Raw genomic sequence first — 72,089 nt, forward strand, 5'->3', positions numbered from 1 at the left:
TTTGTATAGATGTTTTCCAGTTCATTTGGCTAAATACCGAGGAATATGATTGCTGGATTGTATGGTATGAGTATGTTTAGTTTTGTAAAGTGACTATCCCTCATACTTTTTTAAAAATTATGAAAATTTTCTACATGTTTTTCATCATTGATGAACTCATTTATAAAATAGAAAAATGGTCATTTTTCTCTATAGAAACACAAATGCCCATTACAAAAAGTCAACAATATGAAAAGATAGATTTAAAAATCAGCATTTTTGGAGTTCCCATTCAGCAGGTTAAGGACCCAACTGAACATGTCCCTGAGGATCTGGGTTTGATCCCTGGCCTCAATCAGCGGGTTAAGGATCCAGCATTGCCTCAGGTTGCAGCATAGGTCACAGATGTGGCTTCAATCTGGCCTTGCAGTGGCTGTGGCCTAGGATGGCAGCTAGGCCACAGCCTGATTTGACCCCTGATCTGGAAACTTCCTTATACCACAGGGTGGTGTGTGTGGGGGGGGAACCCAACATATTTCATTCCTCAAAATACTTATAATTGACTGGTGTATTTTTTCTTTCTTCTTTTTTTTTTTCTCTGTACATAGCTTTTTCAGTGTCACATTGTAAACTTGATTTTTCTAGAAATCTCTCCAAAGATGATGTTTTTCTTAGACACAATCCAAATCAAGAATCCTGATTATTGAAATGCTACTTTTAAAAACATAAGACTAACTTTTAAATATTGGCATTTGAGGCACAATATAACAAAGAATATCAACTTGCCAAATTTGTTTTATTTCTCTGAGGTAACTTGTGTATCTGATATTCTCCCAGCCCCTGCTCTTTTCTTTTCTGGGACATGGGACTAAAATCAACATAATTTCATTTCAGTTTCAGTTGGAATCCACTGTAGTTAAATTGTTTTGGTTTGGGTTTGGTTCAAACCAAAAATGCGTTTCAACTATTTGTTTCAAACCAAGCATTTGAATCCTTTTCTTTTTAAGTTTTAATAACTAAAACATCTCAGGCCACTAAATGACAGTCAAATTTGGGTTTTGTTTGCCTCTGAAAAACATTGCTCCTTAAAAATCTATGAATTCTTTTATATCCTGTTACTAGATTGCCACTGGAAAAAGTCCGAGGCCCTGAACTTGGTGAAACTGGTTTTCCAAAAGACAGGAGGGCCCTTTAGACAAACAAGCACTAAAACAATGTTGCTGCCAAAAGTGAGATCAGTGGACAGGGTCTTTGCTAGACTACTATGCTGCCGAGTTACGTGGAAGAAATGTACACTTTTACCATAACTATAGAATGTTAGGATTACACTTCCTAAAGCTACTACTTTAAAATCATCAACCAGATTTGGAGAGACCAACTTTAACTAGGCTCAAGTACAGCATGGCTGATCTTTTATCTACTGATTATACTCAATTAGAGGAGATTTGTTAACTTTTTTTTTTTTTTTTTTTGCTATTTCTTGGGCCACTCCCGCGGCATATGGAGGTTCCCAGGCTAGGGGTCTAATCGGAGCTGTAGCCACCGGCCTACGCCAGAGCCACAGCAACGCAGGATCCGAGCCGCGTCTGCAACCTACACCACAGCTCACGGCAACGCCGGATCGTTAACCCACTGAGCAAGGGCAGGGACCGAACCCGAAACCTCAAGGTTCCTAGTCAGATTTGTTAACCACTGCGCCACGATGGGAACTCCAGATTTGCTAACTTTTAAGAATATCTGCTTCTTTCGCTTTTCTATGGCCTCCTTCATTTTCCATGTCAGTGATCATACTGTATAAAATCCTTTGTTACAGAGTCCAAAAACCATTTTGGAGAAATGCAGAATACAACAAAGTGCTTAAATTGTCTAATTGATGTAGTTTATCAAATCTTAGATGACAGTAATTATAATAAATATAACTAATTTATATTTACTTATTTATTTTTGCTTTGTAGGACCACACCTGCGACATATGGAAATTCCCAGGCTAGAGGTCGAATTGGAACTGCAGATGCCAGCCTACACCACAGCCACAGCAACACCAGATCTTTAACCCAGGGACAGAACCCGCGTCCTCATGGATGCTAGTTGGGCTCGTTACCATTAAGCCACAACAGGAACTTCTTTAACTAATTTATATTAATAAATGCAGTAGTATTTTATATACAATTAAGAAAAAAGCCTATCAATTAGTTGTCAGATGCCATTGACTGCAAGATGCATTTCCATTTCAGAAATGTTAAACTGTGTTTACATGTGCTTTTAAAAATACGTCTTAGAATTGATTGCAACAGTAGCATTTAAAAAATTCCACTTGTTGGGAGTTACTGTCATGGCTCAGGGGAAATGAATCTGTCTAGTACCCATGAAGACACAGGTTTCATCCCTGGCCTTGCTCAGCAGGTTAAGGATCTGTTGTTTCTGTGAGCTGTGCGTAGGTCATAGACTCAGCTTATATCTGACATTGCTGTGGCTGTGGTGTAGGCCAGCAGCTACAGTTCTGATTCAACCCCCAGCCTGGGAACCTCCATACACTGCGGGGGTGCAGCCCTAAAAAGACAAAAAAAAAAAATCCACTTGTAGTGTTATTTCCATGCTGGTGTACTATCCTGCTATAACTTTATCAACCGGTTAACTCTCAACAATGGAAATTTGGTTTCTAAGCGTTCTTCTTTCCTACTGACTTTATCCAGGTAAAACAATGAGTACAGCAAATCCCGGATTGGTTCTCAAGGCAGGCATTCATTTAAACTCCTTTCTGCTTGTAGTTTATCATCTAATTGTAGATTGAGGTAGCTCATTTGATCAACATTAATTCTAATAAATAGCAATAATAAAAATAAACAGCCTCTTTTCAAAACTGAATTCAATTCTGAAATCTCTCAAGGGAAGTCATGGATTATTTAAAAGGAAATCACTTGACATAATAAACATTGTCTAAACATAAAAACAATGGTGAAACTATATAAACTCATCTAGGCTAAAGAAACAAACAGAAGCATTTAGTGGTAGATAAAAACATCTCCCTGGACTGATTTAAAATTAAGATAAACACTAAATTACCTTACTATCCAAAATGCTACATCTTTCCATTTTAGTGCAGTGCTCTCCAACTGTGTAATTTATTAATTTTTTACCTTCACTTTATTTTTATCTGTGTAATTTAAATTTTTCCAGTAGCTAGCTAAATTTAAAAAGTAAAACACTGAAATAATTTGAATACTTTAACTCAATATATCAAAATTATTGTTTCAACATGTAATCAACATAAAATTAATGAGATGTCTTTGATACCGGCATATGATTTACACTCATAATACATTTCAATTCCTACTAACCTCATGTTAAGGCTCAGTAGCCACCTATGGCTATCATATTGGGCAGGAACCTTAAGGAACTTCAATATTAGCTGATTCTTTACATTCTGAGTTTGACAATTTCTTGTATGTTACACGCTGTCTCTAAGGTACTTAGAGATCTGTGAAGTAGGAGATTATTTTCACGGTCCCTTGTGATCCAAGACGCCACAAGCATTAAAAGCAGCGAGGGAGGAATGCAATGGGACACCCCAGCGCCCAGGAACGTGGCTTGGAGGAGGGCCTAAGAGGCTCTGAGCAAGGACCGGGGCAGAGGCTGTGGACACAGCATTGGGGAGTTGGTCTGCGAGACGGCTCGGGGGGCCCCCTGGAATCCCAGGTCTTTTCCTGGGCGCCCTGGAACACCAGAGCCGGACAAAGGGAAAGCAGTCTCTGAGCTGGACACAGGGTACCGCTTCACCGACAGAGGACAGCCCAGAGCCGCAGGGCTGGCCTTCCCGCGCGCCTCCGCCGGACGCAGAGAGGTGGGCGGCGGCCGGAACCCAGAGCTGGGGTAAAGCCCCGCCCGCCTCTGGCGGCAGAAGCCACCCAGGGGCGCGCTCACGACCGTGACGCTACGGGCGCGAGGGCGGCGGGGTGGGCGGAGAGGAGCCGCATGCACCGCCCCTCGGAGGGCCGGGGCGGGGCGGGGTGCACCAGGGAGTCGAGGCGCCACCGCGGGTTTCGATTAGTGCTCGGAGCTGCGGCGGCTGAGCAGGGCTCGGATCTGTGCTGCCAGGAGCTCAGCCACTAGGCTGCGGGAAGGCGGAAGGGGCAGCGGCGGAGGGGGCGTAGGCGCGCAGGGTCCGGCCCGCGGCGCCGAGGCGGGGGAGAGGCGAGCCGGAGCGTGGGGCCACGGCCTCCCTGATCACCGAGCCCGGCCACCGCAGCGCCTGTAGCCGCGAGCGCGCCCAGGCCAGCGCGCGGGCGAGTGCGCGCGGGCGGGGGCGCGCAGGCCCTGCCCGCCCCTTCCGTCCCCACCCCCCTCCTCCCCTTCCTCTCCCCACCTTCCTCTCCCCTTCTGCGCCCCCGCGCCGGGCGCCCACCCTGTCGTCCTCCTACGGGAGCGCTGTCCGCGGCGGCGGCCGGAGCGGGCCGGGCCGGGCCGGGGGATGGCGCTGCTGGACCTGGCCCTGGAGGGAATGGCCGTCTTCGGGTTCGTCCTCTTCTTGGTGCTGTGGCTGATGCATTTCATGGCCATCATCTACACGTGAGTGAGGGCAACCGGAGGAACCCGTAGCGGGGGTCGAGGCCTCGGGGACCGGCGAGAGTAGACAGGATTTCGCTTTGGAAGGAATTGGGCTCGGATAAGGGTGGAGGAAGCTAATTCTCAGACTCTTCCTTCCATTCCCTCTCCCCTTGGACCATCTGGGGCGGCGGGGGCGGGAGGGGGGGTTCCTTGGGAGAGAAAAGTGGCAAGTGAGGGGGTGGTTGGGCTGCAGACGACTGCACAGCCAGGGGAAAGGAGGCTGTGCTCTTTTTACGAGTCGAGCGGAAGGCTGCTTGATTGTGTTGGGGGTTCGTGTGATTTTTCATCTGGGCCAAATGTATGGTGTATTGTTGTTTGGTTGGTTTTTTTCTCTCGACCTGGGCCACATTTCTATTATGGTAATAATCGTTTCCACTCTTCTGGGAGCGGCATTCAGCCACCTGGAAACCTCCCTGTGGATTTTCTTCTTCCTGGAAGAGCTCTATGCCTTTAGACAGGTGTGAAGCACCTGTCCACCTTGGAAAATGTCACCAAGCCTCTGAGCTGGCGTTATAGCCTGGAGTCTTGTCAGCTTGTACATTTCAGTGTGGTTTTCTCCCCCCCCCCCCCCCCAAGTCTTTATTTATTGTCTTGGTTAGATTTGTGTGTCTCCCTCCCCCCCCCAACACCTTTTCATTAGATGCCATTCACTGGGGACACAGTGGCAAGCACGACAGAATTCCTGTCCTCGTGGAGCTTACATGCCAGAAGGGAAAGACATAATAATTGAATAAGGTTATTTCGGATATTCTTAAAGACTGAATAAAATAAAACCGGGTAAAGGAATGAATATGACATAGCGTGTGCAGCTACTTTTGATATTTCAGTTGTTTAAATATCTTTAAAATGAAGAAAGCCTTCGTAAGGAAATGAAAGAATTGGCATAGAGCACATTGCTCTTGGATTCGCCGGATTTTTTAGCCAGAGAAATAGATGATTGTGGATAGTTACCTTACCACCAATTAGAATAGGATATATGTTGGTAGAGGAGAATTCTTTAATCAGTTAATTACTTACAGTTTTTTTTTTCACTTTTTCCTTTTGGAAATGCTGCATTTTACTAGTATAGTGTGGCATTTCCTGGTCCTGGACAAAGATGCTACCATTGTACAAGGCATAGTGATATTTCTTTGAAGATGCAAAAAAATGCTTCTTGGATACAGTTGATCTTAGATTTTGGAGTTTGTAAGCTGTAATCGCTGAACGTTCTGGAGCTGGTTTAAATGTATGAATTCTTTGAAAACAATTTTGTTACTTTTTCCAATCATACAAATAAAACATGCTCACTATATAGGGTCTTTAGACACTACAGAAAGGAATAAAGAAGAAAGTTACACACACCAAAACTCCATTACCTGTCAACCTTTTGTGACTGTCCTCACAGTTACATTGGGGAAGGGGGCAAGGAAAGGAAGGGAAGGAGGGAAGGAGGGAGAGAGAAAGAGAGAAAAAGGGACCGTATTAGGATTACTGTTCTCTAACCAGCTTTAAAATTCATGTATTAAATAAATACTTTCTGAGAAGCTCTTTTGTATGAGGCACTGTTCTAGGTGCTGGAAATGAGATTGAAGAACAAGACATCCCTGGAGCGTCCATGCAAAATGTCATTAGTAATTTTTTCATGTCAATAAATGTATGATCGCTCCATCATTGTTGACAATTTTTTAAAAGTATAGTTGAGTTACAATGTTGTGGCAATTTCTGCTGTACATCAAAGTGACCCAGTCATTCATATATATATATATATATATATATATATATATATATATATACACACACACACACATATATACACACACATATATATACATACATACATATACATATTCTTTTTCTTGTATTATCTTCCATCATGTTCTGTCACAAGTGAATAGGTATAGTTCCCTGTCTCCATCATTTTTAATAGATGCGTGACATTTTCACTTATGTGCTACTGATATACATTGTTACTATTGATGGACATTGAGGTTATTTTCAGTTTGTCAAGATTACAGCCAACACTGTGATGAATTCATACCCTTACATCTTTGAGCAGTGAGCTCCTTAGTTTACATTCTGAAAGAGGAATGATTGGGCCAGAAATGGTACACACTTTAAACTTTGATACATACCGCCCTATGGGAAGGTTGCGTTTAATCGTGGTCCCCTGTAACATTGTATAATGGTCTCCAGTTTTCCCTTTACTAAGTGTCAGGCTTTTTGCTGTTTTGTGTTTATTTTTATTACTTCCATTACTAGTTCCATGGAATGTTGTTCGTATATTTAATGGTAGTTACATTTAGTTGTTAATTACATATTCATAAGCTTTGGCCTGTGCCGCAATCTGTTGCTGTGTTAATCTTTTTAACAGGAAGATTGTCCTTCTGTGATATGTTGCAGGTTTTTTCCTAGCTTGTTTCTTTTGTCTTTCAACTTTGTACATATATTTAACATGGAGAAAACTGTGTTGTACTAGTCAAGTCTTTTTTCCCCTGATTCTATTAACATTTTTGTATCTTTTCCATCCCCCCCCAACTATTATATAGTTAGTATCTGCTTTTCTTTTAGTATTTTGAATATTCTTAGTTTTGTTTTGTTTTGTTTTACACTTCACCCTTGTAAAGAGTACCAGTATCCCCTGTTTTAATGAGTGAAGTACTATTACCTTTATTTCCGTATTACTGCTGAGGCTAGCTCCTCATTATTTTGCAAACTTTTGAGTTTTTATATATTTTTACTTGAAGGCAAACCTTAGAGCCTTTTTTTTGAATCTTGTATTTAAAGTGGAGTTGTGAAATTCACAGCTTGATTTGAAGAAAGTTGATTTCTTTCAAACAGGACCATGGTGTATGCTCCGTCTTATTATGTACACATAATGATGAGGTCACATTTCTTTAATTAACACTAGTGATGTAGCTTAATATTTCAAATAACCATCTGGGAGTGTTTATACTCTTAGACTGTGGAAACTTCAGAATTGCTTTATATTGTGCTTAATAATGAACTGCAGAGTGTTCTCAAAGTACTGTTAATTTTTGAGAAGAGTGCAAAACACTTGGCTTAGTAAAGATACTGTAAAGAGTCTTTGTATTTCTTTTTCAGTGCTCCACAAAGTTACCTTTTTTATTGACAGTAACAGGGTCCAGGAAAGTCATGCGAAAATATAATAAAGAAAATGCAATTAGTTTATATCAGATTAGAATGCCTAGCTAATTACAGGCATCTTGGTGAATATCTTTCTGAAATGAATAACTGAACATAAAAAAATAATTAACAACTTAATTTCTGTATAAAGTCTTACCTTTTGAAAAGTTAAATTCCTTTCATCTTGTGCCACCTTCAAAATTATTTTTGTGTTTAATTTGATTCCTTTCTGTTGAAGTAAAGATATTTCTCAATTTAATTTGAGTTGTTTTCAGGCAGAGCACTAAGGTTTTTTTCCTCTCCACTATATTTAGTAAAATTGCAATTTGATAATCTCAACATTTTGACATGCAGGGTTAAAGAACACTGGCAGTGATGTTTTGGTTAAAATATTGTGCTAAGCATTCTCTGTTTTATTGAAGAATATATTTTCTGAACATGTGTTCTATGTCCTCTCATCCTTTTTGAAGTAAGATAAAGTATGAATAAATTAATTAGATGTTGATACTCTCCTAAAACCTTGTGCTTTGCAACTGGTGGAAATGGAGCCTCTTTTCAGAAACTTACATGGCTCCATATCTGGTTCTCAGATTAAAGAGCATGATCTGTGAGCTCCTAATTTTTAAAAATGTTTAAGTAATATAAGTGTTGCAGTGAAATTGCTTAGAAAAAGCATTGTTTTAAACCAGTTGGTTATTTTTAAAAAATTAAACATGGTGTATATGATACCTAGTTAACTTAGATTCAATGTTCTATTATACTGTATATTCTTACAATGAAATAAAAAGCTAAGTATTGGCCTGTAATTTAAAAATGGAGCTGACAGCGGGTTAATGTAGAGTTGATGTAGTTGCGGGTTCGATCCTTGGCCTCGCTGAATGGGTTAAGGATCAAATGGGTTTCGGCAAACTGATGCTGCTCAGGTCTGGTGTTGCTGTGGCATAGGCCTGCACCTGTTCCCTAGCCTGGGAACTTCCATATGCTGTAGGTGCAGCCGTTAAAAAAAAAAAAAAAAAAAAAAAGGAAAGAAAAAAAAATCAAGTTGAACGTGATTAATATTGTGAACAGTTGTTATTCAGTGAAATTTTGTGTTCTGATTTCACAAATATCTTACAATTCCTGTAAGCCTACAATTTAAAAAATTGAGATGCATTATAAACTAGAGAACTTTATTTTCAGTATTTTGGAACTTTCTCTGCTCACTGGTACCTCTACCTACCACTTTGCCCCTTCCAAGATTTTAGATTGAGGTTTAGTCATTTCAAAACATATTTTAGATGGCAGGTATTTGTGGGATTCTGCCTGTAATGTTAAAGAAAACATTCAGGAGTTCCCGTCGTGGCGCAGTGGTTAACGAATCCGACTAGGAACCATGAGGTTGCGGGTTCGGTCCCTGCCCTTGCTCAGTGGGTTAAGGATCCGGCGTTGCCGTGAGCTGTGGTGTAGGTTGCAGACGCAGCTCGGATCCCGCGTTGCTGTGGCTCTGGTGTAGGACGGCGGCTGCAGCTCCGATTGGACCCCTAGCCTGGGAACCTCCGTGTGCCGCGGGAGCAGCCCAAGAAATGGCAACAACAACAACAACAACAACAAAAGACAAAAAAAAAAGAAAAAAAAGATAACATTCAGAGTAGAGCATTTGAAATTCAAGGCTCTTATTTTGAAGATTTTTTTTCCTTAAAAAAAAAATTCTAATGATTATATCCTCTATAGGCAAAGTTAGTTAAGGGATCTTTACAGGTTTTTTTCCTCCCTTTTTTTTTGACAGCTAGTGTGAGTTAATAGCTTGGAGGGTGAAAAAGTCTAGAGCCAATTTTTTCTTTCCTTGTTAGCCATTAAGCGCCATGCTGCTAGATAAGAGTATCTAAGCAAGACACTTTGCTTTTTTCTACTCTCTCACTCCTCCACTCCCGCTCGCCTTGGATTTATCATCCCCTACCACGTAGTGTCCAAATGTTTAGGTTAGGCTCTTTTTTTTGTCTTTTTAGGGCTGCACCTACGACATGTGGAAGTTCCCAGCCTAGGGATTGAATTGGAGCTGCAGCTCCCGGCCACAGCCACAGTAACTTGGGGTCCAAGCTGTGTCTGTAACCTACACCACACTCACAGCAATGCCAGATCCCCAACCCACTGAGTGAGGCCAGGGATTGAACCTGTGTCCTCATGGGTACAGGTCAGGTTCATTACCTCTGAGCCACGAAGGGAACGCCAGCTCTAGCTTTTCTATTAATTGACCAGAGGTGCCAGGGTGTAGTGGAAATGCTTCTTGTATCCATAAGTTTTAACTACCCTCCAGTCTTAAAGCAGAGGTCCTTTTCCTGACGTTTTCCTCAAGTTAATTCTGCTTTTCCTAATTTTTCTAGCAGAGCATCTTTTATACCAGCCACACGGCTTTTGAATGGAATTTAAATACTCACTGTATCAGGATAACTGATAAATTATCAGAAAGTAATTGTGTTTTTAATATAGATTTTAGCATTTCAAATAATTGTATCATTTTTAGATGATACTTTTTTTTTTTTTGGATTCATTAATACATTAGTGTCCTGAGCCTTAGTAGAATGTAAATTGAGAGCTTTGTTTTCTGGGTTTAGTCCTGTAGATGCACCTGGACTTTGGACAGATGTTGATCAGTCAGGGACAGATGTTGATCAGTCAGGGTCATAGCTGCCAGACCCACTTGCAGGTGTGTGAATGAGGCAGTTGAGCCCCTTTAACCTGAGCCTGGGAAAGCTACAGAGTTGGACTATGTTGTGCTAACTTTAAAAAGGAAAATGGCCATTACCATTCAGTTTTAATACGTAGTGATGGTTCTCTTGATTCATTATTCCTTTTCTGCTATCATTATTTCAGTACACGTTATCTCTACCCTCGACTGTTGAGCTATCTCTACCCTCTGGAATCTGAACCTATAACTTTACTCTTTGTCTGCTTTCATGTTCTTACTTATTAGCCTTATCCTTCTGGAGCAGTAATCTTGGGTCAGGTGCTTAAAATCCTACCGTGGTTCCCCATGACCTGGTTAAAATTCAATGCCTTAACAAGACACGTGCAGTTCTTGAAGAGCTGAGCCATCCTCATGTACCTATTTCTTCAGCAATATTGAATCGCTGACATTCCCCTGAATGTGACATATACTCTCCTTAGAATTCCCGCCCCGCCCCGCCCCCCCGTCCCCTTGTCCTTTAACTGACTCCTAATCCTTCAAGTCCTCTTGACTTTTGTTCACTCCTTTCTGGGTTAGACCTTGCCTTCGTATGTCCTTCCTTGGCATCTTGAATTTACCCATCCAAATTGCAAATGTGTGTTCAGTTGTCTCTTTCCTCACATAGATTATACGCTTTTGAGGGTAGGGAAGGGTCTTGTTTACTATTGTGTCTTCAGTGCAGCTAGGCACTCGGTTATTGCCTGTCGAATAAATGATCTTTGAATTTTTTTCCCAGTAGTAATGGTAGATTTTTGTTTGCCCATTAATTTAGCGTCACTTGGCCATTGTTATTGGAGGCAGAGGGACAGAATTTGGGATGCGTTCAGTGGCCATGATCTTTAATGACATGAATTGGACCACATGGAATTTTTATCTCACTGTTTCTAACGAATTGTGGGTTAAAATAGAAACAGGGCGGCATCAACAACATGTTCACTTACAGATTAAATTGTTGATTCTGAATTCTTCCTCTCCCACCCCAGCCCAAGCCTAAAGGGAATGTCTTTCATGCCATTAATCATCTTTACACTTAGATCTGTCCTCCGGGGAATTCAGAGCTATGACAAAATACCTTGGTCTATTCGTTTCCTATGCACCAGAGCTAACTCTTTTGTCACCAAAAGGTCAGGGAGTTGCAGTTTGGGGAGCAAAATTCATAAAGCTCTCCTCTTTGTTTTCTTCTGGTGGCGGAGTCTTTTTTAGCTAAGTCTGTTGTCCCTTGGAAATAGTTTGTGTTTTCCTGTAAAGGTAACTCCCTTTTGGTCGTTTTGTGTTCTCTGGAGAATCGTGTGTCTACAGAGTTAATGGTACACCAGACGGTGTGCTTCATGTTGCTGATGAAGCCCAGTTTGATGCAGTACCATTTTTTAAAAGCTATGTGCTATTTGAAAGTCACATCCGTCATGAGGCTCTGAGCATAAACACAGTAACAGTCTTCCAGGGCACAATCATAAGTAGCAACAACAGGGCCTGTTACCAAAAGAAATTGCTGGCATGAACTCTATAAAGTAGAGAATCTGCTGATAGGGCTTAATTTTACATGAAATATTAACAAGCCTGATGGCAGGGAGCAGAGGAGAAAATTCCCAGAGTCAGTTAAATTGGTCCAACTGAATTGCACAGCAGAACTATAAAAGCAGCCCAGTCTGGGGCTGTTAAGCAAGGTGAACTTTGTCCTCAAGGAGTCCCTATTCCCCCTTAGAAGCTAAGAGTGAGAGTCTTGTGCCTCCTTTCTGGGAGGGGTAGTGTTGTCTTCCTGTTGCTGCAAGGGAGTTGATGAAGGGGAAGGGCCAGCCCTCTCTCCTAAGAGCTTCCCCCAATTCCAGGCTTCCCTCCTGCTCAAAACTCAATTAGAATACAATACTATAAAATGAGTCATTTTAAAATGGTGCAAACCATTAAATAAGCTGTTGAGTAGGGGAAGCGAGAAGACTGAAAGATGAGACGGCAAAACAATAAGCTCAAATGATGGAAAGGGCAGTAACAATTTTGGAGACTGAGATGTCAGGAGGCGAAAATCACCTTGGAGAAATGAGGCGATCCCATCTGCTCACAAGTCAAAAACTCTTGTGCAGAGAGACACTTAAGAGTCATCAAGCGAAAGCAGCTAGAAAGTCCAGAAGAACCCCTGAATATTTCTTACCATCCCTTGGCGTTCTTTGAAGTGTTCCCTGAATAGATGTCCTTCTAGCTCCTAAGAGAAAGCAGGACCCTGAAGGCCTCTCTCTTACCTGTGATTCATCTCTTGTGACCTTTGAGACTTAAGTTACCCTGAGAAAGTACCCCAGGTGATGCCTGCACTTCTGTTTCCTGTCCTTGCAGTGGCAGGTACAGCCCCACAGCAGCTTGCCAGCAGCTTGCTGTGAGCACCTGCCCCTCCCTGTCCTTGACAGTGACATGCCTTAATTACATGAATTCAAATTTTTTTTTTTTGCCAGTGATTCCAGCTCTTGAGTTAAAATGTAATTTGGAAATAACACCTCAGGAAAATGATACGTATTGAAAATTGACTGTGCTTTCCTGTCTCCCGCAAATTGCTCACTTAGTTTCAGGATCATTTTATTCTTCAAAAATGAAGCAAATCCAGAGTTCCTTGGTGGCCTAGTGGTTAAAGATCTGGTGCTGTCACAGCTGTGATGCATGTTCGATCCTTGGTGCAGGAACTTCTGCATGCCTCTGGTGTGGTGCAAAAAAAAAAGCAAATCAAAACCATTAACTAGTATATAAGGGGTCCATTCCTTTTTTGCCTAATGTGTTCCTGAAAATGTAATAAAAGCAAATTTCTGAAAATCAAATGGACATCCATGTTAGGAGTGGAGTTCTTTCTCAAGAAACCTGAGAATATTATTAAAATCCCAGGTTGTGGTTCTGCTGGTCTTGGGCCCTGGACATGCTGCCACTGACTGAGAGCTTTCCAGGTGTTAGGGGCTGCGGGGACCCAGGCCTGGACCCAGTAGGAAGGCTGCCTTCTCACTGTTGCTCTAGGGACTCTTAGGCGTGGTGAGTCCCTGATCAACAAAACCGAATAGTCTCCTTTGAAATGTTTCTGAATATCTTCATGATAGAAGGTGGGATTGACTGAATTACATAGTAACCAGTAGTTGCTTTGTACACTGTACCTGCTGCATTGAGGAAGTTATCTTGCCTTTGCCTCTCAACTCTGTCGGTGGCAACCTCTCCGTGTAGCAGGGCCGAAGGAAGGGAGATTCTTGTGGCTGTGAGATCCTACACTTTAAGCCAAGGCTCTGAGGATGGAGGAATTACAAGAAGCCAGGACTGTGTAGCACCTCTGTCCAACTGAGAACCCATCCATGGTTTTAAAGGAGAGGTCACCTAAGAGAACAGTAACAGGTCGTTGTCAGGCAATAGTGATTTGTGACATTTAATGTTTCTCATTCTCATACTTGCATTGATTTTACACTTTTGGATGATGCCTATAGAACTTTAAAATTAGTTCCTAAATTGGGGGTGTAATTTTTAACCGTAAATATAATTTTAGCTAAGGAATTCCCATTGTGGCTCATGGGGTTGAGAACCCAATATGGTGTCTGTGAGGATGTGGGTTCGATCCCTGGCTTGGCTCTGTGGGTTAAGGATCTGCCATTGCTGCAAGCTGTAGCCTGGGTCACAGATTTGGCTTGGATCCGGCATTCTGTGGCTGTGGTGTAGGCCTGTAGCTGCAGTTCCCATTCATCCCCTAGCCCTGGCCATTCCATATGCTGCAGGTGTGGCTATCAAAAGAAAAAAAATTAGGAGTTCCCGTCGTGGCGCAGTGGTTAACAAATCTGACTAGGAACCATGAGGTTGCGGGTTCGGTCCCTGCCCTTGCTCAGTGGGTTAACGATCTGGCGTTGCCGTGAGCTGTGGTGTAGGTTGCAGACTCGGCTCAGATCCTGCGTTGCTGTGGCTATGGCTCCGATTAGACCCCTAGCCTGAGAACCTCCATATGCCGTGGGAGCGGCCCAAGAAATAGCAAAAAAAGACGAAATAAATAAATAAATAAATAAATAAATAAATAAATAAATAATAAAAAAATAAAAAGAAAAAATTAATAATCATTTTAGCTTAAATAGTGGCTATGCCTTAACCTTTGGATTAAATGTGTTTTATTCCGTGTTTTGGCTTAACTGTTTTAACCATGATCTGAGACTTTCGATGAGTCCCCTTTTCCCCTTTTACTCTGTTAATACATAAGAGTTGACTTTATGTTTAAAAAGAAAACCAACATAGTGGTCTAAGCGTCATATACATATTTAAGGCAGTATCTTTACATATATGCATTTCCAGTCCTTCCTCTTGGCCATATCTATGTTTGATATCTTTAAATCTCTTTTCAGAACTCTGGTACTTCAGATGAATTACATTTAGTGGCAAATGTCCTTAAAATTAGCAGTTTTTTCAAAAGTTCCCAATAATAGCTGTCAGTGAATGCTGATTTTGTGGTCTAATCTCATCCATTTCTCCCAACTGCTTTATGAGGTTTTCTCACAATTCACTTTATGTGTACTGTTACTCACACTCAAAAAACAAGAACAACAACTTGAGACAAAGCAGTAATCTGCCCAGGGATTCATGGCTAGTCCGCTGTGAAGCTGGTACGGAATCCAGCCCGTCTCCCTCCAGCCTGGGCTCTTAAACCAGTGTGCTATAGGTATTGCCTGTGATAACCTAAAAATAACCCTGGAAGTGGTCCATAGGGATAGGATGTCTGTATGGGAATTTCTCCAGTTGCTATGAATCTTAAGTTCCTGGTAATTGACAACATTTAGGTCACGATGGAGAGAGCCCCTACTTACTACTCTCTTCCACAACCCTTCCCCATGCTCATGCCATTTGCACAGCTCCTTTATAGCTTCTTGTTTTCCAGCCACCCCATAGCTGATCTTTCTGAGGTTCCACCTCAGCCCTCTTCTGTTCTGTCTGTAATAAGCAGTCTTCCGAGGTCCGTGGGTCTCAACTTGGCACCTTGAAGTCATCAGGGGGAGTTTTTAAAAAACACGCTGCCCCCTGGATGTCATTCCAAAAGATGCTGATATATTTAGTCTGGGCGTCAAGAATTTAAAAAAAAAAAAAAGTTGATTTTCATGTACAGTCAAGGCTAAGAACAACTGCCCTAGGCACTTTTATCCACAGGTGTGGCCTCCATCTGCTTCCTCTTGGCTCCATTTAATTCCCCGTTACAATTCATCACTTCATTACCTTGCCCCTTGCCTTCCCTCGCATCAGTCTGCCCTGTTATCCCGACTGCATCTCATAATTTATACCTTCTCAGCTTTCAAAATCCCACGGAGGTCATCACGCAGCCATGTGGATTAGTGCTACTACACATTCATGGTCTCAAATCTCAGCTCAGCCTACTCGGGTATCTGGCAATGCTTTGTGTCCCTTTTTTAGCTCTGACACCCAGGACTGGCAGCACCTCTTCGAAATTTTCATTTTATCCTCATTCTTTTTTTTTTTGTCTTTTTGCCTTTTCTGGGGCTGCTTCCGTGGCATATGGAGGTTCCCAGGCTAGGGGTCCAATCGGAGCTGTTGCTGCCCGCCTACACCAGAGCCATAGCAATACCAGATCCAGGCCGCGTCTGCAACCCACACCACAGCTCACGGCAACGCCGGATTGTCAACCCACTGGGTAAGGCCAGGGATCGAACCCGCCACCTCATGGTTCCTAGTTGGATTCGTTAACCACTGCGCCACGATGGGAACTCCTTTATCCTCATTCTTGTCACATTACCTTAACTCCCGCTTCATACTGTGGACCCTAGCAGGCCATTAATTTACTGTTTATTTTCTTTCTCTTGACCTTTTGACCAGCTCTTTCCCGACCATATATAAACTTAAGAGTTAAAATTGTAAAATAGTTAAAAATGAAACTGAAAACCCCTTTGCTCTCTAGTTACTCTTTGGCCCTTTTGGTCCCTGTCAGATTTTAGGAGACATTAGTGTTAATTCAGTGTTGCCTCGTCTCACTCCCATTCACTTGCTTCTTAACTTTTTATCTGTCTGCCCCTGACCGGAGTGCTCTGAGGTCAGCAGTGTTCACACATTCCAGTGGACATTTCAGTTCTGTGGACATTTCAATCCACTGAGCGTTCCAGTTCTTATCTTGTCCTTTCAACAGTATTCGGTGTTGTCTTTTCTTGAACTCTTTGGAAAACAGCCTCACCAAATAAACCTCTGTGACTTTTTTCCTGACTCTCTTTCTTTCTTTTTTTTTTTTTTTTTCCTGTTACTCACGCTAGTCTCCTTTGTGCATTACCGGTTCTATATTATTGGTTATATTGATTTGTGGTCTCTGCTAATGGCATGCTCCATCTAGGAGAGCTTATGTAGTTACCAAACTGTGGAAGACTCCTTTTTTTTTTTTTTTTTTGTCTTTTGAGGGCCACACCTGAGACATAGGAAAGGTCCCAGGCTAAGTAAGGGTCAAATCAGAGCTATAGCTGCCAGTCTAAACCACAGCCCCAGCAACTTGGGATCCAAGCTGCCTCTGTGACCTACACCACAGCTCACAGCCACGCTGGATCCTCAACCCATGGATCGAGGCCAGGGATCGAACCCCAGTGCTCATGGGTACTTGTCGGGTTTCTTAACTGCTGAGCCAGGACGGGAACTCCTCTCCTATCTTTTTTCAATCTCTAGACTAACCTTACCTTCTGAGCTCTAGTTAGCCAACCGTTTTTCACTCTTCATTTATTCAGTATTTTTTAAATTGAGAATGTACCATGTGTCATTGTTTTGCTGGACCCTGGAGGCTTTACAGTCGACTGTGGTGTGCCTTCAAGTGTGGCGCTCTGCTAACTTGCATGCGGATCATTTGGGATGCTTATAAAAATGTAGGTTCCTAGGCTCTGCCACGGATCCTGTAAGCGGTGATTTCTCCCTATGGCCATTTTGTATACTAAACATTAAAAACAAAAACACGAGTCTCCTGGCTTGGAAATTGTCGCAAAGCAGGAAGCTGAGGCAATTGGAGGACTCCCCTCATGGTTTTTTTGTCTTGTCTCAGGAATCACTTCTTTGCCTGGTATCCAGATCTTACGAAAATCATTTCCTATTTTTTTGTTGGACTTGGAAAAACTGTTTCAGGTACGGAGAGTTAATCTAGTCCCTGTTTCTTCATCTTGTCCAGAAGCGGAAGGTCTGAGGCGTGGCAGAGGGGGGCCAGGAGCCTTTATACTCTCGTAAGCTTAGAGACGAAGTTGCAGACCATTTGTCCTAACCCACAGCTGGAAACCACCCAGAAATCCATCAACAGAAAGTCGGTAGAAAGTGGGGTGTATTCATCCAAGGGACACTGTGCTGTATGCGAATGAATAAACTGTAGCCAATCGTAATAGCAAGGATGACTCTCCAAACACAGTGAAGTAAAAGAAGCCAGACACAAAAGAGTATGACCTAGAGGGTTCCTGGATAAATTCTAAAACCAGCCAAATTTGTCTGTGGTGTTTGAGGTCAGGGCAGTGGTTACCTTAAGGAGTAGATAGCCAGTGGAAGGGCACGGGCTTCTGCAGTTCTGGTCCTACTGTTTCTTGATCTGGGTACAGGTTACATGGATGTTTCACCTTGAGAAAATTCCTTGAACTGAGTATTACATAGGACTTTACGGTATGTATTATGTATTTTAAAAGAGTACTCCCCCGTTCCCCTATAAAAAAAGGTCAAGGCTGCAAGCCAGTTGCATGATAGGAAGGTAGAACTGGATTCTCAGCATAGAAGCTGAAACTGAGAAAGTGCTGTACCCAGGATCCTGGAAGAGAGCAAGTCACCCAATCAGGCCAAGGGTGGAAATGGGCACCCACAAGAAATCCTGTGCAAGATGTGGGTATAGTAATCTCACGTTCATGCTGTCAAGAGACTGCAGAAGCCCTGACCTCAGATACTTAAATAAAAACTGCTTTGAAACCTGTAAACCTTGCAGGATGCTGTGAGAGCCACTCCTGAAACTGGCCCACTTCGGGGGGGCGGGGGTCCCCACCATTCAGGCAACTTTTGCAACTCCAAGCAAATGGGCTGTTGCTCATGTTTTGAAAAATACAGATTGGTTTACAAAACACCAGCCATGGCCAAGGCACCCATCGGCATCCTTTCTCTGTGTGGCAGGAAGAAGCAATACGTTCTTGCTCCAGAGCGTAGCTCTGTTGACATCTGTAAGTTTTAGAAGGAGAAGAGCTTCTGTACATGGGCACGTCCCCTCATTAAACCGCAGCTCTTAACAGTGTGGCATTCACCTGTTCATCACAGTGTCACCAGTGCATAGGACAATGTCTGGTATACATTTGGGCTTGAAATAGATTTGCTGGATAAAGGAATGTGAAGTAGTCATGGTGCACCACTGTGTGCTCTGCAGAGCGCTGTGTGACTGTGTATGTGTGTGTGTGACTTAGTGGATATTCTTTTATTGTTTTGGTAAACATTTCAAGTAATTTGGAACTAGGGGCTGTATCAGTTGTATTGCGTAAATCAAAACAGTATTACTCTCCAAAGTAGGATTCTTATAGCGTAAGGGGCACGCTACAGGATGAGCCTTTGGGTGTGGAGAGAAAAGTGTGTGTGTGTGTGTGTGTGTGTGTGTGTGTTAGAGGGCGGGGGGAATGTGGAGAGAGAGGGATGGATGGATGGATGAATGGATGGATCAGTTAATCAATAGATAGGTGTTGAGGGAGGCACAAATGACAGTTTCTTTGAAGGTCCTGAGAGAGAGTTGAGGAGAAATTTTAGGTTATAGTATTTGTCAGTTTGCTTCACTGTGAACCTGGGGAGGACTTCGCTGTTGTCTGACACGTCATCCTGTCTTTGATAAAATGCTGCATTCTTGATATGAAAGAATAGGAGATGATCTGTGTTAGCTTTTAAAGTAAAATGTCTTATGAAGACAAAGGGAGAGAAGGGGAAAATAGGATCGACACTAGACTCTTTAGCAGTTTATTTTTATTTGTGTGTGTGTGTGTGTGTTTCGATGTAATGTATATTCCATTTCCCCAGGAGAAGTTTAGCAACCTTTCTTTTTTTTTTATTTTATTTATTTTATTTTATTTTCCCACTGTATAGTAAGGGGATCAAGTCATCCTTACATGTATACATTACAATTACATTTTTCCCCTCCCTTTGTTCTGTTGCAACATGAGTATCTAGTCTTTAGCAGTTTAAATTGTTTTCCACTGAAAGCCTCACCAAATGCAGTGTGTTAGTGGGCTAGATTTCTCTGTAATTGGTCGTCACCTCACATCCATGTTTTGTTTCAGTTTAATAGCACTTCCTGATCATACAATAGTTTAAAATTACTGGGATTTGCTGGGATTTTAGACTTCTATTCTTTTTTTTTTTTTCTTTTTAGGACCGCTCCTGTGGTGTATGGAGGTTCCCAGGTTAGGGGTCAAATCAGAGCTACAGCTGCCAGCCTATGCCACAGCAACGCTGGATCCTTAACCCACTGAGCGAGGCCAGGGATTGAACCCACAACTTCATGGTTCCTAGTCAGATTCATTTCCACGCCACAACAGGAACTCCCAGACTTCTTATTCTATCCTCCAGGTCTCAAACTCTTTCATGATTTCAGTGTCTTTGCCTCTCATTCTGTTCCGCGTTCTGGAGAATTTCTTCAAATCCAGATCCCAGTTCTCCAGTTGTCTTTTGAACTGTTTGTATGCCACCTTCTCTCTGCTCTGTCTATTGCGTTTCTGTCCATGACCCCTGTTTTCTTTTCTAGACATTGCGTGGCTCTTTGCATGGATTCATGGTCACATGCGATGGTTTCTCTCATTCCGTCTCCTGGGTTTTGTTCAAGCAACCCCTGTAGTTTGCATTCTGGGTTCGAGACTCACGTGGTTGTTAGGCGGTCTCCATGGAGACCTTTTGTTTTTATTCCATTTCACTTTGGACTGAATCCAAGATAGGCAGCTTCTTCCTCCCTCTGTGGGCTGGGAGTGTTCTACTTTGCCTTTCAGGGATTCCATGTATTTATACGAGGTTCTCAGGACAGATTTTCTCTCTTTCTTGTCCCAGGCTTGTCACTATCTCTAGGTCATTAGGGACCCCTGGGTGGTCCCAGGGCAAGTCTCAGCCAATACTCACTCACTCAGAGGTTTCTCCTCATTTCTGACCTGGGCGCTTTCCTTTATTTTCCCAGCAGTTCAGTCATTTATTTAAAAACATGCTTTTAGTGTTCTTATATTGAAAAGGAAGGGAGAAAATATAAATATTATAGAAGAATTTTATATGTATTGTGTGGGTTTTGGCTTGCAGATGCATTTTTTAAAATCTCTTTCTGGAAAGAGAAGCAGGACGCTGATAATGTTAAGGAGGTGATGACGGGAGCAAGACGGATGGGAGACAGGGGAACAGGAAGGCTTCATATTCATATGCACCTCTTCGCATTTTTAGTGATTTGAACCATCATGTGGGTATATTACCATTTCAGCCAGTTAAATGTCTAATATAAACTTTCCCCCCCTCTTAATCTAGATGTTCTGTTCTGGGTGGGTTTCTCCAGACATCTAGTCTACTATTTCGTTAGAAGTGGAATAGTGATCATATTTGTGGTTATATAAATTTTAGATCATAGTGTTACCTCTTTCCAGCCCTCTAGATGAACCCTGTAGATCAATATTTTCCAAACTCTCTGTGGCAAAGGATCAGTTCTTTAAGAGTTTCCAATCTTTCACAGACTGATACTTTGATCAACGACAATGAAAATAAATTACCAATCCCATGCTTGGATGGCACGGCAATGTCAAACTGCTATAAAAATTCCTAAACACTTTCTCTCCATTTCTTTTCATCCCTGGCCAGAAAAAAAGCAGTTGTGGTTGGCCGCCCCACCAAGCAGTACTGCTCTAGATGGTGCTCATTATTTTCTGGCATTTGGTATTGAGGATCAGAAACTGAAAGCACACTGTTCTTTAAATTTTTTGTTTGGTTTACATTTTTTTTTTTTTCCATTGTAGGTAGTAACCTGCTTTCTTTCAGGAAAGATGTATTATGGCTTCATGTGAGATGTTTTGCTGCAGCACAGCCCTGCCTTAACTAGGGGAGTGAGCCTGTGGCTCACTGCTTTGGCCGATGGTACTGGTGTACTTCCAGACATGCTTCGTAGATGAATAGTGGATCTCATCAAATCTAAGATGCATTGATCCTGGCATTTTCTTGATCTTCTGGAAGGGTTGCTTTTCATGCTGCTAGGTCCGGACTGCCATCTGGCTGCCAGCAATTGTATGATGCCATTGATTTCCGAGATGTTAAAACGTGGAAGAACGTGCATCTTAAAATATCCTGCAGATGGCTCATGTTTGTGCCAGCCTCTGATTACTGTTGAGTGCTTGGAGGCTTGCTTATGAGAAGGGAAGACGCAGTGGGTGACTTCCTCTAGAAACTTGAGCTCGCTGCTGAACAGCATCTCCTGTCTTTGATGTGACCACCAGACACGAACTGGAGCTCAGTCTCTCTTTTGGATGTGGCCTCCCTCACGAAGAGCCCTGTATTGCAGCACCCTTGGGGTGGACCAGCCCTGAGAACCTTGACCAACCTATCCGTGAATTGGTGGCACTGGTCTGCCTTCCAGTGTCCGTAATAGACATTGCCCTCCTCATGGAGATTATTTTTTCTTCCCTTCATCTTCCCTCTATTCCATCCCTGCCATTCTGAGCTTGTAAACATTGGGAGTTCTGCTAGTTATCCCATTTTCCTGCTTGCCTTGCAACCCCTGGCCAGGTGTTGTGTGGATTGTTTATTGTAGAAATTTCTCAGGTTTTTTTTGGGGGGGGGTGGTCCTAACTTTTCATATTATTCTGGAGCGGATAGGGTGGTTTTTTTTTTTTTTCCCTGCTCTTTTCATAGTTCTTTGGCCACTTTGATGGCAGTTTGGGAGGAAGGGCAGTCAGTGTGTGGGCTGACATTCATTTCTTTACCAGGTATTTATCGAATGCTTGGTCCAAGCCTGACGTAGTTCTAGATACTGAGAGGGCAGCAATAAGCAACTGTCTTAAGCTCTAGCCGTCATTGGCACATTCCTTCTGCTTAGTTCTGGTTTTCTTCAGCTGGAAGCTTACCTGGTTCTACTGTCCTTCATTTGCAGCTATCCCTTTAGAAAGATGTCAGTTTAAAAAAAATTTTAATTTAGAATTTAGTAATCTATTGGTAACTGGATACAAACTTCATGTAAATTCTGACTCTAATGTATTCTCCAGAAATGTCTGTTAATATATATATCATTTGCTTTTTAGCCGATTACACCTCAACAAGAAGGCAACGGACAAACAGCCATATAGCAAGCTCCCAGGGGTGTCTCTTCTGAAACCACTGAAAGGAGTCGATCCTAACCTGATCAACAACTTGGAAACGTTCTTTGAATTGGATTATCCCAAAGTAAGTGCAGTTTTGTACCCATAGGAATGGGCTAGATCATGCCTTTTCTTTCTTTTTTTTTTCTTCCCCATAGTAAACACAGAGGAATTATGATAATATCAGTGAAGGTATTAAAAATTTATAATGGTTTTGGCCTCATAAAATTTACACTTTAGTAGAAGAAGTAGCAGCAGCAGTAATAATAATAGTAGTAGCAGCAGTCCTTGTAGTAGTGGTAGTTTCAATAATAGTAATAGTAGTAGTAAGAGCAGTAGTAGGAGCAGTACTGGTTCGTCACAGGACAGAACGGAAGTTGATGAAAGGTTATAGATTCCTTTCCCAACTGCCCCGTGTGTCGGTCCGAGTTAGAGATCCCTGAGCAAAGCTCCTGGAACTCAGACATTGTTAAATGCCTGGTAATCTGAGCATCAGAATCTTATTCCACGAAAGTCATGGTGAGAGTGAAAAAGCAGGGTTAAGCGGTCTGAAATGGGATGTAGGAACTGCTCGAACTAATAATAATCAATCCCCATGATAATCTGGCTTTCGAGGTTAGAATTAGTGATAAGGTGGCGCTTCATCAGTACCTTGTTTTTGCATTCCTTTATTTTCCTGGGGTTTAATACCTAATTGTATTGCTTATATCCTTTACCTATAGGATCTATTTAACTATAAACTCATTTGTAGTCCCTTCCTTGGAGCCTTTAGTTTTCTTAGATGGGAGTATTCTTTTTATTTCTTGCCTTTAGCTTCTTAGGAACACGTAATATTCCTTAATTTTTATATTTAGCTTGATGGCAGCTTTTTATTTTATTTTATTTTTATTTTTCTGTCTTTTTGTCTTTTTAGGGCCGCACCCATGTCATATGGAGGTTTCCAGGCTAGGGATGTAATCGGAGCTACAGCTGCCAGCCTACGCCACAGCCACAGCAACACCAGATCCGAGCCGCATCTGCAGCCTACACCACAGCTCACAGCAATGCCATATCTTTAACCCTCTGCGCAAAGCCAGGGATCGAACCCACAACCTCATGGCTCCTAGTCAGATTCGTTTCCACTGCACCATGACGGGAACTCCCAATATGGCAGCTTTTTAAATTGCCGGTTTGAGGCACTGCTTTTGTAAGGGCATTCTGGTGGTGGTAGATTACCTGGGAAACTATGTCTGGAGATTTCTGCCTGCCTGATTTGGAGTCCAGTTGCCCTTTCCCTATGTGGTCTCTGCTCACGTGTCTCAATTTTTATCCCCATTGCTTCAGTTTTTCCATAGTTTTTGGCTGCTTGGAGACACGTCCCCTTCTGTTTCTTTAGTACAATATAGCCACACTTCTCTTGTCGACTGGTTTTCATGCTTTTATTTCTTTTCTTGTAGCCAGTGAAAAGAACAGAGAAGACATAGCCGTGATAGCCTTAAAGCAGCTCTTATTATTAAGTATGTAGACATGAGTATCATTCAGCTATTTTTTAGCGTTGCTATATTTATTATCACTTGTGGAGTTGAGAAATCTAGGCATTTGAAGCTAATTTGAAGCAGAAAATGATATATTTCTTCTAGTTTATGTATATATATTTAGTAGATTCAGAGATTCCAAATCATATGAATGCATTATCTGTTCAGTAAATTTAATATATAATTTTTTTAAAAAATATGATATGCATTTCATTTTTTTTCCAAACTAAATATGCAAAAATGTGTCCTTTGATAACTCAGGAAGAATGAGATAAATCAAATTGTCAAATAAGCTTTGCAGTAAGAAAAATGGAAATTTTTTTTCAAGCCTCACATTATGTAAGTAAATGCAAAGGAGAATTTATTTGTGTTAATGAAAGAATGTTTTCATTGATTATGAATAAATCTCAGAACATAGCGTGGACCCATATGCATTTATCTGTGGGAAACTTAACCTCACATCTCAATTTTTTTAACCATCATCCAACCATTTCCCCTCCCCCATTCAACCACTCTTAAAATTTAGTTATAGAATTTTTATGTTGCAGCTTTTGGAAGATGATAGTCATAGAATTTAAATGGTTTTGGAAGTCAGTGTGGGTTTAAAGAGTTTCTTAAAATAACCCCAGGAACATATGTATCTCTTAATTGTGAACATTTGGGATGCATCAATAATTGATTCCTTCTTTTGAATGAAGTTTTTTTTTAATTATAATTCAGAATTATCTCCAGAGCTCTAGTTTTCACTTTTCACTTATGTCACTAAGTCATTTAAATTGGCTAAAGAGAAAGCTGTTTTGATGAAATGAGTAACATTATATGCAGGAGACTGTTTTTTTCTTTTTTAGTTCACAGTTTTGTTTCCTAATTTTAAAAGAATTGTTAACTGTGTAAATAGAACATTTAGAAAGCAGAGGAAAAGTGCAAAATATCTGCAGTCTAAAGGAAAACATCAGTCTTACAGCATTTTATTTGTTCTTTAAATGACCAAATGCAATGGCAAATGTTCTACAAGAGACTGAAGTTAAACCACTGAAATCACACACATCTGAGAGTGAACACACGAGTTGTTTGTGTCATCAAGTGTGAACACATGAGTTGTTGTGTCATGCAATGAACATTTGTGTGACTGCTAAGCCCAGAACACTTTAATATTCTCTTTTTGTCAGACGTGAACATTGTTTTGTAAAATTATGGAAATGTTTTTATTCTGGATATAACCCTTTCTTGTTATTTGATTTGGAACATTATAGGCCATTTGGAAATAGACATATGTATATATAAAATGTTAAAATTCTAAAGTTTTAAATTTTATACATGTGAAAGAAGCCTCACTACTGGCACTTGTCTGAATTTCTAGGTTTAAATTTTGATGAGATGATTATTATACTAAGTGCCCTGAAAGGTATCTATACTTTGAATATCTAATAAATCCACTTTATATTCATACTTATTCCTTGGAAAAAATATTTCTTGGAAAAAAATATAAGAATGAAAAAGTGATACAGTTTATTTTTCACCAAATCAAGTACTCATTTGGCATCAGCACAGAAGACATCGTGGGAGAAATTCAGCTGTAGGAGGAAGATGAAATAATCTGTGTCCGAAGTGGCTTGATGGTGTTACTTTAGTAAATTCTGGCCGTGTGAAGAATTTTGAAATTAACAATTAGAGTTAGTAATCAAGTGAGGCTATAGTAATTGCGATTTTCTTTTCTTTTTTGCAAACATAAAATGGGTTTAAGATGTTACAAGTCCAGTGTCATACTTGGATTCTTTATTGTCCATGGTGGCAATAAAGATTGAAAATAGGGTCAGTTATCAAAAGAGCAGCACATTACATGTGGCAAGTCTGAAAGATTGGGGATTTATCAAATAAATTTGAAAAACTATATAAACTACCTAGTTCTTGAAAGCAGGTAAATTTTTAATACAGCTTGTCAAGGCGTTGAATGCAGAGCAGTTTTCCTATAAAACATCTTTCGGGCATCTGTCTTTCACTCAGAAGTCACCCTCGGACAAATGAATTAACCTAACAAATATATTCATCACCTACTCTGTGCCAGAGAATGATCTAGGCATTTGGGGTATAAGTCTGTTCTATTATAGAACTTGCATTCTGATATCATCATAAATTTTTTGTTTAAACATGTGTGGTTATTTATAGATTAAGATATTCCTACTTGATAGGCAATGTAATTGGTTAACATGTTGAAATGTTTTTCCATTTTAGGAGGATTTTTTTTTTAATGTACTTTTTATTTTTTTTATTTTTATTTTCTTTTTGTCTTTTTGCCATTTCTTGGGCCACTCCCACAGCATATGGAGGTTCCCAGGCTAGGGGTCCAATCGGAGCTGTAGCTGCCTGCCTACGCCAGAGCCACAGCAACACAGGATCCAAGCGGTGTCTGCAACCTACACCATAGCTCACGGCAACGCTGCATTGTTAACCCACTGAGCAAGGCAGGGATCGAACCCACAACCTCATGGTTCCTAGTCGGATTCGTTAACCACTGAGCCACAACGGGAACTCCAGGATATTTTATATTTATTAATGCAGTAAGTTTACCTTTCTCATGTCCACATGGCTGAATCGATGAGTTTTTTTCTAATATTATTATATCTAAATTTAATATTTTATACATCTAAACTTATTCATAAAAGAAAAAAGTAGCATTTATGATTATTGCCGTTTCAGATGTTTAGTTCTTAAATATCAAAGGACCAAATCCCAGTTTGTGGATTGTCTGTACCTTTTTTGTACCTAGCCTTCTAGTCATTAACTGAAAAGAAAATGGGAAAATTAGTCAGTTTAGCTATTCATACATACCTACTCAAACTTACTAAAGAGTTGAAGCTAACCTCATCTAAATTACTCTGGGAGTTATTTCTAGATTTAATGTATTCATTATTGTATATTTAGAGTGGAATTTACTGTAATTTATATCCCTTTCAGATTTATAAACATTTTCTTGAAATATTTTTAAAGTATAATAGTTTTAATTAACACTGTATTTTTGAACATGTATTTATATCTGAGCCTTTTGATAGCATAAAATATCTGAATAATTTTTTTGTTGTTAATTAAGAAAGGCTTTGACCAATTTAGTATCTTGTGTTTTACCACTTGCATTGTAGTTGGGGTGATTTAACTATTCAAATATAGAGATTCCTAGCAAATAAAATGTTTGATCAGACTGTAAAGACACAGAGGTGATTATTCTAGCTGAAAACTGAAGATTCCTTGTTAAAATCTAACACTTTAAAAAACATTTGGGGAGTTCCTGTCGTGGCGCAGCAGAAACGAATCTGACTAGGAACCATGAGGTTTCAGGTTCCATCCCTGACCTCGCTCACTGAATTGAGGATCTGGTGTTGCCATGAGCTGTGGTGTAGGTCTCAGATGCAGCTCAGATCAGCATTGCTGTGACTGTGGCGAAGGCCAGGAGATATAGTTTCAATTAGACCTCTAGCCTGGGAACCTCAATATGCCACAAGTGCAGCCCTAAAAAGCAAAACAAACAAACAAACACTTGGAATTCTACCTCCAAATTAGTGTAATTTTCAATATCAGAAACAACTGAGCAAAAGTTATGTGTTTAATAGGAGTTTGGCCATTTCTTACATAAAGTGGATTCAGTTTCATTTGCGCTCTGACTAATCAGGAAGTATTTGTTTTTTATTTGAAATTAAGTTCAAGAGGTATAATCAATAAAAACAAAAACTTTAAATCTTGCATTTGAATAAAGATAAACTCTACCTCCCTTCCTTATACTAACACCATATGCTTCTCAAAATTTTTTTGCTGCAACATAGTATAGCTTTTTTCCTCCCATCGAATAGATTTCTAGTACTACATACTACATGTTCTCTTGCTGGGGAAAAAGCAAAGAGTAGCTTTTTAATAATATCTTATGGAATTGTATTCCTTACAAGCATTTTCTTTCACTATAATCACCTATAGCTGTAAAACAGCATAAATTATAAAATCATGTTTAAAAAATCTATGCTATGTTTGGAAAACAAGGAAGTTTTTCAAGCAAGCCTGGCTGAGCAGCTTACTCTAGTAGGAACGCTAATTGTTCCTTCCACCCTTTGCAAAGTCACTTAACCTTTCTAATCTGCATTGTTAAAGTCACTGCCTTTTGGTGGCTCAACCAGATGTTTTGGTCGGGAGATTGGCTGATGGTTTATAGGACTCAGGGTCAACCCTTGCAGAAATCTTCAGGTGTGGCAAGAATGGTGTCCATCCTGTTCTCAGATTTTCATCTGGTCTCTGGAGACCCGTGGCCAGAAAGTTGCTTAATTACTTCAGTACCTCTGAGGTGGCAGTTTTGGTCAGTCTCCTTGAAAAGTAGATATTGGATAGAATGTATATAATAACAGTAAATAGAAAGCATGTGGAAAGTGTGCATTGTTTGACCGTCTACTTTATTGAGAAAACTTTTTTTTTCCACTTGAAAAAAATCTTACCTTGTCAGCCGCACTATCTTCATTGGCCTTAATCCTTATATGCTCAACCACTAAATTCTATTTTGCCACTTGCTGCTGGGATAGTAGATATTAAGTCAACCAGTAACTAGTTATTGTGCTCAAGGATGCCGTACACATTTTAGTTCCACTTTTTACTTGTGTGCACTTATCAGTGGAAGTAAGTAAAACAGTCCTGCTCATTCCCTGAATTAGTCCTTGTATGTTAGACACCTCAAAAATTGTGTGCTTAGCCCTTTGTATTTTTTAGAGCACGTAGATTTGTTATTTGTTTGTGGACATGATTAACCTCCCTCCTTGGCTTAAACATGTTCAGTCTGTTTTAGAAAGAGTTCGGTAGGAAATTTGCTGTTGAGTCAGTATGAATTTATCATGACTTTTGAAAAAAAAATTACTGCTTATAATACATTTCCCACAAGATGATAGAGTAGCATCTTTATATGGAAGACAAACACTTTTTACAAATTTGGTAGTTTACTAAATGCTAAATTAGGTGTTGAGCTCAAAATGTTATAAATAAACCTGAATCAAAGGTTAAGAATGATTCAAAAGTTTAAGAATGGGGCCCAGGATTCTCTTTAAACTGTCCCAGGGTGATTTTGACACAGCCAGTCAAGCGCTAAGAAATGACTTCCGTAATTTACTATCAAAGAGTAAACATAGCTCTGGGAAAAATAAAATCCTGGGTGTTTTCATAGTTAAAAGGCTAGGTGTGCTTTTCAGGATGATACATTTTTAATGAACATAATTTTACTTACCACAGCAAAAAAACCGAACCCTGCTTTGTCCTTTTCTTGGGAAGCATTTGGGGAAGCCCTTTACATTTCTCATGGTGGTATTTGATCTGTAATTTTTAGCACCTTGATGAAATTATGAAGTTCAGAGGCCAAGCGTCTACAGAGAACAGAAAGTGTGTTCATTTCATTTGCTTTCTGTGTTGCTGATACACTGCCAGGCACCTCGTGAGCATTTTATTTAGTAATTCTTCAGAGATGAAGGCTGTGGTGAAGCTGGGCATCCGGTATATGAGGCCAGGCCTGTCCAGGAATGGCAGGACTTCAGCTGTGCATCCCACCAATGTCTTCATTCTTCCGTGGCTGGCAGAGGGGTCCCTTCTGGAAAAGCTGCTCCCCGTTAAAGCAGCACTTGATCATCACTTAAGTGTTTGTATCCATTATGAATACGCTCTGAACTTTTAAAACCTGGTTTGTACAATTGCGTGTTTTTCCGAATGCTTTTTAATCTATCAGTAAATGCTAATAATAAATGCTTAGCATTTTAGCAATGCTTCATAAAAAAAAAAAGGTTAATTTACATGAAATCTGTTCTTTGGCTAGTATGAAGTGCTCCTCTGTGTCCAAGACCATGATGATCCAGCCATTGATGTATGTAAGAAGCTTCTTGGAAAATATCCAAATGTCGATGCTAGATTGTTCATAGGTAAGTAACAAGTTTTCCAGTACCTTTTTTGCCTGAACATATTAAGAATCAGTCATCGTCTTTCCATTAAACTACAGATTGGGGTGTCAGGCACCCATCGACGTACCTAGCGTGTTTGCTTTATACATGTTTGTTAGATGTAGTGTAACATGTAGTGTTGGATGTAGATTTTGTCCTTTGAAGAAAACTTAAGTTATAAAAACGAAGTGTGTTTTTTTTTCACATCTGGGATTAACAAAATTACCCTAAATTATCTTTTTATCATCAACCAGACATGAACATCTATTATTTTTATTTTTTAATAATTTTAATCTGTGGCCTTTTCCGTGTCTTGTTATAGACTATAATTGGGAATGAGTGATAGAATTCATTTTTGTAACATGGCAAAAAGAACGTTTTTCCAAAAGCCCATGGGCTTATTCTAAAGACTTGTTGGGAGTTCCCGTCATGGCTCAGTGGTTAACGAATCTGACTAGGAACCGTGAGGTTGCGGGTTCGATCCCTGCCCTTGCTCAGTGGGTTAAGAATCCGGCATTGCCGTGAGCTGTGGAGTTGGTTGCAGATGCGGCTCGGATCCCGCGTTGCTGTGGCTGTGGTGTAGGCCGGTGGCTACAGCTCTGATTAGACCCCTAGCCTGGGAACCTCCATGTGCCACAGGAGCATTCCCAGAAAAGGCAAAAAGACAAAAAATAAATAAATAAATAAAGACTTGTTGGAGGTGTGTTTGCTATTAAATATTCATTTATATTTACTACTAATGCAAGCACTTAGGAATTAGAAAGCTGAAACTAATACATTTTCAAAGAAAAATGATGTAATTTTCTTTTTGAGAATGAACAGTTTTTCCTAAATATATTATTATGCATAATAAGAAACATGAAACATAATGTTAAAGTATGTTTATTTAAATTATTAAATACCCAGGTATTTTTCACTTCTGTCTACTATGTATAATAGAAAATATTTTCAATGTTGCACAAATCTTTGACTGCTGTATTTTTAAATTTTTAGGTGGCAAAAAGGTTGGCATTAATCCTAAAATTAATAATTTAATGCCAGGATATGAAGTTGCAAAGTATGATCTTATATGGATTTGTGATAGTGGAATAAGAGGTGAGGCTTTTCTTATTTATTTTATAAAACTATTCATTTAATGATAAAATGCCCAAAGCAGTCTGAAAATAAATTTAATCAACTCTATTTGTTTGCCTCATAAAGTAATTCATTTTACTGTTATTTCATGGTAATATAGCAAGTTATACTTACTAAGATTTTAAGTTTTTTATGCCAACCTAGAATGTTACATGTATGAAAATGTATTCATTTTGAAGAGAAAATTCCAACTCTTACAAAGAAATTTGTCATGGTCTGTTACACAGCCTGTGAGCTTTCTCGTAGTTGTAAATTTTTCCTTATCCATGTGACATTTAACTTTTATTTTAATCTCTTTGTGACATGCACAATATACTGTCTCATGCAAAAGGACAGAAGTTAATAGGTGCCTCTTTGGAGTTCCCTGGTGGCTCAGTGGGTTAAAGACTCAGCATTGTCATTGCAGTGGCTCAGGTCGCCGTTGGGGCTCGGGTTCCATCCCTGGCACCAAAATTTCCATATGCCGCAGGCGCAGCCAAGGGGAAAAAAAAGTGTAAATTTTACTACAATTATATGCATTTATTAGAATATATTTATATCTTTTTACTTAGGCTGATTGTAGCAGGAGGCCTTATGTATAGAAAATATCATTTGTATTTTTGCATTTTTAAGCATGTACACTTGTAATAATTTCAGTGTTCTGTAACATTTTTTATATTCTAATTGCCTCACATTTCTCAGCCTCAACACTTTTGGGCTGGGTTATTCTTTATTGTTGGGCCATCCCATGGGATGCTTAGCAGCATCCCTGGCCTCTACCCACTAGATGTAGTAGTGCCCTTCCCCTAGTTGTGACAATCACAGCTGTCTCTAGATGTTGCCAAATGTCCCCTGCAGGGTAGCAGTTGAGAGCCACTACCCAGACTATGTATGTGTGTTTAAGGTCCAAATACACTTTTTTTGTTTTTTTGTTTTTTTGTTTTCTGGCCTTTTTAGGGCCGCACCTGTGGCATATAGAGGTTCCCAGGCCAGGGGTCCAATCGGAGCTGTAGCTGCCAGCCTACACCAAAGCCACAGCAACGCAGGATCCGAGCGGTGTCTGCAACCTACCCCACAGCTCACGGCAATGCCGGATCCTTAACCTACTAAGCAAGGCCAGGGATCAAACCTGCAACCTCATGGTTCCCAGATTCGTTGACCACTGAGCCACGACTGGAACTCCTCCAAGTACACTTCTGTACAATAGATTTAGTCCTTAAATACTTGAAGGAAATAAAAATGAAGTCCGGTAAAAGGATATGAGGTTTTGGCTGTATGAAAAGGGGACAGTGATTTAAATTTTGCCCGCCTAAAATGTGCACAGCTGAAAATTGATGGTAAGCATGACACACCTGATTTTTAGATCATTGCAGATCTATCAATTCACAGCCAGAGACTATGTTCCTTTTTCATGGGTCCCATCTTAAATTTCTTACTGTCGTCCATTTGCTGTGTTTTCAGTGTACAGACCTCTGTCAGGTGTAATTCTTAATTCAGTTCACGTTGACAGTTGTAAGAGACAGAATGTCTCATCTCCTCTAAGAAAGAGGAGGCTCATTTCCTCCAGTTGGAAGGGAGGAGCCAGGATGACCACTGAGGTCCTTTGGCCTCTGCTCCTGTACCTTTTCCACTAGAACACGTTGTCCGTAATTCCAGTTTGGAGGTTCTGCAACAGGGCCTGTTGACGTTTTCAAGGTAGACCCTGCCTCTGGTACCTCTCAGGTCTATACCAGCAAATGTTGAGAATAAATCCTCGATCATAAATTAGCCTTTTTTGAAATTTTGTATCCTACACAGAAAGGTGATTGAGATTCATTTTATTAGATCCAAATATAGAGAATGAATTGATTACGAATTTAAGAATTCATGGGAGTTCCCATCATGGCTCCGTGGTTAACAAACCCAACTAGTATCCATGAGGACGCAGGTTCGATCCCTGACCAGTGGGTTAAAGATCTGGCATTGCCGTGAGCTGTGGTTTAGGTCTCAGATGTGGCTCAGATCCCAGTTGGTGTGGCTGTGGTGTAGGCCAGCAGCTATAGCTCCGATTCAACCCCTAGCCTGGGAACCTCCATATACTGTGAGTGCAGCCCTTAAAAGACAAGAGACAAAAAAAGATAATAATGTAAGCATTCACAATGTGTATTTTACATTAGTGGACATTTTACTAAAAGGGTATTTTTCCCTTTCTCCCTCTGTACTTTTTTTTTTTTTTCCTTTCATATCATAGTGATTCCAGACACACTCACAGACATGGTTAACCAGATGACAGAGAAAGTGGGCCTGGTCCACGGGCTGCCGTATGTAGCAGACAGACAGGGCTTTGCCGCCACATTAGAACAGGTAAGTGCAATGGTCATAAATAATACTCTCAGTATTCTTGGTGTCAGATCCCTCGTCTCCCAGATGCTCAAGACGGTGCTAAGCGTTGGGATCAGCCACCTGAAGTTAACTGTATTAAGTCCACGGTAACTGCTGCATTCCGGCAGTTGAGAGTAGCTGTTTTCATTGGTGGAGAAATGCCTGGGCCCCTGGAATCATTCACAGGTCAACTTGCTGTGCTCTGGCAGTGAACACGTGTGCCCTGAAACATCTCATGGTTTTATTACCAGCTGAGCACAGAGTATTCTTTTTCCTTAGAGTCTTTGCTTTCAGTTCTAGAGTTCAGTTCCAGACTATTACATAAAACTGCATGTTACATAGTTCTTTCAAAGATCTAGTCTGAGGAGTTCCCGTCGTGGCACAGCGGAAACGAATCTGACTAGGATTCACGGGGGTGCAGGTTCGATCCCTGGCCTCGCTCAGTGCGTTAGGGATCTGGCGTTGCCATGAGCTGCGGTTTAGGTTGCAGACGCAGCTTGGATCTGATGTGGCTGTGTCTGTGGTGTAGGCCGGCAGGTACAGCCCCGATTCCACTCTGAACCTGGGAACCTCCATATGCTGAGGGTGAGGCCCTAAAACGCAAATAAATAAATAAAAAACCACTCCCAGAACCCTATCAATTTGAGCAAGTTTCTGTTTTTAAAAACTAAGATTGTTTGTTTTTGTTTTAGCGTTTTAGCACTAGGATTTTTTTTTCTTCTATGTAACTTCTGAAAAACCAAGTTGAGAGAGTACTCAAAATAATTTGTCTTATTTTTGTCACTTCATAAATGTATCCCCATATTATTCATAATTTTTCAATAAAAGCAATTTGTATGGTTCTATCGTAGTCTATCATATGTATATCCTATACTTAACCATTCCTATATGGTTAAACATTTAGGAGGAACCACTTGTCTTTATGTTACAAGGGAGGAATATACCGTTTCTGTCGCCAAGTGTACCAACTTGCGTTTGAGCATACTGCATTTGTATTTTTTTGACTTGCACTCATCTGAGGGGGTGAAGGTACACCGCAGAAACTTCTTTTTAACCTTTGGCAATTTGAATCATGAGGTCTTTCTTAATATTGCCTATGAGTATATTTGCCTGCTGCAAGCAGTCATTAGTCTTAAATACCAAAGTTTTTATTTAGTAAATAAACTGTGGGTTTACTTTAAAATAAGTAACTTTTATTCTTATGTGCCACATTGTGGTTTTGTTTTGGAAATATACAACTTGATTTCTGTATCCAACTGTGATTTGTATGATTTATTGATGGGCACTCTGCCATACGTAGAATGCATGAAGTTAGGCCGGAGGAATCATTCCACGCTGTAAAGAAATCCTGGGAGCCTCAACACAGTAACCTGGTCTTACCTCATTCTTAAAACCTCACCTAATAACTGCTTAAGGTTTTAACATGGGTGCCTCTGGTTTTACAAATTTGGTTTAATTTAATCCCACAGACACTGGGGCTTCATTCCAGTCTGGACTTAATGCAAGTTAGGTAGCAGGAGTCACATTCTTAATCACCTCTGCTAATTATCGTTTTCAACACTGTGTGTGTGACTTCTGCCATTAAGAAAGATCACTGCTTTCTATTTCAAGCCGCTGTCACTCTCCATATCTGTGTGTGCCTCCAGTGGACCTTCAGCCAACCGTGAATCAAAAATATTTGGGAAATGCCAGAAAGTTACAAAAAGCAAAATGTGCATTTGCTATCAGTCAGCCACTGTTTACCTTATCATTTGCATTAAATTTACAATTCTTTACATTGCATTTACCTTGTATTTTTACATAGCCTTTACATTGTATTTACAGCTCTTTACATAGAATTTGCAGAGACGACTTAAAGTATACTGGAGGGTGTGTGTAGATTATATGCAAATACCGCGCCTTTACACATAAAGGACTTGAGCATCTACACAGGTTTTGGTGTGGGGCTCCTGGATCCAGTCCCCCTCAGATAACAGAGATAACTAATTAGAAAAGGCAGCATATCTAAGATAGAAATAATAAATAGGGGTTTTGTGTAATAAGTTGGGTGATGACCGTTTTATTCTACCATTAGTTTAGCGGCTTGCATGTTTTCTGACTTCAAAGCACATCTAAGGAAAGGGCAGTAAAAAGGAGCACAGAATTTTAATATCCATGCTGTTGATGAAAAATACATTAAAAATAGTGAAATTGGTAAGGAACTCAGTGACTCAAGGACAAGAAGCATAGCATCTAGCTGTAAAAGGACACTAGAAAAGGAATTCAGAAATAGGATTGTTCCATAGGTTGCTAGACCTGTAACTGTTGTGTATGTATGTGTGCACATGTGTGTGGACATAAGCACGCACACACACGTATGTACATACGTATGTACACCTGTATAAGGAGATATGTGTGTGTGTTTACATGAACATTCTGAAAGCCGGACACATTAAATATTCATATTTTATATGTCAATGTTTTTTTCCCTGTCTTGTTTTAGTCGAAATTAAGTTTTACTTTGATAAATCATGAAATCTAGGAGTTTTAAAGAAGACTATTTGAAACTAAAATATGTTTTTCCCTCCTAGAAGTAAATACTTTGTAGCAATGATAGCAACAGTAGTGGGTGGTCAGATAAGAAAATTCTACTTGAGAATTTTCTACTTTAAAATAAACATTATTTTAAATTACTTTTGATTCAGGTAGTTTACGCAACAGTAATAGAATATTCACCCAGTCATACTGAAATTCATTAGGAAAAAGAATTTATGCTTATAAATTATACTTTTAACTTAAAATTCTATTCTAATTGTATACATTTGTTTTGTTTTGGCAGGTGTATTTTGGAACCTCTCATCCAAGGTCCTATATCTCTGCCAATGTAACTGGTTTCAAATGTGTGACGGGAATGTCTTGTTTAATGAGAAAGGATGTGTTAGATCAAGCAGGAGGGCTTATAGCTTTTGCTCAGTACATTGCTGAAGATTACTTTATGGCTAAAGCAATAGCTGACCGGTAAGAAAATTAGGCTGTAGTATTTTTGGTTCCTTATTCCTGCTGGTTTATTCTATTTGTTAAACCATGGATTAAGAGCTATTTTAGTTTTTGCTAGTGAGTCTAGCATAATTTAATAGTTTTAGAAAGTAATTCTTCTTACTCGGATATGTACTAATGAAACAAATAAATATTTTAATTTCTCTATATTTTTCAGATTAATGGGGTTTGAAGTGATTAAAATTCAAATTGTTGAATTTTAATTATTATGGATATACATTTTTACATGTTTTAGGAAAATTAAAAATCAGTGCAGTCATAAGCCAGTGGTTGAAAACTTAAGAGTATGATATCAGATTTTTTAATTTCTCAGTAGATTATTTGATACTTTGCTCAGAAGCCACCCAGTGATTCAGCTGACTGACTTAATAACATCTCTCTATCACAAAATGATGCTCATTTGCTTTTTTAAAGGAGGTCATTTCCTTGTGTGATAATTTGCTGAAAAGATGCAGTCTTAAAAATTGAAATGTTTTTAAATTTTTCTCCTGATGGTGTTCATGGGGGCCATGATTTCATAGTGTTTCCCATGAGATACAGAATATAACTTTTTGTTTACATATCTTCTTGAATATCCACCCACACATGCCCCTCTCCCCGCCTTTTTTTGGTTAATTGTTCAGAGACTAAACAGTTAAATGCAGAACCCACTCCATTTAATACTTGCAAAAAGTCTGTATTTTAAGTTTATTAAACTGTGAACTGAGGAGCTGTAGTCCCTTCCAGTTCAAGTGATTCTGTCATGGGCCTCGGAAATGGCTAAAACCTATAAGTATAATACATCCTACGAAGGGTGCTATTCTGGGACAAGCTTACCCTGAACACTGGCAGTTGTTCACTTTTTTAATATTTTTAAAATTAAAGAACAGTTGATTTACAGTATTAGTTTTAGGTGTACAACATAGTGATTCACTATTTTTATAGATTAAACACCATTTAAAGTTAAAACAAAATAATGACTGTATTTCCCTGCGCTGTATCCTTGTTGCTTATTTATTTTATCCATAGTAGTTTGTATCTTTTCATCACTATCCCTATTTTGCCTCTCCCTCTCCTCACTGGTAACCGCCAGTTCTCTAAATCTGTGAGTCAGTTTCTTTTTTGTTTAGTCATTCATTTGTTTTATTTTTCAGAGTCCACCTCTGAATATTGGTGGAAGTAATAATGGAATATTTGTCTTTGTCTCACTTATTCCACTAAACATAATATCCTCTGGATCCAGCCACATTGTTTCAAATGGCAGGATTTCATTCTTTTTTTATGGCTGAGTAATATTCCATTCAGTATATATACCACATCTTCTTTATTCATTATTCTGTTGATAGAGGTTGCTTCTATATCTTGGCTCTTGTAAATAGTGCTGCTTACACTTCATGTGATGAATAACTACAAAATCAGTCATGCTTGCATGTGTTCATCATCATAGCTCATTTAATGATTGTTTTAATTTTCAGAGGCTGGAGGTTTGCCATGTCCACTCAAGTTGCAATGCAAAACTCTGGTTCATACTCAATTTCTCAATTTCAATCCAGAATGATCAGGTAAATCAACTGGTTTCCTCTTTTTTTTTTTTTTAATATACTTTATTGAAAGAAAAGGAGGGGGGAGTAATTTTTACATGGTCTTAACTTGTTTAAAAAAAAAAAAAACCTAAAAATCTGATTTTGTTAATTTCAGAAAAGAGGGGTTAACTTCTTTATTAAAATAAATTTAATGTTTGAATATATTTCCTTTTCTATATAACACTGAAAGCGTTCAAAAAAGAGATGTTGAGACTGAATTTTTTTATATGCTTTTCTCATTTTCTACCCTTTGAATTTTATGATCTTTATTCGTCAGAGTGTAGACCATACAATTTTTTTTTTTTTTTAACTTTTTTAGGGCCATACCTGAGGCATGTGGAAGTTCCCAGGCTAGTGATTAAATTGGAGCTACAGCTGCTGGCCTACACCACAGCCACAGCAACTGGGGATCCGAGCTGCATCTGTGACCTACACCACAGCTCTCTGCAATCCCAGATCCTTAATCCACTGAGCGGGGCCAGGGATCAAACCTGCATCCTCGTGGATACTAGTCAGATTCGTTTCCCATTAGCCATGGCAGGAACTCGATATACAAATGTATTGATAGACTTTTGAGTTACTAACTAAAAATAGAAAAGATATTCACTAAATACTCTCTAAAGGTTATATAAAAGACCTTTATATAACAGGTGAAATTCTGATCATTGTGAGAAAAAAATTGATAGTTTTTTACCTAGGCTGTTACTTAAGAGAAAATCCTTTTTTTTTTCTTTTTTTTTTTAAGGTGGACCAAATTGAGAATTAACATGCTTCCTGCTACAATAATTTGTGAGCCAATTTCAGAATGCTTCGTTGCCAGTTTAATTATTGGATGGGCAGCCCACCATGTATTTAGATGGGATATTATGGTATTTTTCATGTGTCATTGCCTGGCGTGGTTTATATTTGACTACATTCAACTCAGGGGTGTCCAGGTATGTGGACAGACACAAAAAGGCTGGCAGTCGTCGGAACTAAAACGCTTTTGATTTAGAAAACGTTGAAAAAAATCCATCCGAACCATTCTTTAGCTTCCCAGTGAAGGTTAAAATCAGGTTTAAGCATTACTTTCCTTAGTGGAATGTGGACACAAAAACGGAACTTGATTTTCAACTTTCAGTTGGTTATACAATCATTTTTTATTAAGGAGCCAGAAAAATGGTATTGAGCAAATCAATAAGTCTTGCAACTAAGCATATGTTAGGATAGCCATTATTTTAATGCTGCTTCTACTCCTAATTAATATTTTCTTAATCATTAGCGCATGATGGTTAAGTCATCTAAAGAAGGAGATTTTCAAAAGCACACATTCTGACATCAGGCAGCCTCAGTTTTACAAAGGACCAGTGGTTACGTTCTGGAAGGAATTATGCTTCTTCTATTACAGTTTTCTCATCTGTAAAATGTGCATGATTATAATTCCTACCCATGCAGTTGTTAAGATGATCCAAAGGACAAATCCATTAGTTAGCATGGTCCGAGTCAAACAAATTGATGCAGTATAATTAATATTATATTTGCCAGGATTAAGCTTTCTAAACACTAAAAAAAACCAAATATTTTATTCTATTTTCAACTTTCCATCTGTGTAAATATAATTGGGAGATCTAATACATATGTTACATATGTTATTATTTTTTTTAAGCATATACAAATGTTCTGTGGCTTCATGGTGTGCTAGAATGAAATGTAAAGATGATTCAAATTATACTGCCGGTTTTCTTAATTTACATTGGTGTGTTAAAAAAAAAAAAGGAGACTCGATTTTATATAGGGTATAAAAGTGAAACACAGAGTTCTCTTGTAGCAGAGCAGGTTAAGGATCTAGCATTGTCAGTGCAGCGGCTCTGGTCACTCCTGTGGCAAGGGGTCCATCCCTGACCCAGAAACTTCCCCCTGAAATAAATAAATAAAATTAAATTAATAAATAAAAATCAAGATGAAACTGAAGAATTTCATTTTGTTTTAACTGTGCCTTTGGTCTGGCAGTAAAATAATTTTTCGTTTTTTAAAAAATTCCTAGGGCGGCGCACTGTGTTTTTCAAAACTTGATTACGCGGTCGCTTGGTTCATCCGTGAATCCATGACAATATACATTTTTTTGTCGGCATTATGGGACCCTACGATAAGCTGGAGAACTGGCCGCTACAGACTGCGCTGTGGAGGCACCGCCGAGGAGATCCTGGATGTATAACTGCAACTCTGTGACTGTACATAAAGGAAAAAAGAGAAGTATTATAAATTATGTTTATATAAATGCTTTTAAAAAATCTACCTTCAGTAGTTTTATCACATGTATGTTTTGGTATCTGTTCTTTAATTTATTTTGCATGGCACTTGCATCCGTGAAAAGGAGGAAAAAAAAAAAAAACACATCCGTAGTCTTGGCCAAATGGTTATAGTTTATTTTGTGGAAGTAGAGAATCAAGAGAATTGGTTCTAGGAACCTGGGTTCAGTTTTTGTTGTTGTTTGTTTGTTTTTTTTAAAAAATACATACATACATAAATATATATGTATATGAGTGTTCTGCAACAAACTCTATGACAGTATCCTTCAGTAGAGAAAGTTTCTTCTTGGTGAGTACACTCTTTTGGATCATGTGTGGGGTGGCCGCAGCTTTGCGTAGGGGGTTAGAAAAGACTAGAAGGTAATCCCTTTGCATGTCTAAAGTAAGAGGTTATTATGCAGTGAACAGCCCGAGGGATGTACCAACTGAGAAACTTTTTCATGCTTTATGCCTACCTCTTGTAGTCGTTGCAGAGCAAATATAAATTGTAATATGGTAGCTAGCTAGGCCTTGCAAAAACAAATGGAAAAACTTTACAGAGAATAATAATAACAAGAGAGCTGGAGTCTAGTATTTATATGAATCTGTGAGAAATATTTTTTTGGTCTCACTGCAATGAACCAAAAGTGATTGAGTTTGGTTTTTAATGGTAGCCATGTCTTAAAGGCATCTTTTTGACCAACTCTTGTTGGTTCTGTCTTGAACCATTGTTAATCACTGTGCTGGTAAATCTTTCCTTCCCTGCTTTTCACCTGACCCACCCCTGTCTTTCCTTAATGTTCTTGGGGCGGGGGGGTTATTTTAGAGTGAGTGGATGTTTTGATAGTTGTGAGGAAAATTGCATTTCAGACACATTTCACACATGAGCTATTTTCTTACACAGTATGTCTTATTGTTAAAAAAAAAAGAATGTAATTTCATGATACAGGTATTTAATATCTTTTTTAAGTAAATAAATATTCTAGCCATCAATAAATAAATTGCAGTAGAGTATTAGGAGGGGACAGGCTGAGTTTTACTCTTCAGATTAATCAGTATCAAACTAAGTCTACTGTGTGTGTTTTTTTTTTTTTTTTTTAAATTTACGGTTAGTCTAGTCTTATTTAAACTGGACTTTTGTTTCCAGTTTGTATGACAAAATAGACTAGATCAGTGCTGGTTGTACATGCATGCTGTGTTTCTCTTCTCTTCCATCATGCCGCTAAACTTGCTTGTCAGGTTGTGCTTATCTTGTGGTGAACTGGACTTGTTTTTGTTTAAAAAAAAAAAAACAGGCAAACATGTAAAGGACAGTGCATAAGCCTTTCTTTCTTTCTTTCTTTTTTTTTATTTTTGCCTTTTTTTCGGTAGCAGACTTTTTGCTTTTTCTTCAGGATTGGATGGCATGTTGTCCATATGAACGCCTCCCACAGGGCTGACACTGGCCATATGGCAGCTTTAGACTCTTTAAGTTCCTCCAGTTTCCATGTCCAAGCCTGATGTGTCACATATTAGCCATAACTACGTTTTTTTTTTTTTTTTTGATGAACACTCTTTCACCTCACTGAGCCAATTTCATTTAATTGTCCAGTAAGTATCTGCATGGTTGAAATCATGGTGTATCTGTGAATGTGTATATGCAGCCTATACACACAATATACAAGCTTTCTCTGGGCCAAACTGCTTCATTCACTTTTTTTTTCTTTTTTTTTTTTTTGTTCCTTTCTCTTCTTTGCCTTATGATGAATTTGTTTGAAGGGCATTTTCTTCAGAACAAAGGCTTTGATGCATATTCCTTTCTGCGTGAAACGGGGGTAGTATTGTTCCCTGAGGAAAATTGCACAGTGAAAACCAGTCTAGTTGTGACCCACTCTGTGTTTAAGTTTGTTTTTTTTTTTAAGTCACTATCACACAAACTGAATTTTGCTGACCATGTTTGTAATTTGTTGGTTTGTCTTAACGAAGTTTGGTTGATGCCATCCTTTGCACTGCTGAAGTGAAATCTTGCTTATTAATTCCTTAGCTATTTGCCGATCCCGGTATGGGCAGTGTAGCCACAAAACCAAAATGGCTGGACAGACTTCTTGTGTTTGTAAATATAAAAAAATGACTGTTCTGTATATGTGTTTTTTATGTGATAGTGGAGTATTTCCTTCAAGTGAAGCTTCACTGGAGACAGTGATGTTTTTTGTTTAGCAAGTTTAGAGTGATGATACAACTGTAAGAAATAATATAAATGTTGAAGAAAGCATCACAACAGAACTGTAGGAGTCCCAATTTAATAAACCATCCAAAAAAAAAAGAAAAAACCAAGTGTCTAGAATATACCATGTTTATTATTTAAAATCATTGTCTTAAGTTTTTTGTTCAAAAAATAAAAATTTGAATACAATCAAAACATTAGCAGTACTGTGTTTTTGTCTCCTGTCTTTCCTTTCATTTTATATTTTTATAAGTAATCTAACATGTTCCACCATTCACATCAGAATTATCTGAAGGAATTCCCATTGCGACTCAACAGAAACGAATCTGACTAACATCCATGAGGACGCAGGTTGGATCCCAGGCCTCGCTCAGCAGGTTAAGGATCCAGCATTGCCATGAGCTGTGGTGCAGGTCACAGATGTGGCTCAGATCTGCTAGTGCTGTGGTTGTGGCATAGGCCAGTGACTATAGCTCCAATTCAACCCCTAGCCTGGGAATCTCCATGTGCTTTGGGTGTGGCCCTAAAAAGACCAAAAAAAAAAAAAAATTATCTGAAGACATCTGTAGTGTTAATTTTGAAATCTTCCCTTTACCTGTGCTACGTAAGGTGAGACTTATGCCTTAAAGCCAGGTTTTTTTTATGTTGGTTGCCTGGTAGACTTCACCTGAAGAACTTCTTTAAAAATGCAGATGCCTGGGCCCTGTCCACAGAGAGTATGGTTTAATTTTTCTGGATGGGGGCCTGAGCACTGCTCTTTGTCCTCTGCAGGCAGACTTGAGAAGCACTGGCCCATCAAAACATTTAGAAAAGACTCCGTGGTCCTTTAGTCCCTTTCCTCCTGTGCTTCCAACCTAAACACAACCTTTGTGATCCTAGCAGTCCAACAACCAGGAAAGGCAGACCCAAGGAAAAGTGTGGAATGGGAGTTCCCGTCGTGGTACAGCGGAAATGAATCCAACTAGGAAACATGAGGTTGCGGGTTTGATCCCTGGCCTCGCTCAGTGGGTTAAGGATTCGGCATTGCCATGAGTTGTGGTGTAGGTTGCAGATGCAGCTTGGATCTGGCGTTGCTGTGGCTGTGGTGTAGGCCAGCAGCTGCAGCTCCAATAGCTAGCCTGGGAACCTCCATATGCCATGGGCACGGGCCTAGAAAAGACCAAAAAAAAAAAAAAAAAAGATATATTTCAACTCTTAAAAATTGTTCTAGAGAACCAGATTCAAACCTGCCAAACAAGAAATGTAATTCATTATAAACTGGTTTAAGGTAAATGCCTTACATATTTATTTGATAGATAAGATTAGAACATAACCACAAGATTATGATCAGTTGGAAGAAAATAGTTCAGACATTTCCTTCTGAAGTTTAGTAGGATATACTGTTTGGATTATTTATTCATTTCAAGTTATACTTAATGATTACATCAACTTTTGCTGGAAAGAAAAACATTGTAGAAGAGTAGTTATTTCTGCAAAGCTGCAAAGAATGTGTTTAGTTGAGTAATTTGCCTTAAATATACTAATTTCTCCAAGATAGCTTAGAATTACTATCTCCACATTTTCTAAAAACAAATTTTGTGAATACATAATACTAACAGTTTCCTAAGCAGCTAGTTGCCTAAGAACCAAAAGGTGCTACCTGGGCATGTATCCAGAGAACACTCTTACTTGAAAAGATCCATACACCCCAGTGTTCATAGCAGCACTATTCACAGTAGCCAAGACGTGGAAGCAACTTAAATGTCCATCAACAGATGAATAACTTAACACATGGTTCATGTTTACTGTGGAATATTACTTGGCCATAAAAAAGAATGAAATAAGGCCATTTGTAGCAACATGGATGGACCTAAATATCATACTAAGTGAAGTAAGACAGAGAAAGGATGAATATCATAGATATATATCACTTACACTTAAAAACAAATCCAGACATGGAAAACAAACATGGTTATCAAAGGGGGAGGGGACAAAATAGGAGTTTGGGATTAGCAGATACAAACTACTACACAGAATAGACAACAAGGTCCTACTACACAGCACAGGGAACTATATTCAGTATCTTGTAATAACCTACAGTGGAATAGAATCTTAGAATATATGTACGTATGTCACTGAACCACTTTGCTGTCCACGTAAAACTAACACATTGTGGAGTTCCCGTCGTGGCGCAGTGGTTAACGAATCCGACTAGGAACCATGAGGTTGCGGGTTCGGTCCCTGCCCTTGCTCAGTGGGTTAACGATCCGGCGTTGCCGTGAGCTGTGGTGTAGGTTGCAGACGCGGCTCGGATCCCGAGTTGCTGTGGCTCTGGTGTAGGCCAGTGGCTGCAGCTCCGATTCAACCCCTAGCCTGGGAACCTCCATATGCCGCGGGAGCGGCCCAAAGAAATAGCAAAAAAAAAGACAAAAAAAAAACTAACACATTGTAAATTAACTATAACTCCAATTTTAAAAACAGTGAATTTTTAAAAATAATACATTTTTTAAAAATGTACTAAACACTTGACATGACCCCTCTCCTATCCTGGGAGAGATTTGCAGAGACTCAGATTAGTTTCATATGCTTTGCTGTTTAATCTCTTAGTCATTAAGACATCTGTGCTAATAGCATGGCCTTGTAATTAAACAGTTGAAGGTTATCATTCCTTTCTACCAGGACTGGAAATGTCTTTTGTTCCCTGTGGCCTCCAAAGCTCCCATTGTCACCTTGTTTTTACTTTGTTTCCCTTCCCTTGGCATCAGCCTGAAACTTGTGTCACCTTCCCCACATCAGGCCAGTGGAAGGAACATAAGATGTTAGACCATTGACAGGTGGCCCTGGAGCACCAAGGGAGTAAATTTAGAAGTGGAGACTTGATGGAGCTCCCACTGTGGCCCAGCAGGTTAAGAACCCAACATTGTGTCTGTGAGGATGTGGATTCAATCCCTGGCGTCCCTCAGTGGACTGGGGATCCGGCCTTGCCGTGAGCTGTGGTGTAGGTCGTGGACACAGCTTGGATCCCGTGTTGCTGTGGCTGTGGCGTAAGCTGGCAGCTGCAGTTCTGATTAAACGCCTTATCTGGGAACTTCCATATGCCCACTGGTTTGGTCCTTAAAAAAAGAGGGTGGGGGAGACTTGGGGGTCACATCCATAAATGTGCCAGTTGAAGTCAGTGAATGTGATGACCAAGGACAGAACATCAATGGATGAGAGCTCAGGGCAGAATCTTGGGAGCCTGTTTAGACACTCAATGGGAGAAAAACACCCAGGAAAAGAGACTACTGATATTGAGTCAAGCCTTTTGGTAGCTATGGGATTTGAGGCAGTTTCCTTCATTTTTCACACTTGTTGACCATGTGGAAATGGGGGGGTGGGCGGTAATGTATATAAAGTGATGGGTAGTTCCTGTCCCCTTTCAAAGAAGAAAGAAGTAAAACGAACGCCACGAGTGTCTTAGAAACATTTCAAAAAGGCAGTGCTCCATGGGGTCCTGAACAGAAAAAGAAAGAACAGACATTCCTCCTGCAGTGTCAGCAGACTTGGCTCGCAGGCCATTGCGAATTGGCTCATAATGACAGGTGAAGCGTCAGCGCGTGAGAACACGGCTTCTTTATGGATGGTTTCTCTTGTTTATATTTTCTTCAGGGAAAGAGAAAAGGGTGGGATGTTCAGCCAGAGCCAGAAATCTCTCCCAACCCTGAGAATAACCATCTGACTCATGTGCCCAAAAAAAAAAAAAAAAACAAAAAAAAACGGTTTAAGTCCACCCCTAGGAAGCCTGTTCAGTAGAGTGGAAAGTACAAACCTCAGATGATGGGGGCTTAAGAAGCATGTGAGGAAGAAAGGATAGCTATGAAAACAGATATTTGGAAATTGCAACAGTGATGCATTTTCCACCCAAGGTCTCAGTGATCCTAGGCTAAAAGAATTTCTTAAGAATTCAAGTGAGGGAGTTCACTGGTGGCCTAGTGTAAGGATCTGGCCTTCTCACTGCTGTGGCTCATGTCACAGCTGTGGTATGGGATTTGATCACTGGCTCAGGAAGTTCCGCCGGCCACAAGGGTGGCAAAGAATAGATAAATAAAATAATTCAAGTCAGAAAAAGACAATGAAGTTTTATCATCCCTCCCAATCTTCCAGTCCTGTGACTATTTAAGACCCATCTGTCTACACCATGATCAGCATCCAATAAAGTTTTTAACTCCTCAGCCCTGTCCATTTATTTGCCCATAGTCTGCACCTTTATATTCTGATCTCTTTCTTCTTCCTTTACTCCCTACTCTGTTTCTATCATGTCCTAGAGCTTAACCTCTGAACTTGGCTCCTCCTTCTTTTCTTTTCTTTTCTTTTTTTTTTTGTCTTTTTGCCATTTCTTGGGCCGCTCCCACGCCATATGGAGGTTCCCAGGCTAGGGGTCCAATCGGAGCTGTAGCTGCCGGCCTACACCACAGCCACCACAATGCCAGATCCAAGCCGCGTCTGAAACCTACACCATAGCTCACGGCAATGCTGGATCCTTAACCCATTGAGCGAGGCCAGGGATCGAACCCACAATCTCGTGGTTCCTAGTCGGATTCGTTAACCACTGAGCTACCACGGGAACTCCATTGGCTTCTCCTTCTTGACCCCATGCACCTCAGCATCACTCAAAGTCCTTCCTTTTCTCACTTCATTCCACCTTCTCTCCCATGCCACCCCCAGCCTCTGTTCTCCAAATTGAACCGGTGCTTCCTTGCTCTCATGCTCTTTCCGTAGCCTGAAGTTTCCTCTCCCTCCCTCCTTCCACCTTCATTTGCTCTGCCGCTTGGGATCCTCTGCCCTTTAACCCTCCACTCACATTCATTCCAGGATCTCTCCAGGGTGCTGTGTACTTAGGTGACCGTCTGTTTCTTTTTAGCAGGCATTTTGCTTTTACTTTGTGCCTTCAAGTTATTTCCAGCTTTTTAAGGGTCTGAACTTGGCGTGTCTTAGTAGCTATTTTTTTAGCCACGCCCACCAGGGCATCAGAGATTCTTGGGCCAAGGATAGAACAGGAACCACGGCAGCGACCCAAACCACAGCAATGGCAATGCTGAGTCCTTAACAGCTAGGCCACCAGGGAACTCTCAGTCGTCATTTTTGATGACTAATTAGCCCGTTTCTCTTTGCACCCTTCCCTGCCTCCCAATACTTTCACATAATAGTTATTCAGTAATGTTTTGTTAGTGTTAAGTGAGAAGAAACTAACTGACTTTCGTTCATATATTAACATCTTCTCACCTGCTCATTGTGTGAGCAGTGCATTTGCTATTTCATTTCCACCCCCTGCTTGACGAAAAGATTTCTCTTCATGTGAGAAAAATACTACATTCCTCTTTCACTCTACTGGAATCTTCTAGTTCTGTTTTTTGTTTGTGTGTTTTGTTTTTAACTTTGAGAAGCCAGGCATCAGAAGTGACCATGGCAAGTCCTGTCCCTGACACCCTGTAAATCTATTGGTTCTTGTTTGTTTTTTTAAGGTAACGCATTGCTTTTTGAATCATAAAAATAGCACACATTTCCTATAGAAGCACTGGAATGTACGCAAGTAAAAGCACTCCTAGGTATACACCCAAGAGAACTGGAAACAAGGAATCTATAACCGCACAAAAACTGGAGCATAAGTGTTCACAGCAGCATTAACCATAATGGCCAAAGGTGGGAACAACTCAGCGTCCATCACCTGATAAATGGATAAACACGGTGTGGTATACCCATACAATGAATAGCATTCCACCCAAAAAAGAATGAAGCATTGATACATGGCACTACACAACCTTGGAAAAAAATTATGCTAAGTAGGAGTCCCCGTTGTGGTGCAGTGGAAACAAATCTGACTGTAACCATGAGGTTGCAGGTTCGATCCCTGGCCTCGCTCAGTGGGTTAAGGATCCGGCGTTGCTGTGAGCTGTGGCTGTGCTGTAGGCTGGCAGCTGTAGCTCCAATTCGCCCCATAGCCTGGGAACTTCCATATGCAGCGGATACGGCCCTAAAAATATAAATAAATAAATTAAAATATGCTAAGAAGCCAGATACAAAAGGCTGCATAGTAATGATTCCATTTCTCCAGAATAAGCAAATCTATGGTGACAGGAAGTAGATTAGTGGCTGCCAGGGGCTGGAGGATGGATGGGACTGAGCCGATCAGACACAGGGTTTCTTTTTGGCGTGATGAAATGTTTTGCAATTAGATAGTGGTGATGGTTGCACATTGTGAATATACAAAAAAACAATGGCAACCTGAATTGTGCGCTTTAAAAGGCAAATGTTATGGCATGTGAATTACAACTTAATTTTTTAAATAAAGAAAAAAATGAAAAACACTATTAATCTCTCCTTCTGGTGTTCTGACACATATTGCTGAACTGTTTGATGAGAGGGTGTGTGTAACTTGTTCACTTGGCATCCTCGTGAGTGCTCAGAATTGCCGTTTTCTTTCTTCCCCCTTTATTTTATTTTTTGATTAGAGTGTAATTGATTTACAGTGTTGCGTCAATTTCTGCTGTAGAGCATAGGGACCCAGCCATACATTCTTTTCCTGACATTATCTTCCATCATGTTCTATCCTAAGCAAGTGGAGAATTGCCACTTTCTAAATCTTTTTAAGTTTGACAGATGAAAATATTGTATCTCCCTGTTTACATCACAGATTTTTTTAATGACTGGTAAGAATGCGTATTTTTGTCTTTACGATTTTTAGCCGTTGGAATTTTCCATTTCTTAATCTTATTGATATGAGAGTCTTTAGGCTTTCTTATTGCTTTTTACACTTTTCTTTTTCACCATATAAAACAATTTATATTGCCAACCAAAACATTGCTAAAATCTTTGCATTTAGGATAATAATTCTTCAAGATAAAATGGGATAGGCATGGAAATAATTGATCAGCATTTGTGCAACCAAACCACCCACACAAGTGTCCAGATCCAAGGTCAGCGTTCCCAAACGTTATTTCTCTCCCTTTTTAACACAGAACCATTTTCAGCTCTGAAGAAACATTATTTTCAGAGTCTACATATATTTATTTTTCTGAAATAAAGCTTACTTAAAGCTTTGGGGTACTGTTTGGGGTTTTTTTTAATAATTTCTGAACTTTTTTTTTTTTTTTTAATTTTTGTCTTTTTAGGGCCTAACCTGTGTCATGTAGAGGTTCCCAGGCTAGGGGTCATAGCGGAGCTGGAGCTGCTGGCCTACACCACAGCCACAGCAACACAGAATTCGAGCTGTGTCTGTGACCTATACCACAGCTCATGGAAATGCCTGATCCTTAACCCAATGAGCAAGGCAGGGATCAAACCTTCGTCCTCATGGATACTAGGCAGATTTGTTTCCACTGAGCCATGATGGGAACTCCGATTTCTGAACTTTATTTGATCATATTTTATGAAATATTTTCTAACCTGTAGAGTGAGTTTATGTTAACTGCAAAATCAGTTGGGTGTTTTTGTTTTTGTTTTTTTAATTTATGCTCTAGGAAAAAAATTATTTAGCCAGGAGTTTATGATCCTTGAAAGTTTGAAAGAATTTATCTATAAAACTTCCGGAGTTCCCGTTGTGGCGCAGTGGTTAACGAATCTGACTAGGAACCATGAGGTTGTGGGTTCGATCCCTGGCCTTGCTCAGTGGGTTAAGGATCCGGTGTTGCCGTGAGCTGTGGTGGAGGTCACAGACGCGGCTCGGATCCTGCGTTGCTGTGGCTGTGGTGTAGGCTGGCAGCTACAGCTCCGATTCGACCCCTAGCCTGGGAACCTCCATATACCGAGGGAGTGGCCCAAAGAAATGGCAAAAAGATAAAAAAAAAACAAAAAACAAAACTTCCAGGATAGAGTTCCCTGGTGGCTCAGTGGGTTATGGACCCAGCATTGTCTCTGCTGTGAATCTGATTACTTCTGTGGCTCAGGTTCAGTCACTGGCCTAGGAACTTCTTCATGTTGCAGATGCAGCCAAAAATATAAAACCCCAAAAACTTCAGGGGCCTGGAACTTCTAGAACATTTTCAGTTTGTTTCATTGATAATAATCTGTTCATATTTTCTACAAAATATTGTAGATTATTTTTTCTTTTTCTTTTTTTTGGGGGGGGGGCATATGGAGTTTCTGGGCCAGGGATCAGATCTGAGCCACAGTTGTGAACTACACTGCAGCTGTGGCAATGGCAGATCCTTTAACCCACTGTGCTGAGCCGGGGATCAAACCTGCATCCCAGCACTGCAGAGCCACCGCCTACCCCATTGCTCCACAGAGAGAACTCCATATTTTCTACACTTTTTAAAAGTCAGTTTTAGTTATTTACACCATAGAGATGCACATAACAGTTTCATAATTCTTTACAAACTTTCCAACCACATACGCTGTTGTTCAGGATGTTTGCAGCACCTGTGCCAATTGAACTTGGGCCTTTGTGATCAAAGAGCTGAGTGGCAGGGAAGGCCACCCTTCTTATGGCACCAGTGTCCTCTTAATATAAAGAGAAGCTGGAGTCCCCTTCATGGTTCAGCAGTTAATGAACCTGACTGGTATCCACCAGGATGCAGGTTTGATCCCTGGCCTCGCTCAGTGGGTTAAGGATCCAGCGTTGCTGTGAGCTGTGGTGTAGGTCATAGACTCAGCTCTGATCCTGCATTGCTATGACTGTGGTGTAGGCCGCCAGCTGTAGCTCCGATTTGACCCCGAGCCTGGGAACTTCCATATGTCAAGGATTTGGCCTTAAATAGCCAAAAAAAAAAAGCTGGCTCTGTCACTCTTCCTCTTAAAATACTTGAAAGGCTTGACAGGATAAAGCCCAAGCTTTTCCCTTGCAGAGGCTCTTTTTTTTTTTTTTTTTTTTAAAGGGCGGCACATGGAAGTTCCCAGGCTAGGGGTCAAACTGGAGCTGCACCTGCTGTCCTATGCCACAGCCACAGCAACACCAGATCCAAGCCTCATCTGCCAACTACACCGGCGCTTGTGTCAATGCCAGATCTTTAACCCACTGAGCGAGGGCGAGGATCGAACCCACATCCTCACAGACACTATGTCGAGTTCTTAACCCACTAAGCCACAACAAGAACTCCTGGAGAGGCCATTTAAGAAAGATCCCTTCCCTGTCAACCCCTCCAGCCCTTGCCACTGGCCCTAACCTTCTCAGATACACTCTCTTTGTAGAAAACTTCCTGCCCTTTCCTGCTCTGGGCCTCCGTGCTGCTCTGCTTCCTCAACTGGCTTCCCCAGTTCGTCTCACTGGCCCCCTACCCTGACCTGGGAACTCTACTCAGAGGCCACCTTCTCTGTGACTTCTCTAACCGTGGGTTCTGTACCCCTCCTCCCCCGTGTCTGTGCCTCCACAGCCTTTCCTCTCACTTACATCCAAGCATGTAATGCTCATTGTTTTAATTGGCCTCTTAGTTGTGTTCATCATTAGACTGGGAGACGTCAAGGGCAGGGAGTGTGCCAAGCACCTAGCTTAGCACCTGACACAAAGTCCTTTATATTGAAGGAATTAATGAACAAATAAAGATAAGTATGCCTTTATCATGAATCTTATGCTTATAGCTAATCACGTAAGAGTTAGGAATGCGAACTGTGGAGCCAGGCGGCTTGGGTGCACCTGCCAGCAAGCATCACCACTTGCTCTCTCTACCTCACTGTGCCTCAGTGGACACCAGTGGTACCTCTTTCTTGGGTCAACCTGAAAATGAAAGGAAATAATGCATAGGCAAAGCCACATTCTCAATAAAAGCGGAGTGTTACTATGATAAGGATCTCCAGCGCTAGGCTGTGGTCGCCAAGTGAAAATGAAAGCTTCTGGAGTTCCCGTCATGGCTCAGTGGTTAACGAATCCGACTGGGAACCATGAGGTGGCGGGTACGATCCCTGACCTTGCTCAGTGGGCGAAGGATCCAGCATTGCTGTGAGCTGTGGTGTAGGCCGGCGGCTACAGCTCGTATTTGACCCCTAGCCTGGGAACTTCCATATGCTGCGGGTGCGGCCCTAGAAAAGGCAAAAAGACAAAAAAGAAAAAAGAAAAAAGAAAAAGAAAGCTTCCTTACCCAGTTGACAAAGGAGCTCTTCTTTCCTTCCAGGCTTGAGGAAAGAATGGTTCACAAGCTGGTGCAGATGGTCACACGATCTTCCCTAGGGCAACTGCCCCTCCGCCCTTGGTGGTTCAGAGTAAACTTTCTAGCTTTCAAGGAGGAAATCAACCTGATTCATTTGAACGATTAGAAATTGTGCTATTGTAGCCCATGTAATACTGTCCAGAACGCTAGCACACCACACATGGACTGAGCTGCAAGGTATGGCAGACGGTTATAAGGCTTCAGGTCACGGGCCCGCCTTCCTGCAAGAAGAGTGCCCAAAATCCAAAGGCTGTGAGAAGCGAGAATTTATAGCAGGGAAACAGCATTTGTTCCATGTTCTGTGGAATGAGATGCACTCATGACGTGGGCAACACTCAAGGAGTTTTCCCCAGACTGGCATGTTCCCAGCTTTCTTTTTTTTTTTTTTCCTTTTTTAGGGATGCATAAAGTCCACAGCATATAGAAGTCCCCAGGCTAGGGGTCAAATCAAAGCTACAGGTGCTGGCCTACCCTACACCACAGCTCATGGCAACGCCAGATCCTTAACCCACTGAGTGGGGTCAGAGATTGAGCCTGAGTCCTTGTGGATGCTAGTCAGGTTCATTACTGCTGAGCCGCAATGGGAACTCCATCCACTTTCATTCTTTTAATGGACAACTGGTTCTGTGTAATCCCAAGGCAGTTTCCCAGGTCTGACTCTGGACAGTGATTGAGGGGGGCTGAGGTCTTTCTCAAACTGGGTGGCTGAAAAGGCTTTAGAGCTTGCATGGATCCCAAAACATAGCATGAATGCAAATTATTTAAAAAGCTGACTGCTGTGCCCCCCTCCCCTGAGATGAGGCTGAGGACTCTCAGCCTGTACAGTCTCTCCTGAGATTCTTTTTTTTTTTTTTTCTGTCTTTGTTTTGTCTTTTTAGGGCCACATCCTCGGCATATAGAGGTTCCCAGGCTAGGGGTCCACTGGGAGCTGAAGCCGCCGGCCTACACCACAGCCACAGCAAGACCAGAGCTGAGCCGCATCTGCAACCTACACCACAGCTCACGGCAATACCGGATCCTTAACCCACTGAGCAAGACCAGGGATCGAACCCGTGTCCTCGTGGATGCTAGTTGGGTTCACTAATTGCTAAGCCATGATGGAAACTCCATCTCCAGAGATTCTGAAGCAGGCAACTTCCAGCCCCCTTTGAGGAACATTTCAGGGGAAGTCTATCCCCAGGGGATGCAATTTACACAAAGTCAGGGACAGTGGAGCAGGGGTGGTGGCCTCTGGCGCAGGAGGGCTGAGACTTAGCTCTTAGGACGTTATCTTGTTGTGCTCCTGGTGAAGTGATTGTAAAGGTTGTGATTTATGATAAGAAACATATTTTGGGAGTTCCCGTCGTGGTGCAGTGGTTAACGAATCCGACTAGGAAACATGAGGTTGCGGGTTCCATCCCTGGCCTTGCTCAGTGGGTTAAGGATCCGGGGTTGCCGTGAGCTGTGGTGTAGGTTGCAGACGCGGCTCAGATCCCGTGTTGCTGTGGCTCTGGCGTAGGCTGGCAGCTACAGCTCCGATTGGACCCCTAGCCTGGAAACCTCCATATGCCAAGGGAGCGGCCCAAGAAATGGCCAAAAAGACAAAAAAAAAGAAAAGAAAAGAAAAGAAACATATTTTGTCTTCATCCCTATTCCTGGCACACAGGCTCTAAACCCCTCAGCATTCCCTAAGCGTGAGGGCACTGAAGCCGTCTTTCATTAGGTGAATGGGGTGACTCTTGGATCACGTCTAAGACAGGGGTTGGTTGCCAGGAGAGCCAACCAGGTGATTAGAGAGAGTTGAAACTTTCAGTCCCACCTCCCTGACCTCTGGGGATGGGAGAGGAGCTGGAGGTTGAAAGAGTTTGGAAGATCCCCTGTGGCGCAATGGGTTAAGGATCTAGCATTGCCACTGCTGTGGCACAGGTTCGATTCCTGGCCTAGTAACTTCCACATGCTGTGGGTATGTCCCCCCACCCCGAAAAAAAAGAAAAGAAAAGAAGTTGAATCAGTGACCAATAGACAATGATGTCATCAGCTGTGTCTGTGTTGAAGCCTCTATAAAAACCCAAAAGGACAGAGTTCAAAGACCTTCCAGATTGATGAACCTGGGGAGAGTGCTGTGCTTGGAAGCCTCAAACCCTTTCCTCATCCCCTGCCCTGTGCATGTGTCTTCTATCTGCCTGTTCCTGAGTTCTATCCTTTTCTAATAAGATGGTTATCTAGTAAGTAAAATGTTTCTCTGAGTTCTACGAGATGCTCCAGCAAAAACTGAAGCCAAGGAGGGGGTCACGGGATTCTCCCATTTATGGCCAGTAGGTCAAACACAGGTGACAACCTGGACTTGAAATCGGTGTCTAAGGCGGGGGTGGGGGTGGGGGGTCGGCAGTCTTGCAGGACTGACCCCTTAACGTGCGGAATCTGATACTGTCTCCAGTATCAGAATTAAGTTGAATTCTTGGACCCTGCCTGGTGTCCCCGAGCGTGGCTAGGCAGTGTGGAGGAAACTCCTCCTCCACACGTTGCAATTGTGATCAGGAACCAAATGGTAGCCCTGTAGACGTGTATGCCCCAGAGGTTGCCACCACCGCCAGGAGCCTGCAACTCAGGCTCCACCAAACAGCAGATGTTGAGCGGCAAACAAGAGGTCTGGTAACAAAAGAAATAGAAAGAGAGGAAAACGTGTTGAAAAGTTAACCAGGCTTTCTTTCTCTTCAAACATCTTTCCCTTAGAAACTGCAATCCTGATCATTGTCACCAGCGTACCTGGAACTGGAACTGTTTGCTCTGTTTTCATGGACCAGCCCAGCGGGAGCCTGTGTGGACGTGTAGCGTGGCTGTAGCTAATGAGATGGAACCGGAGCTGCCAAGACGATGGAGGAAGCAGTGTCTGCCTTCAAAGCCCCGCTGATTTGGGCCAGCACTGCCGCCCTTGTCCGTTCTTAGGGAATCCTGGGAAAGTGACAACCTGTGTAGTCACGCCCCGTCTCCGTCCCTCCGAGCTAGGACGGCTCAGCCACCAAAGGAAGAGTCCCGACACGGCTAAGAGCTCGTTACATGGCATTTAGGGATGAGGATCCAGATCTGGCGGCCTTAACCCCTCCTCCTTGCTGTGACTGTCTCTGGGGGAACCTGAGATGAAGCCACCGATGCCAGGGAGGTCTAGCTTTCTCGCATCCAAGAACGATGACTCCACCACCAGCACCACCCAAATCCTCAACTGAAACGTCCCGTCTTCCTGTCCCCGTTCCTGCCGGCTCACGTCACAGTGGCGATCCGTCCAACTCTGGGTGAGGGATTCCAACAGCCGAGTTGCCAAATTATCAGGCAAAGGAGATTACACACAAAGGGAACATGTCCTTTTTAGGAAAGAGCCCCATCTGAATGGCCAGGAGATGTCGGCAAGTAGAGGCAGCGTTAATGGGAGATGCAGACGTGAAATTCAATTAAAACATAATGAGGGAAAAATCATAATGAGAACTTTCAAGAAGATAGAATTAGAGCATAAAAAATGAAATTATAGGACTAAAGAGCATGATTCCTAAGTTTAGAAATTCAAAGTAGAAATGAAAGCAAATGATAACTTCCAAAAATTAATGAGTGTTTAGCGTAGGGGGTTGTTCCAATAACTCAAGCAAAAGAAAAAAAAAAAGGCATGCTAACGATGTTTTTAAAAAATGCACTGATATAAGACACAGGGGACCAATTAGGCAGAGTCTTAATAGTCTAAGAATGGGAGTGCCAGAAGGAGAAAGGAGAAGATAGGAGAATACTAAAGAGGAGTTCCTGCTGTGGCGCAACTGGATCAACAGCCTCTCTGCAGAGCCAGGACACAGGTTCTATCCCCAGCCCTGTACAATGGGTTAAAGATCCATCATATGGAATTCCTGGGCCAGGGGTCAGATCCAAGCTACAGTTGCGACTCCTGGTCCAAGAATTCCATGTGATGCTGGGCATCCCCCCCCCCCCCCCGCAAAAAGAGAAGAAAACCAAAGAAAGATTTGATTATTTAAAGGACTCCCCTGGCCTGCAGGTGGGTTTAATAAAAGGAAACATTCACACAAAGAAGTGTCCTGATGAAATCTCTCAGCTTCAAGGATTAATTTAACTTTTATCAGCCAGCCATAAAAAACAAAACAAAACAAAAAAAAAACATGTTATTGACAAAGGAGAGGCCATCACTGGACTGTCATCAATACTGGAGGTTCTTGAAAGATAAAAGGATGCTATTTATAAGCTGCTGGGGGGAACGTGGATTAAGATCTGAAAATCTTACATTCAATTGAAACATTATTCTATGTGGGCAAAAAGAAGGCATCTATGGACACATAGGGCCTTGGAAAGTATATGACTCATGTACTTTATCTGAGGAAATTAGTCAAGAAAATAATAGAGAAAATAACCACAGACAAAAATCTCTGCGTGGAAGATGACAAAGAATGCAAGACAACAGTGGTGCTAAATGACCCTTGTATTGTCCTCATCTAAATGGATGATGCTAGCGTGACATGGAATAGTAAGAACTTTTGAATCAGGAAAGACTTACTCTAGAGCCTTGGCTAAAATTACCACAAAACCTAGGAGTAGGGATGTGACAGAAGAAAAGCAGGATGTAAAAAATGGTTCCAAGCTTTGTTTTGTCTTGTTTTTGTCTTTTTTAGGGCTGCATGAAAGGCATGTGGAGGTTCCCAGGCTAGGGGTCGAATCGGAGCTACAGCAGTGCAGGACCACACCGCAGCTCACGGCAACTCGGGATCCTTAACCTACTGAGTGAGGCCCGGGATCAAACCTGCCTCCTCATGGATACTAGTTGGGTTTGTTAACCACTGAGCCATGACAGGAGCTCCTCCAGGCTTTATTGAGGTTTATGATTGCAAAGCTGCAGTGCACAACAAACAACTGAAAATTGCTCCTTAGATAAGAAAAATCCTTTGTTCTTCCACCAAGGATTTCTTACCAGTGGTGCTATCTCTCTTTTTCTCTCTCTTTCAACTGGTTATCTCCTTTATCTTCTCACTCATCTTTTTTTCCCCATCCGTATTCAGCTCACAGTTTGCACAGGTCAAATTAACTACAAATATGCCACGGATTTCCTCCAGACTCACCTATGCTCATCCAAAAATCCGTCAAGATGCTCAGCCGAACAAAAGGAATAATTTCTCCTTTAGTAATAAAAAGGACTGCTAAAACCCGTGATTATGGTCTTTCTTTTTGCAGCATCCATCCTCATTAGAATGCTGTGCTTTTCTTTTCTTTTCTTTTTGGAGCTGCACATACAGCATATGGAAGGAAGTTCTGAGGGCCAAGCGTTGAATTGGAGCTGCAGCTGCAGGCCTACGTCACAGCCACAGCAACACTGGATCCAAACCACATCAGGGATCGGCAGCCTGCAGCACCACCGGGTCCTTAACCCACTGACTGAGGCCAGGGATCAAACCCGCAACTTCATGGACACTATGTAAGATTCTTAACCTGCTGCGCCACAACAGGGACTCCAAAGGCTGCACATTTTTCAAGAACAGTTCCTCAGGGTCAGTTTTCAGTGGAAAGCTGTAGGGTTGAGACTAGGGGTAGGGATGGAGCTGGAGACAATGAAATGAGGATGGAGAGGTGGCAGGGCCGGAGTGAGCTGAGCCTTAAGAAGCTAGTCAAAGAGTTTGGGCTTTTTCCTGAAGGCAATGGGGAGCCATTAAAGGCTTTATGCATTAGAAAGATATCCCTGCCGGCTGAGATGAATCAGCTTACAGAGAGAATGAACTTCAAGACAGCGAGACAGGCAGGAAAGTTACTGCTCTAATGCCAGCGAGGAATTCTGTTTATTTACAGAAAGCCTATCTGCCCCTATGACCCAAATATGGCCTGAAACTTCTCTTTCTTTCCCTTTGTACAGCTTTGATGGGAACGTAGCACTTTATTTATTTCTTTAGTCTTTTTTTGCCTTTTCTAGGGCCGATTCCGATGGCATATGGGTCTAATCGGAGTTGAAGCCTCTGGCCTACGCCAGAGCCACAGCAACGCAGGATCCAAGCTGCATCTGCAACCTACACCACAGCTTACGTCAACGCTTGATCCTTAACCCACTGAGCAAGGCCAGGGATCGAACCCGCAACTTCATGGTTCCTATTCGGATTCGTTAACCACTGAGCCGTGACGGGAACTCCTCTGGAACATAGCACTTATAAACTTTGCACGGAATACAGTGAGAATCCTTCTTTGTTTCATACCAATCCCACACGTGCCCTTTTGAATCTGACACCACCACCACCCCGCAAAAGTTCCAGGAGCCTGACACCCAAGAAAGAGTCCATGACAGGACCACAGGCACTTCATCTGACTTCCTGCCTTTATGTGACCTCTCCAGGCCATCACTCTCTAATTTGTTCCTGCAGGTGACTGGCTCTCAATCCCACTGTCGTATCTCCCTGTCCAGTCTCCTACAACCTCTTCTTGGATATGATAACCAGCTGGGTGCTCCCTGCTGCTTCCTAACAGTTGAAGTTAGATTCTGCAGCATGCTAAATTAAAACCTTGGTGAAATTCATAGCTTCACCAGGTCTTTTGCAAAAGTTGTGGTGTGGACCAGAAAGAAGTAGGTGCCAAGAATCAACTTAGGGGAATTCATGTGACTCAGAGTATCCCAAATCCCCACTGAGCCTCTCTTGGCAGCAGACTCAGCTCCTCCTTCTCCTCCAGCCACCACCTCCTCCTCCACCTATCCTCCCCTCCCTCTCCCCTCTCCTACTCCTCTTCTTTCTGGAAATCCACAAGGATCCTGCTGTAGGGATTTACCTGGCAAGAGGGAGCCAGTTCTCTCCATGCCTCATCCTTACCCTCTCCGCTTGTCTCCAGACTTATAACAAGAATTATAGCCTAGCATGTCCCCAGGGACGCAGAACCAGGAATAAGGCTAAGACCTTAAAAAAGCCTTTAAGTCTTTCCTAATTTATCAGCAAAACCCTGGAGAATGTATGTGAGATTAAGGGCTTGGCCAAGGAAAGACAGACATAAATAAAGATTAGGCTGCATTTTTCAATATGGCATTCTTTCCAGAGATATTGGATGAAAATGAGAGCTCTAGCAGCTGGAGCTAATTGTTTTTCTCAGTTGGCAGATGGCAAACTGACTCAAAGAGGGACCCCACCAAAAAAATCCAAGAAGTCAGAAATTCCAGGGTCAACTGGAGAGGAAGAATAGAAAGACAGGAAGACAGGGATTTTGGAGTGGATTCATCATATGTAGTTCAGCCTCCCCTCCCAGTAAAGATCAAGACCCTTGGTATTGGTTCCAGGACCACCCCCAGCGCCTGTGGATACCCAAATCTGCGAATGCTCAAATTCCTCGCATTAAATGTCATGGGAGTTTCATGGTGGTTCAGTGGGTTAAGGATCCAGCATTGTCACTGCTTTGGATCGAGTTTGATCCCTGGCCTGGGAACTTCTGCGTGCCTTGGATACGGCCAAAAATGAGAGTAAAATAAAATAAAATGGCACAGTGCAGTCAGGTTTCTGTATCCTCGGATGCAGAAACCATACATGGGGCCAACGACGCTCCTATCGTTGAAAAATACATCAGTTCAGAAGAACTAGAAACGTGGGCCTGCGTTTGTAGGCCAAAGATGCAGATGTGAGGAACTAGAGGTGCTGAAATAATCTCCACGATGCCAACGAGGTAATGGGACAGGGGCAGGGCACCTAAGCCAGGCCAAGCATCAGACTTAACACTGCCAGGCATGGTATCTACAATTATTACAATTGGCTAAGGGGCTGCGGTGCTGATCTGAATGGTCTGGCTCTTGGATGGTATCCAGTTACCTAATCAGAAGATCCAGAAGTGAAACAGATAGGCAGCCCACTGCAAGGTTTTACTTGATTTAGGAACTGACCCCTCCACACCCTCCCCCCCAAAAAAAAACCACAGTCTGGTGGAAAGAGACCTTACTTGGGCCACTGTGATAGAGATTCTCACTCCCTCACTCGATCCTCTGGCCTGATTTATTTCAGAAACTCAGAGCTCCTTACATGAAAGGAAAGTTCCATACACCTGACCAAAGACGCTGTGATAGCATGATGGCTTCTGCTCTGCTTTTTCCTCCTCCTCTTCGCCACAGAGACAGCCATTTAGCAGGATAAATGTCCACGTAGGGAGAGAAAAATATCCCAAACTTTGGCTTTGAAATAATGGGAAACTAAAATGCAGCTCTGGATTCCCAGTCAGTGGCAGACTTATGTCGATCAGATTATAAATGCTTCAATTGTAACAACCTCCTGATGGGCCCTATGAGACCCCAGAGCCATCTCGTGGTTGAGCATAGAGCTGAAATAGGTAAATTCAGCCACTGGCATCATTTCCAAATTTGTTTCCTAACCTCTGTCACGAGGGCTGTCATAAGAAAAGCAAGTGCAGCCTGCAACTGGTACTGCCTCATAGAAGTATAGTATGAGCCATAGATCTAAGTTTAAATTTTCTAGTAGTCATATTTTTAAAAAAGAAGAAACAAGTGAAATTCATTTTAAGAAGGCATTTATTTATTTTTATTTTTTTATTCTTTGTCTTTGCCTTTTCTAGGGCCGCTCCCTCGGCATGTGGAGGTTCCCAGGCTAGGGGTCGAATCGGAGCTGTAGCCACCGGCCTATGCCAGAGCCACAGCAACACGGGATCCAAGCTGCGTCTGCGACCTACACCACAGTTCATGGTAATGCCAGATCGTTAACCCACTGAGCAAGGCCAGGGATCGAACCTGCAACTTCATGGTTCCTAGTCAGGTTTGCTAACCATGGCACCACGACGGGAACTCCAATAGGGCATTTAATTTAACCTAAAATATCCAAAATACTATCATTTCAATTTCTAATCAATATAGGTTGCCTTAATAATATATTTATTTTCATACGAGGTCTTCAAAATATGGTGCATATTTTTACACTGACAGAACATCTCATTATAGGCTAACCACATTGCAAGCTCTTGTGTGGCTAGTGGCCAGGGTTTGGGGCAGCACAGCTCGAGAGCTTCCCCTCACCACTATGCGAATAAACCAAAAACAATATCCCTTTCCTGGAAGATCCTCAAAATGATATGCAATCAAAACAGAATTGAAAGTTGTGGGGGTGATGCTTCCTTTCATATCCCTTTTTAAGGTACCTGTTTTGTCTAGGCAACTGTCAGATCTCGAAGACATACAGAGGCTTCTTAAAAGCTAGTATCAGCTATTCCAGATGTGGTCTCTTTACTGGAGTCAATCAGCACAGTTTCTAACATCTGGTAGGCAGCTCTGGATGTGGTGACAGTTTCGTCCATTCAAATGAGAAGGAAAGGTTAGTTGAAATTTGTTTTCACCTGGCAGGGGGAGCTGTCTACCTCCACCGTCTTGCCTTGGTGTTATGCCCCCTCTGCCTCTGTGCCACAATTGCGTTTGTGCTCGACTTTCTCCCTGTTTCGCAGGACGTGAGGTTGACTTATTACGTTGATGACATCAAACTAATATAACCAGGATGTAGCAGGTGCTTTAGATACCTTGGGTTAGAGACATACCTGAAGTGTGCCTAAAATGAGAGATGCAGCCCATGAAAATATACAGGGCTGCCACCTCATTAAAGTCCAGGAATTGGGATATCACCCTCAAAGGAAGGGGTAGGTGTACCTTATAATTTCTACCATTAAGAAATAAGCACGGGAGTTCTTGTCATGGCACAGCAGAAACAAATCCGACTAGGAACCATGAGGTTGTGGGTTTGATCCCTGGCCTTGTTCAGTGGATTAAGGACCCAGTATTGCGGCAAGCTGTGGTGTAGGTCAAAGACGCTACTCAGATCCTGCATTGCTGTGACTGTGGTGTTGGCCGGCAGCTATAGCTCCAATTAGCCCCCTAGCCTGGAAACCTCCATATGCCAAGGGTGCGGGCCTAAAAAGCAAAAAAAAAAAAAAAAAAAAAAAAAAAGAAAGAAAGAAAGAAAGAAAGAAAGGAAAATAAAGAAAGAAAGATACACACTACTGCATATAAAATAGATAAACAACAAGGATCTACTGTACAGCAAAGGAACAATATTCGATATTTTGTAATAACCTATAAAGGAAAAGAATCTCTAAAAGAATAGATAAATCTATAAGTGAATCATTTTGTTGTACACATGAAACATTGTAACTCAACTCTACTTCAATTTTTACAAAGAGAACCTGAGGGATTGATTCCCTTGTGGCTCAGCAGGTAAGGGATCTGGCATTGTCACTGCCACTGCTTTGGTGGCTGCTGTGGCATAAGTTCGATTCCCTGGCCTGGGAACTTCCACATGCCATGGGTGTGGCCAAAAAGAAAAATAGAGAGAGAAGCACATTACTTCTTTATTTTTAAAAATTATTTATTTTTTATTTTTTTGCTTTTTAAGGCCGCACCTGTGGTATATGGAAGTTCCCAGGCTAGGTAGGGGTCGGATTGGAACTACCCTGCAGGCCTACGCCACAGACACAGCAATGCAGGATCCGAGCCATGTCTGCAACCTACACCACAGCTCACGGCAACGCCAGATTCTTAACCCACTGAGCGAGGCCAGGGATCGAGTCCACATCCTCATGGATACTAGTCAGACTCGTAACCTGCTGAGCCACAACGGGAACTCCTCATTGCTTCTTTAGATTTTAGAAGCACCATCTACCACATTTAAGCATGCTGTTGTTGCTTTTACCATGTGACCTAAAAGGCTCTCAGCATTGAGCAGGACCCAGAACAAGAATAATGCTCCATCGCTGTTTTTAACATTCAGCACTTAGGATTCCAGCAGATCCGGTGGTGTTTGATGTGTGTTTGTAGACACACGATGCCATAGGGCACCTGTGGCAAGCCTCAACAGGGGACCCCAACCAAGTCCCCCGGGTTTTGGAGAAAAGCCATGTACTCTTCAGCAAGTATCTATTTTCCTTTGGGGAAGCCGTCTTGGCTTGTTATTGGCACATGGTGATTGGATTCCTGTCAGTGGCCACCCAGAATTCATGCACTACGGATGGTCCCTTGTGGACTAGATGTTCTCTCATCCACCAAGACACAAGGTCAAGCATAACTTAACAACACCTCCATCACAATTGCCCTGAAGGTGCCAACACATTACAAGCACAGGTAACTCCACGTCTCGGCATGCCTCTGTTACACCGCCACCTCTTCCTTGGCACATACCTACATCTCATGAAGAGTATGCAGTTGGCCTACTATAGAGGACTCTGTGATGTTCTGGCACCAGAAAGAAGTGGGATGCTAAGCCTTTTCGGCCTGAAGGATGGCCCTAAATACAGATAGGAAAGTCCCCTTATAGATACAACTTTGCCTGTAAAGTAGGGTGGCCTCAGCCTGGATCTTTAGTGTACATGGGTGGGGAATGTACAGTGTACATTCATGAGAAAGGGCTAATGGTTTGGCCAGATGTTCAAGAAGTTGGAACGACCAAAACGTATTGGTGGCAAAAAGTTAATTGAGGAAGTTGGCTGAAGAACCTAACAAAACAGGTGGAGGGGTGAGGCTGTGTCCCCTGTGAGTTCTCATCAAAAGTCTCCACTGCAGAGGAAGTCATGGTGGCAAAAATGAAGGGTTTACACACCCCAAAAGCATGGATTCCTCTATCGGGGCTGGCCTGCCTGCTACCATCACCAAACACTCGATTATTAGCAGTAAAACCAAACCAAAGCCCCTGATGCGATGCCATTGTGCAGGGGGACCAGTAGGCTACCTGGTAGCAGGTTAATTACATTGGGCTCTTTCTATTACAGAGGAGAGTCCTCCCTGAAGAGACATTTTTTTCTGGGTTTTAATTCATCTTCCCTTCTCTCCACGCTTTTTCCGGGTATCACAGACTCCATTGGTTCTGACCCCAAAAATCATTTAACCATTTAAGAAGAAAATGGGCTGGTGTTCATGGGATTCAGGGATCTATCAGGTATCCTGGTCACGCAGAAGCAACCAGCCTTAAAGACAAGTGACATTGTTTATTGAAGACTAAGCTTATCACTTGAAGAATAGGGGGTCTTGGTGCTGCCAAGAGTGATGTCACCTGCCCATCAAGGAGAAAGAGTCTTTCTGTCACACCATGGAGGCAGGAAGGGGTATCTGAAATCTAGGATAGACCGTGTACCTCTCCATACTTCTCTGTCCAGGAAAGTTTGAGCAAAAACTATAGAAACCAAATACAGGCAAATAAAACTTGAGGGTACCGAGCGTGTATAGAAGCAACCAGCCAATGTGCTCACTGAGGGCAAAGGAGCAGGGGGTAGATGGCAGTGGAGAGAAGACACATACATGCCAGCTCTGACCATTTGACCCACTGAGGCAGGGAGAGGCTAGAAAGTGTACTCGTATGTTTTCCTTGATGTGTCATAACTAATTGTTCTTTCCCTCTTGTCTATTCCTGTACTAATTATTTTGGAGGCTTGTGGTGAGAGTGACTCTCTTCGCAATCTAATCCGCAGGTTACAGGGTATAAAGACAGAACCCAGAGAGAACTAGAGAAAGAATACACATCGTCCAGAGACTCTAGATTTGAAGCTGGATAATCTAACTGATGAGACTTTGACTTGTCTGCTTTTAGGGCAGAGGATAAGCTTGTTTGTTTGTTTATTTGTTTTCTTGCTTTCTTGCTTTCTTTCCTTCCTTCCGTCCATCCTTCTTTCCATCCTTCCTTCCCCTTCCTTCCTTCCCCTTCCTTTCTATCTATCTATCTTTCTTTCTTTCTTTCCTTCCTTCCTTTCTTTTCTATCTTTCTTTCTTTCTTTCTTTCTTTCTTTCTTTCTTTCTTTCTTTCTTTCTTTCTTTCTTTCTTTCTTTCTGTCTGTCTGTCTTTCTTTCTTTCTGTCTTTCTGTCTTTTGTCCTTTTAGGGCCTGTCCTGCATCATATGGAGGTTCCCAGGCTAGGGGTCTAATTGGAGCTACAACTGCCAGCCTACGCCAGAGCCACAGCAACGCCAGATCCCAGACACATCTGTGACCTATACCAAGCTCACAGAAATGCCAGATCCTTAACCCACTGAGTGAGGCCAGAGATCGAACCCGCAACCTCATGGTTCCTAGTCAGATTCGTTTCTGCTTTGCCACGACGGGAACTCCTCTTTCTTCTTCCTTCCTTTCTTTCCCCTTCCTTTCTGCCATCATTTCTGTCTTTCTATCTTTCTTTGTTTTTGGCTTTACCTACAGCCCAGGGATCAAACCTGCACCGCAGTAGTGACAATGCCAGATCCTTAACCCACTGAACCACCAGGGAACTCCAAGGCTGTGTTCACTTAAGGGATAGTTACATTATCTCTGTCAGGAAAGCTGTTATTGGTAAGCTTGGGAATGCAAAAATGGTATAGGCTAATGCTGGGCAAACAAAGGGTTGACTATCTGTCGCTATCGTCACCTTTTCTAGCTGCCCAGTAGATTTTTGAGCAGCCTTGGTATAGTTTGGAAATCCACCACCTTCTAAGTCCCATTCCTCACCCTCCAAGGTGAACGCCCAAAAGGCTCTCTTTCCCAGCTTTTCTGGCCAGTGTGACATAAACATGTAAGCCAGACTCTATCAATAAGGCTTAACCACTAACGAATCCGACTAGGAACCATGAGGTTGCGGGTTCGGTCCCTGCCCTTGCTCAGTGGGTTAACGATCCGGCGTTGCTGTGAGCTGTGGTGTAGGTTGCAGACGCGGCTTGGATCCCGCGTTGCTGTGGCTCTGGCGTAGGCCGGTGGCTACAGCTCCGATTCGACCCCTAGCCTGGGAACCTCCATGTGCCGAGGGAGCGGCCCAAGAAATAGCAACAACAACAACAACAACAACAACAACAACAAAAAAGACAAAAGACAAAAAAAAATAAGTCTTAACCACGGAGATACTGATTTCTAAGCGCCAAACATCAGGAGGGACTAGTGCATGGTTTTTCCTCTCTCTAAAGTAATAAGTACCTGACTCTCAGAGCCCGCAAGACTGAGTTCTCAGTGAAGAGATGCCACAGATACTGGCAGCCATCATGTTTGCTCTGAAATTGAATTTCTGACACTGAAGTATAGCATTTGGTTAAGTCTCAGGGGGAAAAACTGGGTGATTTTTCTCATAAAACCAGTTTGGTGGCATGGTTGTAGGTCCCTGGAACTATGGAGTTGTGGCTGATTCTCTGGTCTTGTCAGTTGGTCTGCAAACTGCCCAATATCCAGAAACGATTTCTGTTGCTTGCAACTGGTGACTCTGCCCAATCCATCTAGGTACTAGTTCCACGGGAAAAGTGGAAGGACACATAAAAAGAAGGAATGGAAATCTAGAAAGTGTGATTGTGGGCTTGCAACTGGTGACTCTGCCCAATCCATCTAGGTACTAGTTCCATGGGAAAAGTGGAAGGACACATAAAAAGAAGGAATGGAAATCTAGAAAGTGTGATTGTGGAACCAGTTCCGGTTTCTGAGCAGGAAACGGATATAATCACCTTGGGAGAATTAAACTGGCAACAGTGGCGAAGCTGTATTAACAAAGGACTTGAGAGAAGTTCAGACAAGGCCAAGACCAGGCCAGGGAAGATACCTTCACTACAGTCAAGGTGGGAACACTGAGGCTTAGACTAGATCAGGAGTCGAGATCCAGGGTAGCAGAGATGGCTGGCAGTCTCATTTCTAGCTTGATGGTGGGCAAAATTCTCACACGGCTTCCTAATCCCAATTTTTAGCATAAGTCACTGCTAGGAGTTCCTGCTATGACACAACAGGATCAGTGGGGTCTCTGGAACGCTGGGACACAGGTTCAATCCCTGGCCCAGCACAGTGGATTAAGGATCCAGCTTAACAGCTGCAGCATAGGTTGCAATTGCAGCTCAGATTTGATCCCTGGCCCATGAACTCCATATGCCGCAGGGCAGCCAAAAAGAAGGGAAAGAATAAGTCACTGCTAATCATTTTTTTTCCTGGTCTTTGACTGAAGGAATGATCACAGTCAAATCTATCTAGCTGCCACATGACAGTATCTTCCCAATGTGGATTCCAGGTAGGCTTTGCTGTGAGGTCCTTAAAAATTGGACCGATGCAGAACAAGTCCCTTCTATAGGCCACACATCTGAGAGTAGTGTCTTAGAGTTTAAAGGAAAGGAGAGAAGTAGCATTTGACGATCTAATCATATGCCAGATCCATGAGCCTATTTATTCCTTCTAGGAACCTTCCGAGGTTGGAATGATTATATTCACTTTACAGATGATAAGAGTCACAAGTGGGCTCCCCACTCTTTTCAGAATTCCTGCCAGCCAGTCTAATTTAGCCCCAGTTGGCCTGGCAGAGACTCCAGTTCTTCTTCTTTTGTTCTCTATCAAGGGGCTCATGGGAAACTTAGCAATGCTACAGTCATGGAAATAACTGCTGTGGGAGTTCCCATTGTGGCTCAGCGGGTTAAGGACCTCACACTCTCTCTCTATGAGGATGCAGGTTCGATCCCTGGCTTTGCTCAGTGGGTTAAAGATTCAGTGTTGCTGTGGTGTAGGTCCCAGTTTGGCTCGGTTCTGGTTGCTATGGTTGTGGCACAGGCTGGAAGCTGCAGCTCTGGATTCAACCCCTAGCCTGGGAACTTCCATATGCCACGGATGCAGTCATTAAAACAAACAAAAAAAAAAAAAAAAGAAGGGAAAGAAGGAAGAAAGAAGGAAAGAAAGAGAGAAAGAAAGAAGTGAGGAGAGAAAGAAACCACTGTGTCAATTTCACCTCCAGCCTGGGACCTCAAGGGCCTAAGAGGAAAAACAGAGGGAGTTGGGTGGGTTAGGAAAGCCTGCTCATCCTCAGGAGGATTGATGACAACCACTCCCATCTGCAGAGTTAACAAACATGGTACCAACTTGTTTTCTCACCGATTGAAATCTTCAGAAGGACTCTCTGAAGCAGGTATCATGAGGCCCACTCTAAAGATGGAGAAACTGAGACTCAGAAGAGGACTCACATGTGTGCCGTCATGCAACGAATAACCCGCAGAGCTGAAGTTTGAGTTCCAATCCTCTGACTCCAAAGCCAGTGCATTTCTTCAGTGTCCTGAGCCACGGGGGACAGTGAAGGTTGCAGCATCTGTCTGGGAAGAGTCAAGGAACCGGGACTCGCTGGTAGGAGGCTAGTATTCCTGATGGGTCTCCTTCATTCCTCAGCTTGCTTAGGGACCCTTAAGACAAATCACCCTATCCTGTACTCAGAACTGGTGTGGCGTGCTTTCTCAGACCTCCAGGGATGGCATGTATTGGGCAACAGGTGATTTTACCCATACTCCTCCCTCCTAAGCCAGCTCCCAAAACAATGGAGATGTAATTGTAGGCATTACATAGACTCAGATCCAAATATTAGCTTTACGATTGATAAGGGAGATCGTGGCTTCCCCGGTCTTCCTACTGTTTATCCCCCTAGTTGTAGTCCTCGCTCTCTGAGGGGCAGGGCACTGGTGAGTTCGCTGCCTGAAGGAGCAGAGAATCTGAGTGTGCTGAGAACAGGCTGCTCCCAAAGACGAGATCCGCATCCTCCCTGCTCCAAATAGTCACCCTTCCTCCCTCGGGGAGCACTGCGGGGAGGGCAGAGGAACTGGACATACCTGTCCCCACTTTCCCCTCTTCTCTGTGACAGTGTAAGCAAGGGGGAGCAAGCCCTGCCTTCCTCGGAGCACTGTGCTTCCTCCATTGCAACATCCTAAGTCAGGGGCCATCTGCGGATGCACTCATATCATCCTTTCTGATGAGGAAAGAGAGACAGTGGTCTCTGTCTTCTCGGGAATAGGAGGTACATGTGGCAACTGTATAGGAGGGAGGACCAGAAGCCCAGAAGAGTAGAGGTGTTATGTGGGGACGGATGGAATCACCGAATTAGATTGTCAAGGCCGTAAAGATGCTTAGAGATAATGCACAATAAATACCTGCGTACCTGATGGGCTTGTTTTTCAAGGCTCTACAGGAAGAAGCTAAGGTCATGTGGGAGCTGGGATGCGAACCCAGACACTTGGTCTAGCCATCCTAAAGAGGTCTGATGACCTCAGCCCCATCCTCACGACCGCCTTCCAAGGCTGTCTCATTTTGAGGTCCCCAGTGGACCTTGCTGACACCTCCAGCCTGGCCATCGCTGAATAGGCATCTGATGCAAGGATAGCCAGGCTATGTGCTGTCTATAAACTGGGCAGTAGGAACCCTGGTGACAGATTGAATTAATCAGATTCTGTCTTTGGAGGATTTTTGAACGTGAGATATTGGACATTTAGAGATTGTTAGGAGGGAGGTATGAGTGAGCAGAGATTGTGAGATCAGATGGGGTGTAAAGGGCATTTTTTTAGAGGGAGGTGTGGACCACAGAAGAAAAGATGGAGGAGCTGGATCCAAAGGGTAGTGAAGCTCTGGAGGAGCAATTCGCTTCTTCTGCTGCTGAAGGAGGAGGGGCAGGGATCACCCCGTTGCCAGACCCACATAGGATCCTATATGACCTTCTAATTACCAAGCTATGTTCTGGGCCCTGGGGACACTAGCTAGTGTGCTGTTTATAGGTTCTCCAGAGATCTGACTCTTTGGTCAATTTATCACCCTTCCTGGGAGTTCCTGCTGTGCAGCAGGTTAAAAATCTGGCTTGTCTCTCTGGAGGGGCCAGTTCAATCCCCAGCCCAGTACAGTGCAGGTCGCAGACAGGGCTCAGATCCAGCATTGTTGCAGCTGTGGCATAGGTCACAGCTGTGGCTCAGAATCTATCACTGGCCCAGGAAATTTCACATGCTGTGGGTGTGGCAAAAAAAAAAAAAAAAAAAAGAGCGATCTCCCTTCCTCAAAATACATAGCTTCATCAACCTCCAACACTCAGGGTAATCTGGATAAGCCCCTTTGTATGTTACAACCTAAAGAGGCAAACCCATTTTTTTTTTTTTTTTTACTGGTAACTGCATCTGTACCAACCATATAAATTAGTATTGGAGGTTTTTTGTTTTGTTTGTTTGTTTGTTTGTTTTGCTTTTTATGGAAGTTCCCAGGCTAGGGGTCAAATTGGAGCTGCAGCTGCCAGCTTGCACCACAGCCACAGCCATACAGGATCCGAGCCGTGCCTGAGACCTACACCACAGCTCACAGCAATGCTGGGTCCTTAACCCACTGAGCAAGGCAAGGGATTGAACCCCTGTCCTCATGGATACTAATCGGGTTTAGTTCCACTGAGCCACAATGGGAACTCCAGGATTAGAATGCTTAATCCAATAGTTTTAACCCCTCTGAGATTCTTTGATTAACCCAGAACTCCCTGTGGTCATTTTTTCCATTGCAAATAAATCAGCTTTAGAAACCTCCTTGTAGAGCCTCACCAGCTCCTTTCTCCCCCCAGCCAAGCACCCCACCCCTCGACACTCTAAGCAAGGAATTCTTGGGCAATCGGTGCATCTGTGTCTAGTGTCTGTCCTGAGGTTCTAGAATGGCATGAGCAGTCAAGATACTTGAATGCCCAGAACATAAGTCCCTATTTACAGGAAGTGGGGCTGCCGGGGCGAAATGTATGTGTGGGATGGAGGGACGTAAGCGGAGTAGGCAGAGAACAGGAAGCCTCTGATCTGCTAAGAAATATAACTTCTAGCTTTGGTCTGATTTGCCCCAACCTACTGCTCTGATACTTTCTCATCCTCCTCACTCCCCTTTTTTTTTTTTTTTTTTTGCTCTCTGCCACTCTTCTCCCCTCCTCCTCTCCCCATTTCCCATCCTCTCTTCCATCCCCTTCTCGCTACAGAATCCTGGGCTGGGATGAGCAAACCCCTAGGAAGCATCTGCAGACTCCAGGTCTCCTTCTCCCAGGGGTTTGTATTCACAGTTAGAAGCAAGCTTTATTTTATTTTCTCACCTATGAAATTGGCCAAGTTTAAAAAACCCATTTTATTTACAAAAGTTTGGGGAAGGAAGCACACTCATCCACAGCAGGTAGAAGTATCAATCGGGGGGGGGGGGATGAAAATTACAAATCACATCACCTAATAGTTCCACTTCTAGGGATTTATTCTCTAAATATACCCATCCATGGGAGTTTCTGTTGTGGCTCAGTGGAAAAGAATCTGACTAGTCTCCATGAGGATGCAGGTTCGATTCCTGGCCTCACGGAGTGGATTAAGGATCCAGCATTGCTGTGAGCTGTGGTGTAGGTCGCAGATGCGGCTCAGATCTGGCTTTGCTGTGGCTGTGGTGTAAGCCTGTGGCTACAGCTCTGATTTGACCCCTAGTCTAGGAACTTCCATATGCCGCAGGTACGGCCCTAAAAAGACAAAAAAAAAAAATAAAATAAATAAAAATAAATAGATATACCCATCCACATAGCAAACTTTATGCTTCATCTCTTTCAGGGACTGTCCATTAAGGAT

General features: G+C 42.0%; 1 protein-coding gene across 2 annotated transcripts; it reads left to right on the forward strand.

Moving 5' to 3' along the window:
- Positions 1 to 3,983: 3,983 nt before the first annotated feature.
- UGCG (UDP-glucose ceramide glucosyltransferase) lies at positions 3,984 to 42,893 on the forward strand. 2 transcript variants are annotated; one of them, XM_047768151.1, is made up of 9 exons: positions 3,984 to 4,545; positions 22,633 to 22,774; positions 30,031 to 30,133; positions 31,145 to 31,246; positions 33,495 to 33,607; positions 36,444 to 36,622; positions 38,116 to 38,202; positions 38,969 to 39,158; positions 40,247 to 42,893. In XM_047768151.1, exons 1-9 carry the CDS (start codon positions 4,448 to 4,450, stop codon positions 40,415 to 40,417), a joined length of 1,185 nt encoding a protein of 394 aa, XP_047624107.1. In that variant the 5' UTR covers positions 3,984 to 4,447; the 3' UTR covers positions 40,418 to 42,893. The 2 variants fall into 2 exon arrangements, with proteins under 2 accessions (XP_047624107.1, XP_047624108.1); XM_047768152.1 differs by lacking the exon at positions 31,145 to 31,246 and having other exon boundaries at positions 4,018 to 4,545.
- The last annotated feature ends 29,196 nt before the right edge of the window (positions 42,894 to 72,089 follow it).

The sequence above is a fragment of the Phacochoerus africanus genome, chromosome 2 (genome assembly GCF_016906955.1).
Source record: "Phacochoerus africanus isolate WHEZ1 chromosome 2, ROS_Pafr_v1, whole genome shotgun sequence".
NCBI classification, from domain to species: domain Eukaryota; kingdom Metazoa; phylum Chordata; class Mammalia; order Artiodactyla; family Suidae; genus Phacochoerus; species Phacochoerus africanus.

What these genes read in the sequence shown, in the direction of transcription:
- UGCG (XM_047768151.1), top strand. Translation starts at nt 4,448, where the DNA reads ATGGCGCTGCTGGACCTGGCCCTGGAGGGAATGGCCGTCTTCGGGTTC. An exon ending in TTGCCGCCACATTAGAACAG is followed by an intron (nt 33,608 to 36,443) that starts GTAAGTGCAATG and finishes TTGTTTTGGCAG; the next exon opens with GTGTATTTTGGAACCTCTCA. An exon ending in TTTCAATCCAGAATGATCAG is followed by an intron (nt 38,203 to 38,968) that starts GTAAATCAACTG and finishes TTTTTTTTTAAG; the next exon opens with GTGGACCAAATTGAGAATTA.